This window comes from Aulonocara sp. 'chitande type north' Nkhata Bay, linkage group LG16, assembly GCF_057382095.1.
Source record: "Aulonocara sp. 'chitande type north' Nkhata Bay isolate Kocher_YH1m ecotype deep benthic linkage group LG16, A_spYH_male_GT1.1, whole genome shotgun sequence".
NCBI classification, from domain to species: domain Eukaryota; kingdom Metazoa; phylum Chordata; class Actinopteri; order Cichliformes; family Cichlidae; genus Aulonocara; species Aulonocara sp. 'chitande type north' Nkhata Bay.
In genome coordinates, this window is record NC_141359.1 from 36914434 (window position 1) to 36986522 (window position 72089).

At 39.6% G+C, this 72089-nt stretch overlaps 1 protein-coding gene and 1 long non-coding RNA gene across 2 annotated transcripts in view; both read right to left on the reverse strand.

Moving 5' to 3' along the window:
- The window catches only part of LOC147312025 (uncharacterized), a 1678-nt gene extending 1436 nt beyond the window's left edge, over nucleotides 1-242 (reverse strand). The window contains exon 1 of the long non-coding RNA XR_015125396.1: nucleotides 1-242. This exon is cut by the window's left edge and continues 193 nt beyond it. This is a non-coding gene — a long non-coding RNA (uncharacterized LOC147312025).
- A 15037-nt stretch (nucleotides 243-15279) lies between these two features.
- On the reverse strand, nucleotides 15280-48915 carry LOC147312026 (E3 SUMO-protein ligase ZBED1-like). Its single transcript, XM_086265677.1, has 2 exons — nucleotides 48021-48915; nucleotides 15280-15428 (listed from the first exon to the last, which is right to left on the reverse strand). Exons 1-2 carry the CDS (start codon nucleotides 48913-48915, stop codon nucleotides 15280-15282), a joined length of 1044 nt encoding a protein of 347 aa, XP_086121803.1.
- Between the last annotated feature and the right edge of the window lie 23174 nt (nucleotides 48916-72089).

Genomic DNA, 72089 nt, shown 5'->3' on the forward strand with positions numbered 1-72089 from the left:
TTGGTTGCAACTTATATCTAATACTTTTTTCCAGCTCAAAAGCTTCAGTCTCTCTTTTCTCCTGCCAGCACGCGACTACCTCCACACATAGCAGCAAACACAGAGCACGTAGGTGGGACATACAGCGGCAGACTGCTCTCCCATTGGTCAAAACATACTGGGACCTGTGCATTTCGATTGGTTGGGCAGGCTGTCCATCTCTCCTCATATCAGTCCTTAAAGTGGTACCCTCATTGTATGTGGGTTACATATTCATGTAGTTTTGATGCACAAACCACACCGTGATTTCCTGGGATGATGAACCCATAACTAACAACAGCTTTAACTATAAAAGAGATGCCAAGAGGAAACAGCTTTAAGCAGAAAACCTCAGAATTGCTTATCAGGCAATCCATGACAACTTTTTGTTATGGGTTGTTAAACTTTTGACTGCCTAAAAGGGGTTATTTTACTACCCCAATTCCATAACAGTTGGTACATTGTGTAAAATCTACATAAAAAAGATCTTATTCACAATAGAGCATAGAAAACATGTCAAAGACATTTTACAATTTCATGAAAAAGAATTTGTGCATTTGTATTTGATGGCAGCAACACATTGCAAAAAAAGTTCAGATGGGAAGCCAAAAAAAGCAGGAAAAATAAGTGGTACAAAAAAAAAGAGAAACAGCTGGTGGCGCATTTAGCAACTAATTACGTTAATCTGAACAGGTCAGTAACCTGATTGGGTATAAAAAAAAAGGGCATCTCAAAGAGGCACAGTGTCTCAGAAGTAATGATGAGCAGAGGTTTACCAGTCTGCAAAAAACTGTCAACAAATTGTGGAATAATTTCACAATAATGGTCCTCAATGTAAAATTGCACATGTCATTATCAACAGTACATGGTAATATCATCAAAACATTTCTGCACAGCTGGCTTTAAGCATTCAAACAGTGATTCACTTCATGTTCTTAAAATAGAGTTTGTGAGAAATAATATTTGATAGATTTGTTTGAATGGGAAGCTTTTGTATTTTGCTGTATGAGCCTCGGATTGAACATCAAACGCTGTTATTCAGCTGTGATCTGAAACGAATGCAATTAATCCTGGATCGATCAAACCTTCATTTGGTCAGGGCTAGGTAGTTTGTAATATTTGCACTTTGCCATGTTCTCATTTGTGCACTCAGTTCATTTTTGATCAATATGCTATTAAAGACCTTTTTCCTGAGGCAGAACCTGTTTTCCTTTGGAGGTGTGGGGCATAATGTTTTGCAAATGCCTGCAGCCGTCAGGTTGAGTGACATAAGGGTTAAAAGAAAATTAGTTTGCATCGAGGTAAGGAAGTGTGGAGAAAAGCACCATGTGTCAAGTAGAAATCATTGATTCCTGTTATGCCTGTCTACTTGGTGGCCTTTTGCTTGTGGCCAGTGAAAAATTAGTCACCCTGAGGTGAAAATGGTTGGTTTCAGGGTGCGGCAATGGACTGAGATCAGTACTAAGTGAAATGCTGTGTATCAGAAACAAATGATGCTTGTTCTTTCTTCCCTCAAGTAGGCATGATTGAAACCTGAACAAAGTTCACGCATGTGGGTGGAATAAGTAGAAGACAATTAAAAATTAAACTTGCTACACTTTCTCATTTCCTATCAGCATGTTTTATGCTAATAATTCCCTTTTCAGCCAAACCGGTCAGAATGGGCTGTGCTTAAAATAGAAACTACTTTCCAAATTATACACATCTATTCAATTTCAACTCTAATATTACAATAATAATAAATTAGTCATTGTACCATTTATCAACCATTTGCATTAGTGCTGATGAATTATTAAGATCTTGAGAATACGTTTCCCAAAGGAACATGTAATACCAGTTTATGATTCATTTTCATTCAAAGGGGTCCTTGATTGTACCAGGGGTCGGTGTGGCGAAGCAGTGGGATCATTATAAAGATAATGCAATATTTAATTTATCCCTTTAGGTTAAGGTGTAATGGAATGAAAGAATGCAGGTTACCTGAAGCTGTAATTTCCAACGAGAGGTATTACAGAGGGGAAGTGAAAGACATACACAGATACAGCTATGATATACACTCAAATATCCAAATTTTAAGTCTGTCTTAAGACCTTAAAATATAAAAGTCATTCTAGAAGTTAGTCTCGCCACTCAGCAACCATTATGGCAATGCAATTGCAATTACTTCTTCCTCATCTACATGTTTTCTGTTCAGTCGTCAGAATCCCCAGTCAATCACAGCACTTACAAAAAAAAACATTGTCAGCTCAGCTTTACCCCAAATAAGGTATGAAAAGCATTTTTGCCCATTATGTGCAAAGTTACAACCATGTCAATAATTTTCTGCCTCAGTCAGTGAACAAACATCAACCAATGTCATGTTCAGGACACTGTTAGCCAAGAAAACATGACCAAGCTACACTACATTTTTAATATGACAACAAGAAACCTCAACTGTTTCCATGCGTCAGTGCAACAACAGATCAGGCAGGTGGAGGCAGGCCAACCACGGTGGTCTCAAGAGATTACTCCTAAAGATTTCTATCCAGGACTGGACTGAGTGGAGTCTTAATATCCCAGAAACTTGGTATACAGTAGATGGATGCCTACTAGTGCAATTACACCACATGACACACAAATACTTTACTGTTATTTAGAAAAGAAAATGTTGTCATTTTTGGCATTTGAGGTGTGGCCCATACAAGGCAAAAACCATAACTGATTTAAATTTGGCCATCCCTTGTTTTAGCCTTTAAAACTGAATGCTTTGATATCTCTGAGAAACCTCTGCCCGCTCCCTTTTTTCCATTCGTGCTGGAAAAGTGTGCATTTTTGTAATTTTTTTTCATTCAAAAATCCCTCACACACTTGGGGACTGCATCTTCTGATAGCATGTTCTCTAAAGCATACTAGTCAGACCATCTTTTTCAAGTCCCCAACATTTGCCCTACTACCAAACACAGCAAAAGAGCCTGTCTCATCACTTTGGAGAAAAACAGGGTTTTGTAGCACTCCTGTGGTTGGCGGGTAAATTTTCCAAGGGGAGACAGTGAATGTGATTGAGGTGTCAGCAGCTGGCATCTTTGGATTACAGAGATTGTAGGAGCAGCAGGTGGTGGCACAGTCGGTAATGGAAGTCTCATTTTCCTTGATGTAGAAAGGCGAGACCACAGCCTGATAGCCCTCGGCTTGAAAAGGCCAGTTCCTCTGGTTGAGGATTCTGTAAGTAATAGAAATACTGTGCCTCCAAAATCAAAACAAGACTAGCATGTCCACGAATTTTAAAATACAGCTAAGACATGCTTTTTTTAAGGTGCTGCTTAAATACACATGAATATGGTCCTGGTCATTGTAGAGCTTGAATTTTATAAACACTATAAAATCCTGTTTTGATCCCTCTCCAAATGTCAAGCCATGTGCAATAGAAAGCAGAAGAAATTAGGTTTTTAAAAGTTGACAAACAGCTAACCTGCTAAGTCTACACCTCACAGCTGAAACTGTATATGCAGTATATTTTCTCAAGATTTAAAAGGAAAGAAAAAACCCTATTTATTCCCAGCCTCTAAACTAAGCCTGCCATGGCCCAAAATCTTTTTTTTATTTGATTTTTATTTTCATTAAAGCTTGCATTAATTACAGAATCTTTCTAACATCAGTTTTACATAGTGAACTTGAAAAAGCCATACCTTAAAGCTAATGTTTCTTTTGCAGAGGAACTGTATAGACTTTATACTGGTTTCCATCCATCCATCCATCCATTTGCTTCCACTTATTCTTTTCAGGGTCGTGGGGGGCACTGGAGCCTATCCCAGCTGTCATAGGGCGAAAGGCGGGGTACATCCTGGACAGGTCGCCAGTCTGTTGCAGGGCCAACACACAGGGACAGACAACCATTCGCGCTCACATTCACTCGCACATTCACACCTACTGGCAATTTGGATTATCCAATTAACCTATCCCCACAAGCTGCATGTTTATACTGATTTATTATAACAAATATTTTTTGATATTTATTGGAAATTTTATTGTTCATACCTGATACTGTATAAGGTCCATATGCTAAGATTGCGATGTTTGTTGCTGTATTTACTTATGAAGACACTCCTTTGTAGCACCACACAATAATCACATCAGTAAAGGTTTGTTGGTTAGAAACCGATTCATGCATGTTACTGTATCCCCCTGCTTTAGTAAGGAAGCTATGCTAACGGAAACACTGACATATTTTTTAATTTGATTTTATTTATATAGCACAACAACAGTCACCTCAAGGTGCTTTGTATTGCATGGTAAAGACCCTACAATAATACAGAGAAAACCCCAACAATCATAAAACCCCTATTATCAAGTACTTAGTGACAGTAGGAAGGAAAAACTCCCTTCTAACAGGAAGAAACCTCCCACAGGTCAGGCCCGTTTGCTGTGAGCGACTGGGGGTGATGCAAAGAAGATAAAAAAAAAAACATGCTGTGGAAAAGAACCAGAGATTAATAATATCTAATGAAAGGTCAGTGCTTTTTGGGGGGAGGCGATCGTGGCTCAAGAGTTGGTAGTTCGTCTTGTAATCAGAAGGTTGGCGGTTTGAGCCCCGGCTCGGACAGTCTCAGTCGTTGTGTCCTTGGACAAGACACTTCACCTACCGCCTACTGGTGATGGCCAGAGGGGCCGATGGCGCGATATGGCAGCCTCGCCTCTGTCAGTCTGCCCCAGGGCAGCTGTGGCTACAACTGTAGCTTGCCTTCACCAGTGTATGAATGTGAGAGTGAATGAATAGTGGTATTGTAAAGCGCTTTGAGGGGTCCCGAAAAGCGCTATATAAATGCAATCCATTATTATTCATTATTATTTTACCAAACACAAGGAAATGGACAAATGCCCAAATCTAACATCAGTATCTATTAAATGTCAACTGTTATCAAGGCTGATGATTTTGTAAATGTGATCATTTTATGCTTTCTTCTGAAACTATAAACCACTATAACACTCCATGTTTTATTATTCTAATCTGTAACTCATATTGGATTTGTTGTGTTTTCAACAAACACTCAGCTTTTTAACACTGTTATCTTTCTCCAACATGAAGAGCATGAAGAGCTGCTCTTCATCTGCAGTTTTCTATTCCCTGTAATTACAGATGGGAAAGCTCATAAAATCAACAAGCTGTTATCTGTAGTACACAAATATTTCACCAATGTGAATATGTGTGTAACAATGATGGTGTGAAAAATTAAGAGAAATTGAAAACTGAGACGTGTTTATACTTGTCCGTGTCCTTGCCTCCGAGAACACGTGCTTGTGATCCCTGTATCTGTCTGTTGTAAGACTTGGGGCTCATATTTTATTATACTCATTAAAGTGTCCACCTTTGCATGTTTTTCATTCAATGTATTTCCCCATTCATACTTAACTAATTGTGGACTAACAGATAACCCTGAAGCAATATTAACTGAACAGCAGTCAGCATCCTATTGCTTTCATTTGAGTCTGTGGAGTGGTGCTAAGGTTGTAATGCACTGTTCTGTCAGAATCTTTAGTGTATTATAGATCTGTGTATTGGTTTGTGGTTGTATACTGCAGCATGCACCGGGTTATTACTATAATGACAACAATGTTGACAGTAGTGTGACCAAACTGTGCCACCCTGTATGGTCACAAACGGTTTAAAAGAGGGGCATAGCTACCATGATGTTGATCATTGATTTTTCTGTCTTCAGCTTCATAATCGTGGTATTTAGAAACTGGATGTGAGGCAACAGGGTTAGGTCAGACTGTAAAACAGCTCATGGATTGGCTAAATACTTGTCAATGATAAGTCATTAGCTAATGAGCACACTACAGACAATTGCTACTGTTATTGCTCACCTCAGAGCACTTTCTTGTTGTCTTATAAAAAGCTGTCAGAAAAAAAAATAATTGTTTTTGTTCATTCCCATGATGCAGAATTTAGGTTTCAGTCTATTGGATCTATTGCGGCCTTTGGCCTGGGAGCTTGAGGGTCCTGCACTCTGCACTCTTCTGGACAGAGAGCTCGGATGTTGTTCCAGAGATCTGTTGGAGCCTCTCACCTAGCTTGGGGGTTTCTGCACCGAGCATGCGGTCAGTCGTGGGCATCTTTCTGATGTACTCGTGGGTTTTTATTGTCTCATCCTGGAGTGTGGCACTGACACTCATTAGTTCCCAGCCTCCTTCCTTCTGCTTAGTTTACAGTATCAGGGTGCTGGACTTGGGATGAAACCCTCCATGAGCTTCCTCGTCTTGATGTTAGTGGCTTGTATCTCCTCCTTTGGCCAGCTTATTATCCCAGAAGGGTACCTGATCATGGGCAGGGCGTAGGTGTTGATAGCCCGGATCTTGTTCTTACCATTCAGCTGACTCCTCAAGACTTGTCTGACCCTTTGCAGGTACTTGGTTGCAGCTTTTCCAGCGACCTCTCCATGGTTCCCATTTGCCTGTGGGATCCCCAGTTACTTGTAACTGTCTTCTATGTCGGAATTGTTGCCTTCTCGTAGTTTGTTCCCCTTAGTTCTGACTACCTTCCCTCTCTCTGTTGTCATCTGATTACACTTCTCCAGTTTGAACGACATTCCGATGTCATTGCTGTATATCCTGGTGTTGTGTTGGAAATCCTTTTTTTTTTTTTTTTTGCCATATAGGAACCTTAAATTCTTCAACTATTTGTGTTAAAAAAAAACATGCAGAAATGGTCCTTTTCATGTTCGAGGCTTGTGAGAAAAAATAATCTAAACATTATATTTCTTGCTTGCATTGCGTGTATGCTTATTCTTATCATAAGATATAATGTGTTATCAAAAGTGAACACAACGACAAAAAAGAAATGGAAAAATGCTTTCTTGGTTCTCCATCTGAGGCTTTATTCAAGCGTACTAACGTAGGTACATGAGACACAAAGTCAATAGAAGTAAACAACATATTTGAAGTATTTGAATGTGATAGCTGTATACAAGTATTAACATTGCTCTCAATAATAATATGATACTGTGGGATGAATTTTGGGATTTTTTTTTTTATTGGTTCCAAGGAAGCGTGCGTAGTTCACATTTTACTTGTACCCCTAGCAACAAGAGGCATGCTTCATAACCTGTTAACTCTCTTGTCTTAAATTTAAATGGACAATATAAACATTGGTACCGTTTTATATGTTTACATAGTAAAAAAGCGTAACCATTTACTGTGACCAGTGTCCTTATAAAGATGAAGACAACACAGTGATGGAAACATCCCTGATTTTGATGCGGCAATCTCTTACACCACCCCGTCAGTTATTTTCTTTGTTATTTATTATAGCTTGTCAAAGTAAGGTAAAGGGTTTTTCTGTGAGGTGTTTAGATTATTTTTCTACCCCCTGCAAGTCTGTATGTGTGTAGGCATGGGACTGCGTGTTTGTGTGCAGCATGTCTGTGAGAATGAGTACACAGGCTTGGATTTTCACACTGGAGGTGCCAATTAGCTCTTGGAGATGACAAGAGAGCATGAGTTGGCTCAGCAGTAACGAGCTGCTCCAACAAAACCTCTCTGCCTGCTTCTTACTTTGTCTCGCCTCTTATCACCTATCCGCTTAGAATCTACGCCTATTTTGCTGCCATCCAGTCGCTTGCTCCATTTCTACTGCTTATTTCCGCTGTCTTTTTTTTTGCATTGGCCATCGCTTTCACTCCTTCTCTGCCTGGTTGTTCATTTTCTGTGGGCCCCCAGCTGTCTCATTATAGTACTCGGCTTCGAGCAGACTTTTTATTTCTCTTTCTTCTGCTCTGCTGTACCCAACTGCTCTATCTAAAATCTCTCTCTTCATTCAGCCTCGTTCTTTCATGTTTACTTCTTCCTCATCTACATGTTTTCTGTTCAATAATCATTTTAGCCAGTGATTTAAAAACATCTTTATTCAGAACCACTGTGGTACCCAAGGAGCAATTGTTTTGTGTCAAAGGAGAGATCCAAGGCCTACCTGCCATTAATAAATCTTCTGTGTAAAAGGAACCACTTTACTGTGTGAATTCATGCACATAGATGTGAATAATAAGAGTTATGTGCCACACCAAGTATTTACTTGGGGGGGAAATGACCTTTGAGCAATGACTTTTGTTCCTGCCACGTCTTATGTCTTTAACTGTGTTCATATTCTTGACATTCTTTGACCTGTCACTGTGCGGTTGGTTGGGTGTGCTGGTAAGATTTCCACCTGGGCAGCTGTCCAGTAAATCAGTCAGACTCCTTTAAGCGGGGCATATTTTGTCCTCTTGAGCTAGTTTCAGAAAATTCTTACAAGCTATTCAACAAAATGGAAAATTTGAGATGGGCGAGTTCGGGTGGAGATTCTGCAAGTGAGGTACTCTTTTTGATCTTTGATCATGACCAGAGTAGGAGTGGAGATTGAAAATGCGAGAGCAAGCCCAAACTATTGAAGATAAAATATATTTTAAAAGCTGAACAACATACAATAAGGTTTCTCTGCCTTATCTGGTTAAAGGTTGTAATGTCAATAAGTCATTATAACAGTGTGTCTGATTCTAATTACTGATGGTAGCGTCTTATCCCTTGATGTCACGTAATATTGTTTTCATTGCCACCAATGTCTCAGTTATGTACAAGGTCTTCTTTCAGCGTCGATGGCGTGATGCACCACTGCACCGCAACATTGGCCACCTATAAAAAAGCCTGGAAGAATAGATTCGACATACATCGCAGCCTGTGGTTTGTGTCAGATTTGGACCATCATGTTTTACATTTGGTTCCACTGTTTTCCACTTACTTTTTAGATTTTATATTTATGTTTAATTTTTCACAGAAAATTACTTTTTACAGTTATGAAAATGTTGTGGGTGAAAATCCAGCCCTTTCAACCAGTAACTCTTTGAAAAGACAGATGAGGAGTTGGGAGTGACAGTCCTAAGAAAACTAATGCTGCAACCAAAGTCAATCTTTGTGTGTAATCAAGACAAACCACCAGCTTTGACAGAATACCTGGAAATGAGAACAGTTGGTGTTGGTAAACCATAATTTAAACTTTGACACCAGAATCTTGGGTGAACATCCTCACATCAGTGTTATTAAAGTGTACTGATCAGCTACGCAGGTTGCAAACCTCTCAACCGTTGTGCTCCCAGATTAAGTCGTGTTCCTGCACGATTTAAGAGGATAAGTGATTTTGAAAATAGATGAATGAATGTGAGATGTTTTTAAGACTGGAACTGCCATTTGGACATATTTGTTTACTTAGTGCTGTCCCATTCTGTTTAACAGTTAAAAATACGAGTGCTTGTGGCAGGGTGTATAAAGTAGAGAATGTTTTGTTCAGAAAACAGCCTGAGCCAGAAAATTAGTTTCAAGGGCGTGCAAGCTCAGAAACTAGCAACGCAATCAATGAGATGCTGATATTGATTACCAACCCACACAGATTTATTCTTGGTCAATTTGAAGTGTGGACCATTAAAACTACTGTACACTCACTGTACTCACTGCATTACTGTAGTAAAGGTCTGGTGAGTCACTACTTACAGATATAGCAACTCAGACGTCAGCAAAAGGTCAGCTGGCTGACAGCCACTGGGAGTCCCACTTTCTTTCCGGGTGCATCTATTTTCCTCTGTAAACACGCCCCTTTCACTCAATTGGAAAGTCTCACCAAGAGATGTTGCTTTTTTTTTTTTTTGTCATAAAGCGTTGACTTGGATATGTCTGTGAAGGTTCTCAGTCATCAAGGTCATTGAAGTCTAAGGAGTTTGGAAAGAAATGTGTCTGGACTTGATTTCCTGAAGATGTTTTAAATCTCATAGAAGCTTCTTCATTTTTAAGAACAAATGGTGGAGAGTCCCAGATTTTTAAGCCCTAGTGGGAATGTGCCTAAGAGGGTTGTTGGCCCACTATTGATCCTCTGCCATAATCACAGGCAGTGTTGGATATGTTACTTTAAAAAAGTAATTAATTACTAATTACTTAGTCAATATTGTATTTAAAATACTTATCTAATTACTGTGTCAGAAAAGTAACTTAATTACTAAATAAGTAATTTAACTAAATACTTCTTAAGGCAGCACGGTGGCACGGTGGTTAGCACTGTTGCCGCACCACCAAGGCTGGAGACGGAGCAAACTGGAAGAGCATATGGGAGAAGGACGCAACCCATACCGGCAATGCTCAGTGGCTAGTGGATCTGAGGGCAGACCACAGCGACCTCCCCAAACAGGGTCCAGTAACCATCACAGTGGCAGATATCCAAGAAAGGGTCTCCAGTATGAAGAGTTGGACAGCACCAGGCCCTGACATGGTTCACGCCTACTGGCTGAAGAAGCTGACTGCACTCCACGAGCGCCTGGCAGCACAAATGAACCAGCTGCTAGTTGACGAGAGAGACACCCGGAATGGCTAACCAAAGGCCGGACAGTCCTGATCCTCAAGGCCCCCAGAAGGGACCGGTCCCCTCCAACTACTGACCAATAACCTGCCTCAGCACCACGTGGAAGCTCCTGTCAGGCATCATATCGGCTAAGATGAACAGGCACATGGGTCAATACATGAGCGGGGCATAGAAAGGGATGGGCAAGAATACCAGAGGCGCAAAACACCAGCTACTGGCAGACCAAGCAGTCAGCCGAGACTGCAGGACCAGACTGACCAACCTGTGCACTGTCTGGATTGATTACAAGAAGGCCTATGACTCAATGCCCCACTCTTGGATCCTGGAATGCCTAGAACTATATAAGATCAACATGACCCTGAGAGCCTTCATCAGGAACTCAATGGGGATGTGGCGGGCAACACTGGAGGCCAACCTCGAGCCCATAGCACAAGTCACCATCAAGTGCTACTATCAAGATCTACCAAGGAGATGCTCTGTCCCCACTGCTGTTCTGCATAGGCCTTAACCCCCTCAGTGAGATAATTGACAAGACTGGCTACGGATACCGACTACGGAATGGAACAGTTGTCAGGCACCTCCTGTACATGGATGACATCAAGCTGTATGCCAAGAGTGAACGAGACATCGATTCACTGATCCACACTACCAGGCTATACAGCAATGACATCGGAATGTCGTTTGGGCTGGAGAAATGTAGTCGGATGGTAACAAAGAGAGGGAAGGTAGTCAGAACGGATGGGATCAAACTACCAGAAGGCAACATTGCAGACATAGAGGACAGTTACAAGTACCTGGGGATCCCACAGGCGAATGGGAAGAGGCCGCTAGGAAAGCTGCAACCACCAAGTACCTGCAGAGGGTCAGGAAAGTCCTGAGGAGTCAGCTGAATGGTAAGAACAAGATCCGGGCTATCAACACCTAAGCCCTGCCCGTGATCAGATACCCTGCTGGGGTAATAGGCTGGCCAAAGGAGGAGATAGAAGCCACTGACATAAAGACAAGAAAGCTCCTTACCATGCATGGAGGGTTTCACCCCAAGTCCAGCACCCTGAGGCTGTACGCTAAGCGGAAGGAAGGAGGCTGGGGACTGGTGAGTGTCAGCTCCACAGTCCAGGATGAGACAACGAACATCCATGAATACATCACGAAAATGGCCCCAACTGACAGCGTGCTCAGTGAATACCTTAGGCAGCAGAAATCCAAGAAAGTGGAGGAAGGCGAGGAACCATCATGGAAGGACAGGCCCCTGCACGGTATGTACCACCGGCAGATAGAGGAGGTGGCTGATATCCAGAAATCCTACCAGTGGCTGGACAAAGCTGGACTGAAAGACAGCACGGAAGCACTAATCATGGCAGCACAGGAACAAGCACTAAGCACAAGATCCATTGAGGCTGGGGTCTATCACACCAGGCAAGACCCCAGGTGCAGGCTGTGTATAGATGCCCCAGAGACAATCCAGCACATAACAGCAGGGTGCAAGATGCTAGCAGGCAAGGCATACATGTAACGCGATAACCAAGTGGCATAGTGTACAGGAACATCTGTGCCGAGTATAACCTGGAAGTCCCGAGGTCAAAATGGGAGATGCCCCCAAGGGTGGTGGAGAATGACCGAGCTAAGATCCTGTGGGACTTCCAGATACAGACGGACAAAATGGTGGTGGCTAACCAACCGGACATAGTGGTGGTAGACAAACAGAAGAAGACGGCCGTAGTGATCGATCTAGTGGTTTCGAATGACAGCAGCATCAGGAAGAAGGAGCACGAGAAGCTCGAGAAATACCAAGGGCTCAGAGAAGAGCTCGAGAAGATGTGGAGGGTGAAGGTGACGGTGGTTCCAGTGGTAAGCGGAGCACTAGGTGCAGTGACTCCCAAGCTAGGCGAGTGGCTCCAGCAGATCCCGGGAACAATATCGGAGATCTCTGTCCAGAAGAGCGCAGTCCTGGGAACAGCTAAGATACTGCGCAGGACCCTCAAGCTCCCAGGCCTCTGGTAGAGGACCCGAGCTTGAAGGATTAACCGCCCACAGGGGCGAGTGGGGATTTTTTTATTTTATATATATATATAATGGCTGTTGGAGCATAGACGCCATACTTTAAATGTGATGCACTAACAAAGAATTCTGAATCTCACTTATTTCTGAACCCAGAGGTCTGAACCTAGAAGTAAGGTTAATCAGTTAGCAACCTACTTCAAACTTAAAGACAGTGTTTGTTATCATTTAACTGCCTCTCTTTTTTACCTGCTAACCACTACTGCAACTGCTAACCCTGCTCAGGAACTAGGTTACATGGCTTAACAGAGATTTTGATACCCATTAACTCTGACAGGGATTCTAGGTTTGGTCAAACCAGTTACCAAAGAAATGGCTGCGTTGAACCTCCCCTGGTATCCCTGACCAGCAACCTGTATGGCAATATGATGCATCTGAAGAAGACTTCACCACTGTCTTCATCTTTTCTGACTTTCTATAATGTACAATTCACTCTTTATTTCTTTACCATAACATTTGACAGATTTTCATGCATTTTTTTTTTTTTTTGCTTTCCTTTAATTTGGAAAAAGCAACACACGACTAAGTTCAGTCAAAACTTTCTTCTTGAACTCAGTAAGGTCCCCAGTTTAGGTTATAACTGGGATTATTATTCTACGAAAACATATGATTATTATTATTTTTGTTATATACTTTACACTGTGATCCAGAGGAATTTGTTTATTCATGTTTTGTTTTTACTTATTTGAATATTTCCATCCCTTTTTGTTGGTTTGCTGTTCATTTTCTTTGGTACAGAAACTTGAAAAGTAATGGAATACATGCAACATGATCTATGATCTCTGCTGCATTTGGGTCCTCACCTCTACATTCCACTCTGTTTGTTATCATCATGACTTCACTAATATGAATAAAAAGACTAAAGAGAATGAAGTAAGTGAATGAAAAATCCTGCCAGGAGATAAAGTCAGCTAGCTTAAAACCATTTAAAGCACTCAGCAATTTAAGTACAATTACAATACAGTAGTTGGCACATATTTTTCCTTGCTCTCTTCTCACTGTTTCTTTAATTCCTGATGTCATAAAACATATGAGATCAGAAGCCATAGCAAAAAACCTCAAGGGGTTCAATAGATCTGATAAAATGAAAGGGGAATCTAATATCGGCTGTCGTGGTTACCCCTGAATTTGATCTACGGTTGGTCAGAGCAGCAGCAACTGAATCGCATACTCTGGGTCTGTGCGTTTCTTAAAAGTTACCTCATGTTCTGTTCAGTCATAATACATTTATAGAATATGTGACATCATTTTGGAGAGCCGGAGTGCTCCGGCTGGGTTTTGGTTTCCTCTAATATGAAATGTTGAAATAAAGGAATAGATGTTACAGCATCCATTAACAGCTCTTATCGCTGCCCTGTAATTTAGTTTTAACTAATATCCATGAAAATGTGATTAAAGTTTTGTCTTTTTTCTCCAAAGAAGTTCAGTTAATTTCACAACTTTTCAGCTTTCCTCTCAAAGTTAAAATGGTTATCATGTTAACCTTAATCAAGTTACATAAGCAAATTATCTAAAATGAAACGCACATGAGGACACGTGTTCATGTTTAGTTAAAAGTTTATTTTTACAGATTTTTTTGCTGCTCTTTTATTTTCATTATCACGCACAAAATGTGGACGCTCTGATTAATTACGTTTTTGTTTTTTTGTTTTTACCTTTCAGTGCAGAAAAAAAAGAAAGCCCAAAAAAGAGTTTGTGCTTTGGAGTCTTAAAAGCAACCATAATTTTAAATCTATTTATTCTCAAAACTGTTACTTTAATTTGGAAGCGAAGTGCCAGCCCTCAGCTAAGAAGCAAAAATAAACTCTTCTAATAAGTGATGCTTTCTTATTGCTCTCCAAAATGTAAATTTTCTTCTGCTGGCTAAAACATCAAAGAAAAAGTCAAATGCAGAAAAAGTAAGGGGTTGTTTTTCTTCTCCTTCTTCTCTGTGGTTAAAATTACCTCTTGTCATTTGCTTCTTCACATGCGGTGGCTTTAGACGCTGGCTCCCTCGGTCACAGCTTGATGCCATTACAAGGCAGACAGCTCATCAAGATAAGTGACAAATGCTTGACCAACAGAAGGGAGAAGGGCAAGGTTTAAAATGCCATTTCGGCCTCAAGGCTATAATTGGCATACTGCTTTAAGCAAGCAGCAGTTGTTGTGTTCAAGTGCCACATGGCAGTGGCACGAATCGGCACAATCTTATCTTTTCTATGCTCTGTGACTGATTCCCATGTGGTATACAGATTGTATAATGAAGCTGGACCATGAAAACGCACAGATGTTATTGTGAGCCACACTGCCAGTGGTTGGCAGAACAGCCTGCTGCTTGAATGGTCCTGCAATGTGTTTTTTGTGTGTGGGTGGAGGCATGAGGGAAAGGAAGTGAGATCAGCAGAGGGAGCCTACTGGTTTCAATGTGCCATGGCATGTGTTGGTACAAGGGGAGCTACATTTGTTGATGCAGTGTGTAGACAGGTCTGCTCAGCGGCACTTCAGGATGCAGGCAACCTGTGTGATACCTGATGTTCTTCTGTGTGTATACTACCAATGAATGCGCTACACCTGAAAAATGGGTGCATATCTAAAGGCATAGTTGTTTTTTATATTTTCTGTCATCCCTGTTATGATCATATCATGAACACAGTTCTGACTGCAAGATGCCCTGCACATATTTTGTTTGTGTGAGGCACCCAATCATAAGAAAATTATGGAGGGGAACAGGACTTAAGTCTGTATTGATGGAGCACCAATGTCGAGTATAAGATAAATAAGTTCAATAAGGTGAGATCATTAGAAGGAACATGATTTGTTGATATACAGAATTCAATTAAGGCATTTGGCGATTAGACTCCAATGGCCTATCACTAGAAGGAGGAGATGGAATTCCAGCAGAGATAAGGACTAGGAAAGGACCCCTTGACTCTCGATGCTGGTGGTGGAGATGGAGGCTTGGATGGAGCATGATTAACAAGGAAGAGCCGGGGCTGGGAGGAGGTGGTTCGGACGAAGGTGTCTACAAGGGAGAATAACAGATGAGCAGTGAGATTTAAAGTATGTTGAATGGAATCTGATTGGCCTGAAAAAGGCGGGCAGAAAGATGATTGGAGTAGACCAGTGGTGTCTCAGTGGGCTTGACACCATGAGAAAGTGGAAGTGATGAGAAGCTTAGATTAGTCACCAAACACCTGGAAAGCAGACAGATGTGTAATTACAGACATAAGCACAAGCTTCGTTAATATTCTGATCTATGAAAAATAGTACACTACAAATAGCTATTGTAGTAGAGTCTAAGAATAAAAATACAGTTAGAAATTGGCATATAAATCGCTTCAGAATAACTGACCGATATGTCCACTGAAAGTCTTGTAGACATTAACATCAATGTGTTTTCATTGTTTACATTAGAGTTTTACCCTATTAATCTATACAATCTGCTGATAGATCAGTAATTCATCAAAACCATAGAGACATGGAGTCAGTAGAATTCCAGTGAATCACAGCTGGTTGGTTAAACTATGATGGTAATGGCTTATGCGTTGTCAGAGACATTTTTTTAATCCCTCTTCTATGCAAAGTAAACATCCACATAAAGGTGCTCGGTGTGGTCTTGTGGTCTTGTCTGAAAGTAGACAAGAAAAGCCTTGCTGGGTCCTCAAGGATTTCTAATACAGAAACAAAACACACCTCAGGAAAAACCCTGAGATTAAATTAGTGCGCTTGAAAAGCCCCACAAAAGGACCTCTTCACACACCCCTAAAATATTTAGACCACATCAAATAGAGCGACCTTCTTTAAAAACCTGCTTCAAAAATGAATTTTTTTTTTAAAATAACTTTGAAATAACTTTCATAACTACCCTGCAAATAATAATTGTTTGCAGGGTAGCATTGATTGGTCATGAAAAGGTCAAGCACATTTTTTTAACTTTTTTCCTAACTGCTATTCTACTGAAAACTATGAAAATGGAATGCTTTCAACTTACAATTTGTATCCTTTTATACTGAACTACCAATATCATTATTTCAGAATGCATTTTTTTAAGTATTTTTTTTCCTGGTATAAAGAAAAATCTTAAAATTCCTCTTTTTGAGACTAGAGGAAGGTTAGCGGGAAGGCTTGAGGATGAGGTTCTCGGGTGCTGGGTTTCTGGCTGGGCCTAGGGGGCTTGGTCCTTGACTGGTGTATTGCCAGGGCTGTGAGTTGGTGCATGCACTGAGACCATGGGCCTGGGAAGCTTTCTGAGCACTGGTCAAACCAGGGGCCCCCTTTTGCTGGCAAGGAGGTTTTTACCATCTTTTGCAGGTGCTCTCTGCTTTTGAGGAGACCATCCTGCAGCCAGGAATCTACCTTTCCTCCCGATCCCTAAGTACTTGCCTCCTCCTGCTCCATCATTCACATGAATGGATGCAGGTGCATCACTGAGGTGCAGGGGAGGTCCTCCTTTTCTGTGCCCTCATGTGCTGGGTGGAGGCTTACGTAATTTTAATATTTTGTTCCAATGTACAGCACTTTGCATCAGCTGTGGTTGTTTTAAAGTGCTTTATAAATAAAGATGATGATGAGGAAGAGGACGAGCTGGCCGTCTGATGAGGTTCTGGGCAAGTGTTTTTTGTATATGTGCATGAGGAAATGCATGCACCCACTATTAGACACTGACATGGAGAAACCTTATAATCACAAGCGTGCTCACACACACAGGTACTCATAGACACATTATCTTGGGCTGCTGCTGCTTCCACAAATATCGGGTATTATTAGTACCGTGTACTGTTCAGTAACATTGTCACTGTTATTTATGCATGTGTTGGTTGTTGCTGTCCCTTTCTCTCTCTATCCCTCTCCTTCTCCACTTTACTTTTTTCATTTTTCCCATCCCCAGTCTTGTCCCTTATCACTGTCATTATCCAAAATAAAATAATCCTAGAAACTATCTAATAAAACATGACTATCAAGTAGGCCTTTATAACAAATGCTATAATGCTCCATTTGTGAAAGCCAATTGGCATTTCTTGGCCTTTAGTCGACAACTCTGATTTCTACAGTCGAACAGGACAGGGGAAAAAATTCTCTAAAACATTGAAGATAGTAGTGTCCTGTGACTATTACAGACAGTTTCTTTGCAGTGTTTCTTTAAATTGAATATTGTAGTGTTTTATCAAGATCACATGAACTAAGTTGGCTTCAAGCTTTACAGCAGAGTATCTAAAATGCAATCAGTCTACTACATAGTGACAGTGCTCCAGACCTACAAAGAAAGAAAAAACTAAACAAAAGCTGTATTAAAATAATTAAAACAACAATTATTTTTGTTCATTTGTTTGTTTCCTTGTTGACGTCTTAAAAAACAGCTAGAAAAGATGTTTTCAAAAAGAAGACTTCTGTCACTATTCTGGGTCTTATGACCCAGTGTTTTGAGTTTTAGTTCATTTTGATGTTTATAGTATGTTTAAGCTCATTAGGTCTCCTATGTTCATTTGCTTATTAGTTCCCCCTCGTGTTTCCAACCCATGTTAAGTCTCCCCTGCTCTTCATGTGTTTCATGTCTGTGTCTTACGTTGTCAAGTTCTGGTTGTCATGTCTGCGTCTCATTATGTTTCCTATTTTATTTTGAAGAGATCTTGTGTTTTTATATTATGGTTTATGTTTTGAGTCCTTTGTTGTACTGTTTCTTGTTTCCCTAGGTCTGTTATGGTTATCTTAGGTTTAGTTCTTTGGCTTTGTCATATAGCTTCCCTGTGTTCCATGTTATGTCCACTGTGACGTTTTTGTACCATGTTTCAGGTTCCTGTGTTCTGTCTCCCCAGTTGCTGTTAAGTTTGCATGTTTAGGATTCAGTCAGTGTGTTTCCTGTTTTACTTTGAAGGTCCATGTCTCATGTGAGTGTTTCTAGTTTTGCTTCCCTTGTCTCGTCCAGCCTGATTACTCCCAGCTGTGCTCTCCTTCTGTGTCTCATTCCCTCGTTATCCCTCTGTGTATTTAAGCCCTGTGTTTCTCTTTGTCAGTGTTGTAGTCTCCCCCATGCTGTGTGTGATTCTCCCCGTGTCTCCTGGTATACTTTATGATTAGCTTTCCCAGTTTAGTTTTGTATTGCCTGTGTTCTATTTTTCCAGCAATTAAAGCTGTGCTTTTGAGTTCAAGTTCTGTCCCCGTGAGTTTGCGTTTGGGTCCTCTCCTGCCTGCCACACAGCCAAAACATGACAAATTCTACATAACAAGAAGGGGAATTAGATAAGGTGCTTTCATGTAATCACAATATACACCTCCTAGTCGGGTTAATGTTATTACAATTTAAATGGCAAAAATCCAGAACACTGCTGTAATGCTGGTCCTCTTTAATGAAAAAGTAAAAGATAAAGCACAGGCAGAAGAAATTCAGCAACACTCCAGTAACATAATAATAGGGCTCCTTTGTATCTCACCCACCTATTATAATTGTGCATCAGCAAATTATAAAAATAATAATAAATAAATAAATAATGTGTGCATGCATTTGTGTGGCTACGTGTGAAAGGGAGCAAGCGCGGGATAATTTTGCCCATCTGCACTCACACAGTTGGAAATTCTGAGAATCTTTTAATGAGGTGTTTTCAGTCATTTGCGAGCCGAAACATCGGATGTGCTTGGCCATTTATCCTGAGTTCATCTGCGATTCGTTTTAGGCAGCGCTGACAGCTTGTTATCCAGTCAGTTTCCACCTAATCTCATAGCTCACCTCTTATCCATGTGAAATCTTGCTGCATTTAACTCTCATACCCAATTTTTCAGGAAGAGATTACACATAACTCTGAAACATAATTTGAAGTAAGGTTTTAGCTTTGCTTTACTTCAAAAGAAAGCTCTGATTTGGAGTGACTTTAGCCAAGGCCCCAAATTGCAGTTGCATTGCATTTAATTATTATCTAACCTTATCCCACAAATTAAAGTGCTCTGGGAGAAATATCAGTCTCCTGTTCTGCTTTTTGAATTTGATTCATAGTGTAATTTACTTTTACATCAAACATTTTAGCTCTTTTAAGATGGGACTGATTTCCCTCGTTTCAGCTACTCTTCCTTTCCCCCCTTGGTTAAAAGGCTTTTGTTCTTTTTTCCTTTCATGACCTTTTTAATGTTATTTCAAAACAAAGAAGATTGCAGGTTATCATCCCTCAAAGCTTGAGTAGTTTTAGTATGGACAGAAAAACATATGTGCTGCATTAATTTATCTTCAAAGAAACAGATCAAAGCTAAGATTAAAAGCTGGACAATACTCAAAGTCAATGAGAGCTGTCCACAGAGTACCAATACCTTTGGGCTAATCAAGTGATGCCATTACCTGTAGTCAGACCTGAGCCATTTACTGTGCAGTCTGAAAGTCAAAAGAATTCTTTGTTATTGGTGGTATTGATGCTTTAGGGATTAGCCTTTCCACTCCATTTCTGAAGGAGAGATGGCATATTATCATGATTGGAAGTAAAGAAATTAGTGTGTCTGGTTGCATTAGGTTGCATCAGGAAGGGAATCCAGCATTCAAATCTGTGCCAAATCAGACGTGCAGATCCAGCCACTGTGGTGACACTTTTGCGAGCAGGGAACAGCTGAAAAAAAAAAAAGGTGACTTGGGAAAAATGTGTGTTCCCCAACTGGTTGCGGAGTGGTTGTTGGAAACTGCTGACAACCAATGACTGTAGAAGACACCAACAGCTGAAATTAGCCTGAAAGTGGGTGCTGAACCAAAAATCTCATTTGAATATTTTTGGTCTCCCACAGAATGCTGGCGTCGCCTGCAGTTGAATTTGTGTTCCCAAGAATATGGGTTAATTTTTGGAGTTATTTAAATTCATTTAGTCTAGGTTATAACTGGCACAGAGAGCACTGTACCAAAACTTTTTAGACTTACTATCATCTTTTATGTATTTCAGTTCTCTCGCCTTGTATCACTTCCAGAAAAGAAAAAATGCAACGAATACTGAGGGTCTGACTTTATTGCCTCTGACGCCAGAAGAGTAAAGCAGCTAACATTCAATATTTCTAGGAAATATCTTTCATACTTTTGATTAAATGATTTAAGGTTAAATATTTGGTTGAATGTTTTGTGTTATCACAACTCGGTATTTGTTAGTAGAGATGTTCTTGGCCTTGGGACGTTTGCTACAAGGAGAAAGATATAAATGAAAACTTGTGTGGTATTTTGAACTGTTGAGTTGAAAATGTCCCACGTGCAAAACAGTTTAAGAAGCTACACCATTGTTGAACAGGCTCTATTAATTTCAGATGCATGTCAGCTACAGTGGTGTTTCACCGTATAAAGCAAAACGCTAATATAGACATTTCATGTCATTTTTAATTGAGAAATATTAAAACTTCACCCAGTTTCAAAGGACAAGAATACCACAGGTTATATTAAATTCTATGTATATATGTACATGTGCAACTGATGTTACAGCTACCCCTATCCAAAGCATTTGTATATGCCTGCATGTGTGTATGCATAGTCCAAAACTAAAAGATGTCAGAATCACGCACCACCACATCTGCTGTTTTTCAACCGTTTTGACCTTCTGTTCGAAGATTTAACAAATGGCCCAGTTGAGCTCACAGCCTGACACCGTACTGTCCGATGGACAGTACGGTGCATATTTAACAGGATCCACCAGCCTGCAACATCTCTGCTATAAAACCAAAGTCTTGCTAAGCTATTCAGTCACTCTTAGATGCAAGTCTGAGTGTACTGACAGCCTCTATTATATGCACCACTGGACAATCCGCAGCACTCAGACACTGCTACTAATGATAATGAAGGACGGCACACTCCTGTCTCTATTTTCTTTTAAGCCGGTTGCTGAACATTTTGGAAGTAACACACATTCCTGTTGTTATCAGACCTTTCTAATAATCACTATTTACTCCAAGGTCTTCACAACCACCTTGCAGTTTGTGTGACTGAGTGATTATAATGGTCTACAGAGTTGAGCTAAAATGAGCTTTCCTTCAAAAAAGAAGCCCTCATCAATCGGACCGTGTGGGGAACTGTTACATACCTGAACAAATAAAAAGCCAACAACAAAAGACTTTATAGGATCCCAGGGAGATGAGAGGATTTCAACATTAGTAAGAAAATTGCATCCAGCACGTTGGTAATATTTCACACTCACTTCTGCTACCTTCAAAATGAAGGTATATGTTTGTTGTTTATTTAAAGCTGTAAGAAAAGAGCTTTTTGCAATCAACTGAAAGCATGTTAGTCCAACATACAGGCTTACCAATACTACAGAACCAATAGGGCAAGAGCAAAAGATAAACTGCTGGTAACTCAATGACGGCTCAATAGGTCGAGTGGCATGTCCACTCACTGAAAAGTCAGTAGGTCAGTAGTAGTCAGTAGTAGTTTTTTGAGGAACATGTAGAATATAAAATTCCTCCAGATATGTCGATAAGCATGCATTTAGACTGTGTATTGCAGTGTACATTTCTGCCAAGTAAATTGCTAGCTTTTTAAATGAGAGAAAACTCCTCGACCAAACACATACTTTGTTAGTATTTTAGAATTGGGCTCCTTGTTAATGAATTCATGCTGTGAAGTCAAAGGTACAGCATTTTGCATGGTGTATACTGTAACTTTGCAAACATTCACTATGTCAGACTAGTTTGCAGAGTTTGTGTCATGGACTGGGTTTGTGGCTGTGTTTTTTCACACTTCTGCTGAGTTCCACCTCTGGCCAGAACTCTCATCAACGCATCTGTCACACTCACCTGCTTGTGATCTGGGATATTCAGCCAGCAGATTTTAAGACCAGCACCTGCAACTATTCTTCGCCAGTTTGTCTCCTAACCCACGTTAGTAACAGGCGGACTTTGCTTCTTGTGATTTTTTTGTGTTCTTGTTAACTTACCTCATTGTCCTTGCATTCTAGTAGCCTCTTGGATCCATCATACTCAACCTTTGCAGTACCTTTCATTCACCTGGAATCTCAAACCACTGATTCATGTTCACGGACTCTCGACTCCTCACCTGCCGACCCTCCTGCCACTACAATCCCGGATTACTGGGCCATTCAGGTTCCGTCTGGACACACTTGGCTAACTCTGCCTCCCCTCTAGGCCTCTCCACCTGCTAGTAAAGTAACCCATGAAGGCCATCTGTTACATCACCTCCCATCTCCATTCCTAAGTATCACTCCTAACCTCTCTCTCCCTCTGTTTCAGAGACCCTCGTTCAAGTTTCATGAGACACGTATTATTATTGCTTTCGGTTGTGTTTACAAATAGTAAACGCAGGAAATAGAAAAGTTTAGCTAACCTCGATTCCTGCTGTGACTGTCTGAATTTGCGTTTGTGTTCACATACTGGCCTCGGCCCACCTTGACAATTGGTTATATTCCAGTTTATTCTGACAAAGCTTACACATAGCTAATTACTACAGAACAACACCAGTTAACATAGCTTTTTCCTTCACTTGTTTATAACTTCTATTCACAGAGTGTGTGTGTGTGTGTGTGTGTGTGTGTGTGTGTGTGTGTGTGTGTGTGTGTGTGTGTGTGTGTGTGTGTGTGTGTGTGTGTTTTGAGGGTGGCATTGTAACCAGGAGTTAAACTGTTAAACAGCACATGTGCTGTTGTTTAGAACTGCAGTCCAGCACCATCAGTTAGAGAGAAACTAACTCTGATAGGCAGATTAATTGTGTAATACTGGAAGTGAGTTAATTTTTCATGTGCTGCAGTATGGCGTCGATGCTTATTCAATAGTAACAATAATAATAACAACATCCCACAGCCAACTGACAATCTGAACGCAAATCATCTTTTGTTTTTATGCAGGTGATATGTTGATGGTGCAAATAAAGTTTGGGTCACAGTCTAGCAACACAGACTTTTTGAGCAGTTTTTTTCCTTTTTTTAAAAAAATGGCAGGTATTTTCAAATTCTTCTTTTTCAAACAGCTCGATAAATATGCCAAAATATGTACTTATATTGACATTTAGATAGCAGACACATTTTGTGACAAACCATTTCTCTCCCAGGAAGCGAAAGAAAACTTTAAACTGCCACACTGACAGATGGGGAGTGACGCAACATACTATAGAACGGGAAAGGAAAATAAGAGGTTATTTTCAAAGGTAAGGACTGCTCAGCATGTAAAATTTGATCAACTGGAAATTTAAATCTGACATGTAATATCTTAATTTAATGTAGAGTTTTAAAAGTGGATATTGGATCTATATATGATGTGCTGCTGAATTATACTTTTGTCAAATGTGTTATAAAACAAATTGAAGAATATTAATTGTATGTTTATAATTTTATGAAAATAAGCCACACAGCTCATCAAACAGCTGCTTATATATTTTTTAATTCACTTGGCTGAATTATACTGAAGTACCAACACAAGTCATCTGATCACAGCCTACACATAGAAAAAATTCTAAACAAGTTTTTATTTTACTTATTTTCAGTGACTGAAAATAAGTGGTTTCATGTCATTGAGCTTATGGTTCCCCAATTGCTGAATCCCCCTTTAACCAATGGTCACCACTTCTTTAAATTGGTAACTGTTGTTGTATATTCCAAAAATAAAAATATACTTTTAACTGACTCGAATTTCTGGCACTAACTACCATGAGAATCAAATGTCTGGTTAACTAGTCATGCACACTCCTATTACATACAAAAAAGTGTTTTATGTGGCCACTCGGGCTATAAATCTGCTATAGAAATGCCAGTACTGGTTCTCTTTTGCACCCTGTAAGTTCTCTTGTTGATATTTCACTGCACTTTATAAACTGGCAAAATTATGTTGAAGTAGCTCATAGGTTGCACTGTAGCCATTATTTTCACACAGCTATGGCTGGATTATTTTAATGCCAATTTAAACTTGTGATGGTTCTCAGGCAAGTTCTAAATCCTCTTTTCTATGATATCAAAATAGATGCATGCTGTTTATTTGGGATTAACATCAGACACACAGAAAACTAATGAAAGTTTAACTGCGGAGAATTTTCTCTCTGTTTCAACTTCAAGGAGCTGACAAAGACGTTCTGTAGTAAAGTTTTATCTTATCCAAATGTGGCTGACGCTGACACTCATACATTTTCCATGATGTGATTATGTGACTCTGCTATTATGATTCTGCAATGTGGATATGTGCACAGTCATGAAATGAAATGATGAAATAACTGGTTTAAAAAACATTTAATATATGTATGTAAATCTATAGAATGCTCAGTAATTAATCTGTAATTAATATTTTGTGAGGAAAACCATACATGTATTTCAACAAATATGTTTTAATACGAGTTTATAAATGGCTTTTTTCAGCCAAAATTCAAGTGCCTGCAACTCAGGCACTGACTGTATAGTTTTAATGAAATATTAGGCTGATGTTGTTGGAGATGAAATATGGATCCCAGGGCTCTGGTTAAAGATTATTCAACAGATAAATATTTAATGTGGAAGATTACAGTGTGGCTGGGAGCTGAAGGTGACTACGTTTGCCACTGGAGATGCAATATGCACCAACAAACAGCCTTGACATGTTTTATGTAGGTGTCAGACAATGTTAGAATATTTGTATTCTGTCAAACTACCAGACCCGTTGTACTTCTTTTTTTTCAGTAATGCTGTTTACCAAGTGGCTACAAGTCTTTTACGAAAGGAGTATTAAGCGCTTGTTGTAGTGTTTGACCATTTTAAAAGTTGCTGTTGTGAAATTGTGTGTTACATTAGCCAAAACGTACTTGTAAAAAATAATGTCAGTGTGGATAGAGAAGATTAAAAAATGTTATTTAATCCTGTTACAAGCTCTGCTTTTGCTTGAAAAAAAAATACCTTCTCTTCAGATAGTTATTAATCAAAAGATTTGAATAGAAATGATAAGGTGCAGCTGTAGTGTAAAAATAAATGACTTCTATAATAAATTTGCTTTTAAAAATCATTGGCTCTTAACTTATAATGATAGAAGAATTTCTCCAGCCTGACATGTCACTTTTCCCACACTTAATGAAATTACATATACCGTATACCACTACATATCAGCTGGGATGTTTTCCTCCACCGCTTTCCACTGTGTGGTTAAAGCTGTTGTTTTCTGATGGTGATTTGATGATGATTTGTGATGTGGTTGAATAATTACTAAGTTTTCTGTTTCTGTTTTCACAGTCATGTCATATTATTGATATTAGAGTTTGCGTTATTGCACTAAGGTCTCTGGTGGAAGTTACCACTACATTTATAATCTAGCAGGCAGAGCAAATTTTCAAATATCTCTACAAGTGGCTGGCATTGTGCAAACAATTAGCTATGCATGCTAGCACAATAATTGTCTCATCAACTCACAGTGCACCCAGACACCCTGTATATTCATTTTGGCTACCCAAACAAATCCCATACGCCGATTATGCAATTAAATGAATATTGCATCTTATTCAGTGAAGTGGATAAGATCATTAGGAGGGGACCATGATAAGGAAATCCATTGTAGAAAAGAATATGCAATAAAGACACTAGCACTTCTGACAGATGGTATGACTTATTTAAAAAAACAAACAAAAAAACCCAAGTTGCTCTGAGTAACCGCCCAGTAGCCACCTGGATATAAACGGACCCTGTCTCTGCTGCCTAATGAGGGTCCTCCTTTTGTGGCTTGCCTGTACTAGCACTGACCCTTAGCATCCAAAGCCCAATGGACTGATTCACCTTCAAATGCTAATTACTGCTGATGTACCTGGTTGAGTCATTAAAAAAGCACATCATTTTGATATGGTTAAGTGACTAGGCCAAGCCAATTGGCTTTTGTTTGTATTGCTGGAACACTGTCATTGTCCATCCATGAGTCAGAGGTTTAGAAACAAAAGTATCAAATATTCAATCTGTGTCTCTCTGTGTCCAAGGCTGTGTGTCGTTATGATTTGGACACAGCCTTGGACAGACACAGATTGAAAATGAGCTATTCTCAATTACTTAAACATTAACCCCTTACATAAATAAAAGATCTAAAATTCGAACAAGTAGCCTACAATCAAAAGACAGCTGGTCTGTGACAACCAAGCTCTCTCTGATTTTTCTGAACTGGCTTGTTGCTGAGCAAAATGTATATTTATGTTACATGGTCAGTTTTAAGATACTTGCAAAAGCTTTCATACCTTTAACATGCTGACAATTGATGACAGACAACTGATCAGGAAATCTCCTAAGAACAATTTAATACTTCAGGTATCCATTGTATCTTCCATTTGTAGCCACTCCAAAGCCACGGTCTAATGGATGATTTTTTTTACATCATTTGACTTTATTTATTTATTTTTTTTAAAAACTTCTACTTCTACTTAATGTAGTGTTTATGATCTTTAAAAATGAAACATTATCTTCCTGCATCGTATAGTGCATCGACTGGTGTGTTAAATCACTGATCCCAGCAGTATCTGACAGAACAACAGGATCTGACACATTAAAAGGACAACATGTTGTGAGGACATCAACCAGTGAAAGTCTGCATAAAGAGGTTGGTTGCATATCACAAGACTTTAAGCATGAAACGAGAAGTTTGGATATCATCCGGGGCTGTTTTTAAACTTACTTTTCTAAGAGTTTAATAGGTTTGTTTTTTTTTAAAACCAAAAGGCAACAAACTTATGAATGTATTTTTTTCTTTTATTTTCTACATTTGTGAAGTTTTGCAAAAGTACAGCAGTGATCTTGCTGATCTTTTGAAGTAGTAATTAAAAAAAGTTTACGGTAAAGAAGGGTTAAATAAATTAAAGCATAATTTTTAAGACCAGATGTTATACACTGGGTAACATAATAATAACTCTAATTAAAAAAGTTTAATTACATCAGTCTCAGATATTAAAAAAGCATTTTAACTGAATTTAACTGAATACATAAAGTTGCTTAAAGGATATTAAGCTATTAAAATGTATTTAAAGCCTTTTTGATGTCAGTATGTAATGATGTGAGAGTCCATAAAAATTCACACTTTACTAGTTACTAACCCTCCCAAAAAAGAAAATGAAGTAAATAAATTTTTAAAAAAATCTACTTTGCAACTTCTCCAAGCTCCAGTAGAACTTTTTAATAAGGTGCTAAACAAATCTGTTGAAGTCACTTTGTGACATGTAAACACTGTGGGGAAAAAATAGAGCCTCTTCATACACCTCCTGCTTTTCTCTTCCTCCATGCTCTTTTATCCATCTGGTGTTATGGCAAGCCATCTCTGCTGCATGAGCTGCTTCTTTCAACCCGCAGCAGCCTTTCATCTCGCCTGGAAAAGTGAGTGCTCCCATGTTTATCCCTGATTCAAGGAGTATGAAGAGTAAGGGTATAGTAGAGGGTATAAGGGGAGGAGGATGCACGGCAGCAGACAAAGAGTTGGGTAGATCTGAAGGCAGTCTTTAACTGACAAAGGCCCCAGCTTACTGCGTATCTGTGACTTTAAGGATTAGCGACTGAGAGACAGTGCTCTGCCTGCACTTGTTAATCTCTCCTCTCCCGACGTCACTCACTCAACCTCATTCGCTCCGTCTCTCTCTCTCTTTCTCGCCAGATGCTTCCTCTGCCCCAACTTTAATTAGTTTTAGCGCGGATTGAAGGAAAAGTTGGTTCCCTCTTCAGGTGATAAAACACTAACTGCCACTGAGCTTAGTCAGGGTTAACAGAGTTGAGGTCAAGTGTGGCCTCTGGGACCGTTTGATCGGGCTGCAGGACTGAGAAGCAAACTGGGGGCCAAAAAAAGTACAAAAAATAAAAACCAATAGAGACAAGAATTGGATGACTTTCATTTATGTCCTCATTATTGTATTTCTATGGGATTGTAAACTGAAGGAACAGAAAGCACCTAGAACATTTTCGTTATATATTATAACAATAAAAAAAAGTATTTTCCTGACTCTCCTAAAGCAGTAAAACTTGTGTTCTTGAAGCTTAAAATCAATGTGACTGTTGTGCTTTTATTGTAGGAAATATGTTTAACTTATTGCTTCACTTTGAAGGTCCAGCTTAACAAGATGACTAATGGCTTAGTGATGAAATAGCCATCTGGACAAAGCTGCCTATTCATTAATTATGAAAAGGAACACTAATCAGAAATAATGGCCTTCTTAATTACTGTCCCAACAACAAAGCAATAGAACAGGTGACCAAAAGCAGCTTGGCACCTGGACATCGCAGCACATACAGTTTGCACAAATAAACTGCAAATTGACATAATGAGGTTGACAAACTGTCAGCCATTAATAAATGGTGCTGAAAATTGAGATAATTGTCTAACAGGTGTCCTCAGGGCGCTGCATTTCATATTATCAAAGTGCCACTTTCTTGGAGAAAACTGGCATTATCAAGTGGATCTCATTTAGGTACCCCATGTGGCGTAGCCACCCCAGGCTCTTTCAGTGCTTTAGTTTCATTTTTATATTTCACACAGGACAAGCAGCAGCAACACCCCACTGCAACAAGTAAATAACACCTGAATCACAGCAATTAATTAAGTCTCATATTTTAATTTGTGACCGTGAACATCGGCGGAAACATGTTTTTGTGTTGATAGTATTAAAGCAATTACAACACTGGCCATGTTCATCGTTTCCCTCTGGAGGCCTGGGCAGCCAAGTGCTGCTGTCTAATGGAGAGAGCAAATTAATCCTTCAAATGCTGGCTGAAGGAATCCAGGAGGACTTGAATTCACAGTGGACCTTAAAAAAATGTTCACTCAAAGAGTCCATAAATTTTGGGTTGAAATTGATAAGCATAATGCATCACCCTCTTGAGTTTAATCCTCACAGTTTATCTAAGGCCTACAGCCTCAGCTGAATTAAACAGATATGATAAAACTCAAATTGGCTTTACAGTGTTTATCAAGTAGACGTGAAGAAGACTGTGCTGCATACTGAAACACGTAACATTGTGATCCAACTTACATGAAAATGGTTATTTACAAATGTACATTAACCTTTTATTGGTATTATATAATGGGAGTGTGATGATCCCTGATCCCTTTTAATATTTAGTATTTGTCTCAAGTACAATTAAATGCCTAAACTATATAAACTGAAAATAAAATTATAGGTTCAGTACTGACATCTCATAGTAATGTTTCTTGCTCAAAGCTCCTGGGCAACTACGGCCTTTCTCTGTGAAGTTTGCACATTCCCTCCATGCTGGTTCCTCTGTTGGGTTACCTGGGTAATCTAGATCAGCCAATGCATGGATGTGAGGGTGCTTGGTGGTCTGTCTGTGTTAAAGGGAAATTATGGTTCAGTGGTGGCAGTCTGTTGGCAGTCCGTGGGCAGCTGCGTACTGTCCCTCTTACAGAGAACATCTGTTGTCAGATGGGAGCAGTGTATTTGACAGGAGCAGATTTACACTGGTTGCAAAGCACTCTCCATAAGTTCTCTGTAGGTAAATACTATGCAAACAAACATGGTGCCATAAATTATACATTAGCCCCACGGTGGACTCTCGGCTTGTCCATTATGTACCCCACCAGTCTTCTGGCTTCAACACAGGAACTTCATGACCACGTGAATGACATAATAGTGGGTACATGCAGTTTTTTTGGTCCTGTCTATGGAACAGAACACAAAAAGTAGAAAAGACGATAAAAATAAACTAAATAAAAATATAAATTAAGTAGCAATTGCTTTTTTTTAGGTAGATATGTTATATATGCAGGATACCAGGTGCAAGGGACGTAAAGCCAGGAACAATGGAGGTGGGTTCAAATGGTTTTGTCATTGTATAGATGGGGAGAGAGATGGAGTAGGAGTAGTGTTGTGGAGGTGAAGAGAGTGCCAGACAGGATCATGAGCTTGAAGCTGGAAATCGATGGGGTGATGTTGAATGTTGTCAGAGCGTATGCCCAACAGGTTGGATGTCAATTAGAAGAGAAAGAAGGATTCTGGATCAAGTGGTAGAGTGTCCCCAGGGGGGAGAGAGGGGTGATTGAAGCAGACTTCAATAGATATGCAACAGAGGTGATGAGGAGGTGGTAGGTAGGTATGGTGTTAAGGAGAGAAATGGAGAAGCGGGGATGGTAGTGGAGTTTGTGAAAAGGGTGGAAATGCCTGTGGTGAACACATATTTCAGAAAGAGGGAGGAGCATTGAGTGACATATAAGAGTGGATGAAGGTGCACATGGGGGGGAACTTTAGATTATGAAGAAGGTGCAATCTGACAGAGATAGGAGACTGCAAGGTGAATGCAGGGGAGTATGTAACCAGGCAGCATCGGATGGTGGTCGTTAGGATGACTTTAGAAATCAAGAAGAATGTGTGAAGGCAAAAGTGAGGATTGAATGGTGGAAACTGAAGAAGGAAGAATGTTGTGCAGGCTTCTGGGAGGAGTTGAAACACGCTCTGGGTTGCAGGGAGGACAGAGAAAAACTGCTTGGTATATCCTCTGGAAAGAGGACAAGGGTATTTGGTGATAGAATGAGGAAGTACAGGAAATAATTCAAAGGAACAGCTTAGGAAAGAAAAAGTGGGACAGGCTGGAAGATGAACAAAGTAGATATACCAGAGAATAGATATAGTATATATAGTATACTGTATATATTCTATTAGTATATACACAATATATACTAGATAGAAATACTGGGAATGGAGAAAATGACTAAGGATAGAAATGGAAATGTTCAAACAAGATGACAATATCCTCTGTCATGAGAGCAGGGAGCAGGTGGAGGTATGCTCTGGAGAGAAGACGAATTAAAGTCATTAGAAGTAAGACAGGATGCACGTGTGAATGAGAAAGAGATGATCCAAAGCAACAGAAACTACACACAGAAAAGAGTGCAGGCAGGGTGGAGTGGTTGGAGATGAGTGTCAGGGGTGATTTGTGACAAAAGGATAGCAGCAAGAATGAAAAGAAGTGTTTACAAGATGGTGGTGATGTATAGTTTGGAGAGATATTAGAACAAATAAGTTGAAGATGATAAGATTTCTGGGGGGTGGAGTCAAGGAGAATCGACAGGATTATAAATGGGTACATCAGAGGGACAGCTAGGTAGAGAGCTGAAATGGTGACAATAGATATATTGTAAGTTCAAATGTATTGAAACCCAGACTTTGTATTTGCTATGTGTAGACTTATATATATATATATATATATGTAGACTTATATATATATATATATATATATATATATATATAACAGCAGGGTGCAAGATGCTAGCAGGCAAGGCATACATGGAACGCCATAACCAAGTGGCCGGCATAGTGTACAGGAACATCTGTGCCGAGTATAACCTGGAAGTCCCGAGGTCAAAATGGGAGATGCCCCCAAGGGTGGTGGAGAATGACCGAGCTAAGATCCTGTGGGACTTCCAGATACAGACGGACAAAATGGTGGTGGCTAACCAACCGGACATAGTGGTGGTAGACAAACAGAAGAAGACGGCCGTAGTGATCGATGTAGCGGTTCCGAATGACAGCAATATCAGGAAGAAGGAACACGAGAAGCTGGAGAAATACCAAGGGCTCAGAGAAGAGCTCGAGAGGATGTGGAGGGTTAAGGTAACGGTGGTCCCCGTGGTAATCGGAGCACTAGGTGCGGTGACTCCCAAGCTAGGCGAGTGGCTCCAGCAGATCCCGGGAACAACATCGGAGATCTCTGTCCAGAAGAGCGCAGTCCTGGGAACAGCTAAGATACTGCGCAGGACCCTCAAGCTCCCAGGCCTCTGGTAGAGGACCCGAGCTTGAAGGATAAACCGCCCGCAGGGGCGTGCTGGGTGTTTATATATATATATATATATATATATATATATATATATATATATATATATATATATATATATATATATATATATATATATATAGTAATTTATAAAAAATAGTCAAAGGGGAAAAACAACAAAAAAACAGAAATAATTTGAAATATAGCTGCAGTGTGTGACATGACACCTGATTGCAGGCCGCCTATTGTTCAGTTAGGTTAAAGACAAGATTTTCATAGGTTTATTTGTTCAAGTCATAGGTTCCAACTAGAAGTAGCCAGTATCTATCTGAACCAACCGGAAAAAACTAACTAAAAGAGGAAATGACATGTAAGTGACACACGTGGCATGAGACCTGTTTACAGTGCCTGTTTATTATTATGTTAAAGAGAAGATTAACTCATTCACTGCCATTGACGTCTATAGCCGTCAATGGCAGTGAATGAGTCAATGGGTTTAACTCATTCACTGCCAATGGCTGGCAGTGAATGAGTTAAGCATAGGGTAGTGCTTTGCTAAACAGGCACAACTTTGCTTACCGTTTTTAATTGTCAACCCAAGATTAGCTAGTAATTACTAAAATGAGGTTAAGTAAACTCATCGACCGAGGTGATTGATGTGGTAACACACTGCCTCTCAGCTCCTGAATGTGTCCTCCTGGCAGATGTTTTCCCATTTGAGCTGTGCACATTATCTTTATGTTGGTATAAATGGACTTGCACAAGGGCAAAATGTTGGGCCTGTGATCATTTTCATAACTTAAATGGAAACATCTGGAGGTGTTACGGTAACAGACCTATTATAAACAGGTAGTTTAGAGCACCGCTGAGTACTACTAAGCGAGCATTAGTGCTGTGTAACAACATCATTACTTTATCCATTATGCTGCTTTCCTCTTTCAACACTTGACCAGAATGAAATGATGGATGTCCTTGCCTTGGGTGATTTTTTTTTCTTCTTTTGGCTGAGTATGTTCTTAATCTGAATAACAAAAGAAACAAAAAGAACCACACACGTACACACACTTATTTTGTAATGTCACATCTAGCGATTTCACCTTATATGTCTAGCAAAGGTTTGTGGAGAAAAGCATGAGACAATTTCAGCATAGTTATTTCTGCATTCAGCGACTAAGCCATTCAATCAATCTGTGTCCCCCTGCCCAGTGCACACCTAATTGAGTGTCACTTTGAATATCACAGCTTGCTATCTGCTTATAAGAAGACGCCTAGACAATGAGGGAGTGTAGAATTGGGTGTCATCTTACTCCTGAATCTTGCGCACCATCAATCTTGATTTTACACCCTAAAGCATGATGAAGGGAGAGACTGAATGTGCTAATGATGATTTTTAGTGTTTTTTTCACCACTGTGTTGTCAGAGTTGAGCTTTGCTTCATAGTAACTAACCCGGTTGTTTACCTCTTGTTTGTGTGACATGTTCCAAGACACAAGGCATATGGCCACAAATGCATTTAGACAAAATCATGACTCATTCATGCAATGTCTCTTAATGTTAACACTGAACTCTTTGTGACTTTCGTGCTCACTCCGGCTACATTAACATTGCTTTTGTCTCTAGCTAAATGCATTAGCATCCGCATAATGCACTCACAGCATGGGTGATTTCTCAACCAGATTAAGCATCTTTATATCCTGATCACATATCTCTGAAATAATGAATTATGTATTGAAGAATTTTAAATAGTACCAGTGAAAGAAAAATGGATGGAACCAGAATAATTGGAGTTTTTCTGAGCAGAAGCTAAGGTGTATATCATTATGTTTACCTGCGTTGACATTATCTATCAGTTAACTAATGCATACTTGCGTATTACATTATTGCTGTATTGTCAAATTTACACAAACAACTGTTTGAATAAAATTAGGTTTTTACAGATGGTGTTTTGTTCAGGCTTAATAAATAATTCTATTTTGCAATTCTTATTCAAAATTAATCATGTGCAAACCATTTAGCCTGTTTCTCGAAATGACATGATTACAAATGCTAATAAATGTGTTCCTTTCAAATTTCTCACAAACTTTTGGTTTCAGTAAAAACTACTGGTTTGAAAGCTAACCAGTAGTAAACTTACCACAAACTGTCTGTTAGTTGATCACATCAAACAGTGTTCATAATATTTTGCCAAATGCAAAGCAGAGACATGCAGGTGAGACAAACACATTAATAAGTTAGGTGAGATGTTGTAGACCCAGGAATTGCTGGATTGGTGGAATAAAATTAATTCCTCACAATAAAATTGAATATAAATATAACAGTCCTTGATCCACTGGTTAAACAATGAATTACATATTTTCTTCTCAAAGATAAATGTTATATGTGTTAGTGATTAAGAAAAGTTAGACCTTTTCCCTGGGTGCCTTTTTAAGAAGGTGAAGCATGCATATTTTTGGGTAATGTGACTGGAACACTTTCATTTCTCATTAATGCCTTTTTTCCTCGGGGTGGGGGAAGAAGGGGAATTGATATGTGACAGCTTGCCTACATTTGCTGTTACTCACACATATTTATTCTGCATGTTTGTCACAAGAAGACTTTGTGGCTCCAATGATGTTTGCGCCATTACACTCTCTAACACAGGGGTGGGCAATTCCAGGCCCCGAGGGCGGGTGTCCTGCAGGTTTTAGATCTCACCTTGGGTCAACACACCTGAATCACATGATTAGTTCGTTACCAGGCCTCTGGAGAACTTCAGGACATGTTGAGGAGCTAATTTAGCCATTTAAATCAGCTGTGTTGGTTCAAGGACACATCTAAAACCTGCAGGGACACTGGCCCCCGAGGCCTGGAGTTGCCCATTTGATAAGAACTATAATTCTCAGCCAGTAGATTTAAAGACAGCTTACAGAGTGAGTTTAAGTGCTTTGGGTTGTCTTGGAATCTGTAGCAACATAAACATTTGCACAGAGATGCATGACTGGTCAAATGGTTAAAATAAAATGTGAGGCATGTACACTACTTAGCTTAGCTAATGTTCAATGTTCAACTCCAGTCCTCAAGAGCTACTGTCCTGCAGCTTTTAGATCCCCCCCTACAACAAAGGGACTCATCCCATCCAACACAGGTGAATCAAATGATTGGATTACTTCTTCAGCATACCATCAAGTTTGGCAAAGGCCTGATAACAAGCCTTTGATTTGATACAGGTGTGTTGGAACAAGTATGCGTCTAAAAGCTGCAGGGCAGTAGCTCTCAAGGACTGGAGTTGGACAGCCCTGGCTTAGCTGCTCATTTCAAACGAGTTGTTATTTTTCTTTCAAAAAAAGGTTATATTTCGCATCTCGGAGAAGAACTACTCCAGAACTATGACTAAGCCCATCAAGTTTCCAATATATCAGCTCTTCAAGCACTGCCAACCAGCTCTGGTGCAAAGTGCTTCCTGTGACTGAAAATTTAGTAACAATGGTGCATTAATCGGGAGAAATGACAGCATTTAGATAATTTATCAATTCGGTGTAACTAGTGTCTCCCCAGCACCACAGGTATAACATAATGACTCCTTTTCTTGTTGTGCAATTCTGTCTGTCACATAGTACAAATCACATGAGGTAATGAATGCTCAGTTGTGCAACCACAACAAGGAGAGGACATGTTGTGGTTGCATTGTTTTGCTTTAGCTGTCATTGTGGAAGGTGGAAAAACTGGACTAACTGTGGAAACTGTACCTGACATAAGACAGAAAATACAGTCCCATTATCAGAGAAAGCAATGAAGAGGAAGAGTGTGATTTTCCAACTTTTTCCAACAAGGAGTAATTTGCAAATTAAAAGCGACCTGGTTTGCAAAAGTTGGGTAGAGGAAAAGATGGGAGGGAAAGCTGTCTATTTCTAACATACTGTGTTCACAGGCAAAATCTAATGCGACCAGAAGACCATATAATTGAGGTTAAGCTTGTGTTAGGTGGCTAAGAAAGGAAAGCATATAAACCATAGGTCTGTGTGATAAGCATGGATGCCACTGCTGAGAACAGTTTAAGTACTGTTAATGAAATTTGTCAAAGGTCGTGGAAACTGTCAGGTGTGGCCTTCAAACAATGTAAGAATAATTGGTTACTGTGGTAACAAGTTAGCAAATGTCCTCCTGTGTGTATGTTTTGTACTGTGATACTAAAATATGAGATAAAAAAGACAAACTGCTCAATTTTTCTGTTCCATCTTAGTTTCCTTAAGTCAGCCCACTGATATACAGTCCCTAATCTGTAACAGTTACATGTATGTTTTACAAAACTAAACTAAACAGAAAAATATATTTATAGAATTTAATTCCCACAGAAACTTTGCAACCAGCAAAAAAATATATATAACTGAAGTCCAGTGAGGTGCAGCACGATTTGTTAGCAGTGATCCATGAAGGATTTCATTCACTATAACATTCCAAATAATGAGTTATAGGTCAATCCATATGGTTTCATGTTCACATCTCATGCCTGGATAGTTGAATTTCATTTACAGGTGATATGCTAGATTCAAGACTTTTGTGTTCTATATGCCAGCTGAAATTTGATTATCAAGTATAAACTGCCATGTTATAGTGAAAGATTTCTGCAATCATTTGATTAACTGATCATCGCCAAGAGTAACCTGCAGTATAACACCAGATGTTCTTTCAGTTTGATGTTCTGGAGCATTCAGGCGTGCTAAAGCAATGCCACAATCTTCCCAGGAGTGGACGTCCCACAAATTCACCCAAGGTCAGACCATCCAATGCTAGGAGAGACTGCAAAAAACCCAAGTGCAACATCTCAGACTTTTCAGGCTTCAGTTAACATGTTAAATGTTGAAGCTTGTGACAGAACAGTTACAAAAAGACTGAACAAGAATGGCTATATGGGAAGGCTTTCCACAAGAAAACGTTAAAGTTAAAGTTGCATCTGAATGGGCCAAAACACTTCTAGAACATTGTTCTGACTTGCAAGACCAAGATGGAAATGTGTGGCCATAATGCACAGGACCCTGCGCCCTGTGAAAACCAAACACAACTTCTCAGTATAAGCATCTCATACCAACTGAGGGGTGATGATTTGGGTTTGTTTTGCAATGGCAGGACTTGGGAACCTTCATGAACTCCTCACAAAAGGTTGTATCTGTTCATCTTATGTATGGACATTGCTTGTGGTGTACCCCAAGGGTCAGTTTTGGGTCCAAAATTCTTCAACTTGTACATTAACGACATCTGTAAAGTGTCCAAAGTATTAAAAATGGTTCTCTTTGCTGACGATACAAACATTTTTTGCTCTGGTGATGATCTGCAGAATTTATTGGAGGATATGACTAATGAAATAAGTAAAGTGAAGTTCTGGCTTGATAAAAACAAATTATCATTAAATTTGAATAAATCTAAACTTATGTTATTTGGAAATAGTAGTTTAAATACAAATGCAAAGATTCAAATAAATGGTGTTGATATTGAAAGAGTCAGTGAAAATAAATTTCTGGGGGTAATAATAGATGAAAAACTTAACTGGAGAGCTCACGTAAGATATATTCATTCCAAAGTATCACGAAGCATTGCAGTACTAAACAAGGCAAAACAGGTATTCGACAGAACATCACTTCATATTCTCTACTGTTCACTGGTTTCACCATACTTAAGCTATTGTGCAGAGGTCTGGGGCAATAACTATAAAACCACATTACATTCACTTTTTACTCTTCAAAAGAAAGCAATTCGAATCATCCACAATGCAGGTTATAGGGAACATACAAACTCACTATTTTTGCAGTCTGAAATATTGAAAATTGACGATATAGTGAAATTCCAAACAGCACAAATTCTATTCAAAGCAAAAAATAAAGAACTGCCAGGTAATATTCAGAGTATGTTTTTTTTGAAAGAAGGAAGTTATAATTTAAGGGGTTTTTGTAACTTCAAAACAATGAAGGTACGTACTACAAGAAAAGGCTTTTGTGTTTCTGTTCAAGGAGTGAAACTATGGAACAAACTGAATATGGAATTAAAGCAATGTCCAAACATAAAACTGTTCAAAAAGAGTTATAAAAATATGATCTTCTCGATCTATAAAGAAAAGGAAAATATTTAAATTAAGTGAATGTCTCTATTTAAAAACAAACAAACAAAAAATTCATGATGTGATATTATAGTATATAGTATATCAGAAATCTGTTCACTATTTTTATTACAAATTATATCAGTAAGGAAGCTGACTAAATATTCACTGATAATTTATGGGACAGGGGTGGGATTAAATAAGTGTATACTTCTTCCCACTCCCTTTCAACATGTAAATTAATCAGAATGTTTTTTTGTATGTAATTTGTATAGTATATTTTTTTTTCTCTCATTTCTTTTCTAAATGTACTTGTATATTGTTCACATGTTGAAATAAATTACCAATCAATCAATCAAATCTGGACCTTTTCAGTGGGATAAATTTTTCGTCACTCATCCAAAAGACTTCAGTCTCAGCTAACTGCAGGTTTCCAACCTTATGAACAGTACAAATAAACACTTATAAACAGTGCATATTAATGATCAAGGAACTTACCTCACAGCCCACTGTTCATTCAGTGGGCTAGTTTCAGTCATTGTGCAAATGTACTATAATGTATACTTTACTTTATTGATCCCCGTGGGGAAATTCCTCTCTGCATTTAACCCATTCACTCAGTGAAGCAGTGGGCAGCCACTGGGTGCCCGGGGAGCAGTGTGTAGGGACGGTACCTTGCTCAGGTAAGGGGAAAAGGGGACATGGGCCCATCCTCCCGCAGGCTAGATATAGTCGGGCTCACCTCTACGCATTAGTTTCGACTCTGGAACCAGTCTCCTGGAGAGGGGCTGGACTCTGTCTCAGTCTGGAGTTGCCCCTGGTGAGAGGCGGCGAGCTGGGATGGGTATTCTTATATCCCCTCGGCTTGCTGCTGGTACGTTGGGGTTCTTCTCGGTGGATGAGAGGGTTTGTTCCCTGCGCCTTAGGATCGGGGAACGGGCCCTGACTGTCATCTGCGCTTATGCGCCGAGTGGCAGTTCGGAGTACCCAGCCTTCTTAGAGTCCCTGGGTGGGGTGCTGGAAGGTGCTCCACCTGGAGACTGTTGTCCTACTGGGAGACTTCAATGCTCACGTGGGTAACGACAGCGAGACCTGGACGGGCATGATTGGGAGGAACGGCCTCCCTGATCTCAACCCGAGCGGTGTTTTGTTATTGGACTTCTGTGCAAATCAAAGTTTGGCCATAACGAACACCTTGTTCGAACATAAGAGTGTCCGTAATTGCACGTGGCACCAGGACGCTCTAGGCCGCAGGTCGATGATCGATTTTGTAATCGTATCAGCAGACCTGCGACCATATGTTCTGGACACTCGGGTAAAGAGAGGGGCTGAGCTGTCAACTGATCACCACCTGGTGGTGAGTTGGATCAGGTGGTGGGGGAGGACGCTGGACAGACCTGGTGCACCTAAACGTGTAGTGAAGGTGTGCTGGTACCGTCTAGCAGAGGCCCCAGTCCGCGAGATCTTGAACGCACACCTCCGGCAGAGCTACAACAGCATTCCGAGGGAGACTGGGGACATTGAGTCCGAATGGACTATGTTCAGCATCTCCATTGCCGAAGCTGCTGCATTGAGCTGCGGCCGCAGGGTGGTTGGTGCCTGCCGTGGTGGTAAGGGAGGTCTGGGCTTCTCTGCTTAGGCTGCTGCCCCCGTGACCCGTCCCCGGATAAAGCAGATGAAGATGGATGGATGGATGGACTTGAATTGCCTGAGGTGACACCTAGCAGACAGCTAGCACCTTTAGCTACTGTTTCCAACACCCATCAGAAAAAAATAACTTTCTTTTTTCTTACTTGCTCTGTAAGTTACTTTAAGCATATTCATTACAGGACAAGATTTGTTCACACAAATATCTCAACCATAAGGAATGACACAACAAGTAAATTAAGAAGCTAGCTGTAAACATACTTTATGTGCATGCACTGCATAACATTACTCACATGAGTTTTAACATTTTGCTAATTAAAACGATATCTTTTAAGCCATCGTTCACTTAGTCACTGGAATGAGTGACCTTCATCAGTCTCACCCACACATGGGCATTTGATAAGATCTGATTAACTTAAAAGTGCCTCCCACTTTGCCTATAATTAATTCAGCAGCACTTGGAGGGGAAGTAGTCCTGTTAAAGCCAAATCTTCTGCACCATTTAACCGGGTAATGGCAGAGATTTTTATGTTTTTATTAAAGGGCGACCTTGGCTTTCAAGGTGCTGGCAGCTGATGTGCTGAACTGAGAAAAGGAGTGACCAAATAGTGGGTAGTGTCATCTTAATTTTGATGGAGCTGATGATTCATAAAATTTGTGTCACCTCACTTCATTAAATCTAAGTTGGACAATATGCACACAACAAACAAAGTACGACTCTCCACTACTCTGCCTTGTACAATACATGATAGTTAGAACCGCTGCAGTGTTTTAATAGGGCCAAGGATGCACTTTTACAAGGTGCTGCCCCCCAATAAATATTTGTGTGAGGGACACATCACTTGGATTCAGATGTTGTTAAATCATCTGCAGCACTTTATTGAATCATACAGAGGCCTTTATGAGGCAGTCTGGCCCCAATTACCAGTCTTTTAAAGCGTCTTGAAAATATTTAATTTGCATTCAACAGAAAGAATGCATCTCTCTGTGGTGAATAACAACTCTGATTGTAATCTGTTACAGATTAACTGTGCTTTACAAAGCAGGGTTGACCTTAGAGGAGTGCAGGGAGGATCTTAAGAGAAGCGTTTATGATAATTTTGTTACCGAGGCTTCCTTTTTCTGAAAAAGTGGCGATTCCTTGCTCGGCAAGACAGGCTTCAAAAGCGAATAAAAATGTATACATTCCTATTATAGATTACATAACTTTAAAATATGAAATTCACACTTTTTTCACTACAGAACAGCTGTGCAGGTGTGAATTATTCAGGTGATATCTCAGTGGCTTTGTGTTCATGTTTTATATAGTCTATAGCACTTATGTTCATATTCAACTTGGTTTTTATTAATATGAACATTTTGAAAATAAAGCAAAGAAAAATCTTCTAATAAAGTCCAGCATTTAATAAAATATGTATGTATATACATTATTGTTTAAATTGTTCACATTACTATTTCTAACGTGACCAACTCTGCAACGTTACACCCGTCTTGAAATGTTCAATAGAAACACACAAGTTGTTACTTTATCTTTCTCATCTCTGCTATCTAGTCCTTATTGCATGGTACAATGCACCTAAATGCTGAACAACATGAATAAATCATATTTATGGACAATGAACAAGACAAATGTTTGAGTGACTATGCTGACTCGCACCCACAATAATCCCTCCATCATACAGATCAGTGCTCTCTCATCCATGTATATCATTCAGTGGTTGAGCTGATTAGGGGTCAGATAAATACTACAGCAGCTCGTTGTGCACTCGCTATGATTGTGATGAAATTGTTGGATATAGTTTTTTTATATATATATATTGATGCTTTTATGTGATAGATGATTATGTAATTAACCATATCACCACAGAGGAAGTGCAAATATCCACGGTGTGCTTACTGATGCAGTTACATTTCTGAGGAAATCTTATGTATGCATCTGGGAGGGACTGATACATTTATAACTTGAGGTCTGGATCAGGATTAAATTCTGTCTTTCATTCCTACTCGATTCATTAATCTTTTTTTTACGTTAAGGCATCCTTATGCCATCATGACAATAGAAAGATGACTGTAAATGAGAGAGAAGACAAGGGGAATGACATGCAACAAAGGTCCCCAGACAGACTCAAATATGGGATAATACAATCCGTGATCAGAGTCTTAATTCGTAAGCCACAGGGACACACTAAGCTTTTTTTTTTTTTTTTTTTAAATCAAGTAGCTTTGATCTTGCCCAAAGACATAAAACGACTGTGTGTAAATTAGGCCTACGATTTTAATCTCTATGACTTTATCTTACCACTGTTTCACTCTAGTGTCATATCCCTGATACCTGTACAATATGCATTTTTTAAATATATATATACGACAATGCTGTGTGCTTCATGACTGAAACAGTGAAATACATTTTTTTTACCAAAGGCCACAGAGTTCTCTCCGATCTACCAAATGGTGAAACTGTGAAATCTGAGGTCAAATTTGCCCTTTTAATCATACAAAAGGTTTCCGCTCTCGCATAAGCAGCAATAATCATGATCTTGTATAATATTTCTACAGCTTTGCTTAGCTCTTTTCTAGGCCCCATTATTTACTGTTCCTACAACAGCTTTACAAGACTTTACAGACAGCATCTTTCCACCAAGTTGGCGAGAGGCCACAGGGAAATGGCCAAGTCTTTCATGGTGAGAAAAAGTTAAGATGACTTTAGCGCTGCCAAGCAGACATGTGGCTCTGGCTTCCAAGATCACGCTGACAGTTTCTGGTCCTTTGGGAATTTGGGCAAGAGCAAGCAGCATATCTGTGGGCAAGTGGAGGAGGACTAAACCTCTGGAGAAAACAGACGCTTTAGGGTGAGTGGTGGATGAAGCTGTCGTCCTAGCTTGATAATTCCTGTTTGCTTTTTATTTGTGGGAGTTTAAAAGGGGCAAAAAGTCCCTCTTTCTATGGCACAAAACTGTTACGCAAACCCTATTAAGCTTTGATTGCAATGCTAGCATAGGCTAATTGGGATCAGCTACTGTAAATGTATGAGCTGTAGATAGACTATATGATTTTCAGACACATCACATAAACATTGCTGTACAGCTTTGACACTCAAGAGTCTCACAGTCAGACATACAAGCAAACTGCAGTACTCACTTCAAAATAAGAAGTATGACTTTCTTATACTTGCCTGCTTGGCTTGTTAGCAAGCTTTCAATGACCTGGGGCTATTAATAAGAGAGGCTCCCCAGTAGGCCCAGCTCGGGGTCTCCTGTGTCTGTCTACCTGCCATCTTACGCATGAGTCTCTCGACATGATGCCTCGGTAGATGTGCTCCCCTGAGTTGCACTGACAGGTCATCTTTCACTGGCAGCCACTTGAGTGTCAGCTGGAAATCAATTGCCGAAGACGCAGAATGCCTCATGCGTGGTGACACGGGCTCCAGAGCGACTCACTGTGTTCCAAAGCCCTGTTTCATCAAAGTCTGTCCAGCCAGTTGGTGGATGGCTGAATGAGTGAGTTATTGGGAAACATCAGTCCTCTTGTGTGTATGCGCGCACATAAGTATGAGTTGATTTACAGCCATAAGAGTCATTTTAAACCAGAATATATGTGAACGTTTCAGGAGTGCATTAAGAAGAGGGGCATGGGGAGAGAGATACTATAGTGAGAACGCTGTCAGGAAGCAAATTAGGCATAAGCTGACATCTATGCAGTGCAGTAAACACCTGGTCGGGAAGAGTGCCGCATATTCAAAACTGCAATATAGGACAGAGCTTAGGTGTTGCTTTGGCTTAAAAAGAAGCTGTTTTATTCAAGACGTCAGCTCCAGGTGTATTAAACACACAAGATTCAGTTTGGTATTTGCAGTATCCCAGACAGCACACTGAGAAATGTCACGTGCCAGAGGCAGTTCAAACTTTTACCAACTGAAGATTCCCCCCCCCCCCATGTACCAAAATCTGTCAGTCTTGACCCATTACGTCCTCAGAGACTTCAGTGTCTCCAGTCCTCCCTCCCGGGCCCCTCTGCCAGGAAGAACATGAGGGTCAGTGTGCTGCTACATTCACACGGATCAGTATAACTGAGTGAGGTGCCTTGGGTTATTGTCATTGTGAGTAATATCATTCGGAGGTGAATTCACTAGAGATGTTTTATGGATGGGGCTCTTTGCTTCCCCCAGAATTGTTTCTCACATTGAAAGACTCCTTTTTTAAAAACAAAGATTACCTTCTTTACATGAGTAGCAAAATGAATCTCCCATAAATCCATCCATTTTCACCAAGGAACCCAAAATGCATGTAATTGGACAGTAAAAGTAGACCAGTCACAGGAAGAAAGAAAGATCCCTGCAAGCCAATAGATGTCACAGCCAGGTTTTTCTACAATATGAAAGCTTCATGTGAGTTCTTTATTCAGCTCTGAATAAGAAATCTGCTTTTGTTTTAATAATAGGAAGAATATAATAACTTTTACATGTCCCAACATGCTAACACAGTCAAATATATGATCTTATGTTTGTTTTTACATACATGCATACTAATAAATACACATTTGAAACGAAATACAGACAAAAAATTGGGCAAAGGTTAAAAAAACAACTATAAAATGATAAATGTTTGAGTAGGGAGTTGTTTGGAACAGTCTTCCTCACTAGTTCAGGCCAGTTGTCTGTTCCAAAGTTTAGTAGCTACTACTTCAAAAATTATAATCACCTCTGGTTTTGGTACAGTTTATAGAACCCGATCAGATGATGGGAGAGATCAAAGCCTAGAATAAGATCTCAGCAGGAGACTGGCCATGTAGGGATTTATATATTATTAATACAATTTTAACATGAGTTCTAAGCCAGTGACGGGAAGCAAGAAAAGAGGGGATGTTTGAACCTAGCTGCCATGTTCTGGACCAGCTGAACATGGGTTAGGAAAGACTGAGAAATACACATGAAAAGTTTTGATTTTTGTGATGTTTCTTAGATGAAAGAAAAAGGACCAGATGAGCTTGGAGATGTGAGATTCAAATCCTGGTCAAAAATAATACCATGATTTTTTAGCAGATTATTTGATATTCTCAGCAAGGGTGCAGATGTAGTGGCTGACCTCCTTAGAGCAGCCGTCACGCCGAACGCGAAACTTTTGTGTTTTACACAAAGGACCCACTGCACCAAAAACTGGAGTGAAAAATCTTCCACTCATCTTGTAAACTGTGGTCAGCCAGAATAGAAAACTGGCATATGTAGCAACCGGGTGTCAGGAGCCAGTGACCCAGTGTTTTGAGTTTACTTTGTATTAGAGCTGGGTGATATAAGATTTTTTCATATCACGATATGTTTTTTTCATTTCAGGCGATAACAATATATATCACGATATAAGCCAAATAACTAAATTTGTAAGATTTAAATGTGCCATTGCTCACAAGTAAAATGTGAAATAATCAGCAGCTTGTATTGATTTAAATATTTATTTCCCATAATAAGTTAAACAGGGCAGATGTACTTAAGGAAAATGAGACTTCAGTTTCAAATAAATAAAGGCAAATATTGCAAACTACACAAAAGGCAGCCGCTAAAGCGTTTAAGTTTGAAAATAGAACAAACAGACTACTAAATTGTCACTTCCACTTAGAAACAAAATATTAATTCTAAAAATAAATCTTAGGTTTTTTTTACAGAAGAACAGACAAAATTGACTAACTTTAGTCAATATCAAATAAACTGAGAACTAAAAGGAAATTCTCACTCTCCTTGTTGTATAGCTTAGCTTTTCCAACAGTTTTAAAATAAAGATGCTAACAGAACATTCTTTAAATCCTAGGTACACATCCAAGGTGACATACATACATACATAAAAAACTTTAGTCTGACAAAAGCCTACAGGTTGTGGGACAGGAAGACAAGTCTATCCACTGCTTCAGGCTTTAAAGCGGCCCTGTGGCAAGTCACAATATTACCCCCTGTACTAGTGATGGGATTTCCGGCTCTTTTTAGAGATCCGGCTCTTTCGGTTCGGCTCACTAAAAAGAGCCGGCTCTTTCGGCTCCGAACCGGCTCTTCAGGTTGTTTTGTTGCTTTAATTAATTTATTATTAACAATAATATAAAATTATGCACAAAAGGAATTACTAACGTAAAAACAAGTGGTTTTATTTATATATGTTTATATATAAATATATGCGGTGGCCCCTAGAGACAAAACACGTACAAACTCCAAAACACATTTCTAGCATGAACTGAACTTCCAAAGCAGAGCTACTAGATCACTTAAATTACACAATTGAAAGCATGTGTGTATTGTTTGTGTATTTATACACAGGCACTCATATATATATTCAAATAATTTTAAAAAAAGTTCATTTACCTGTTATTACCACACACCAAATCCGGTCATTGGTACTTGCTGGCTTGTGTAGCCACAAGATAACAAAGGCTCAACACTGCGCCCAGCATCCTGGAGCACTTCTGTTGTTCTTTTGTACGTGTTTTGAGTTTTTATGTGCTTCTGAGTTTTTACGTGCTTCGGAGTTTGTACGTGTTTTTACGTGTTTTGGAGTTTTTACGTGTTTTGGAGTTTGTACGTGTTTTTACGTGTTTTGGAGTTTGTACATGCTTCAGAGTTCGTACGTGATTTGAAGTTTGTATGTGCTTTGTCTCTAGGGGCCACCGTAAATATACTTTTATTTATTCACTCCACATAAAATGTAATAAATAAATCATCTAATACAAAAATCAACTATTCACATTTCAAGTTTTAACTATTTACATTTTCAGCTTTTTCCTTTCACAAATTTAAAGTGAAAAGAACACAAAACACTGCAAACCACAACACAATTAAATATAAATTATAATATGAAAACTAAAAGAACATGCATATTCTCTGTCATATGGACCTGCATGAATAAACTTTCTCAATCCTTTATCATCTGCAACCGAAAATAGTTGTGGATGATTACTATACCTTTCTAATGTTGTTGTCCCTGCCTCTCTTTCTCTCTCTCTGGCTCTGTTCCTGTGCTACTGAGTGTAACTACCGCCCCTCCCCCCTCTGCCCAGCGTAAAGCACAAGGCTCGCGTGCAGAGTGAAGCGGAAAAAAAGTGCGAGAGAGAGGCTGAGAGAAAGAAAAAAAAAAAAAAACCACGTGACGGCTCGCGATAAGGAGCCGGCTCGCGTCGTTCACGTCAAAGAGCCCGCTCTAAGAGCCATTTCGTTCGCGAACGACCCATCACTACCCTGTACTAAATACCCTCTAGGAGGGGCTGCTGGTTTTATCTTATATTTAAAATTTCAATTTCAATTTTATTTCTATAGCACATTTAAAAGTCACAGGTACAACAAAGTGCTTCACAGACGAGCCATACTTGCAGGTTTACAGCAAAAGAAAACAATTAACAACAAAGAAATACAGTTATAGGATGGTAATATTGCAACAAGCACGAACCGGGAAGAAATTAAGCTAAGTAGTTTGAAAGGCGAGCTTAAACAAATGGGTTTTTAACCGTGATTTGAAAGATTGAATAGTTTCCGACGCACGGACATCAACCGGCAGGCTGTTCCAGAGTTTTGGTGCAGCAAAAGCAAAGGCACGATCCCCCTTCGTCTTTAGTCAAGACATTGGTTGCATTAGGAGCCCCTGATTAGAGGATCTGAGTGCCCTTGTAGGGATATATAAATTAAGAAGGTCAATCAAATAACTGGGTGCCAAGTTATTTAAGATTTTAAAAGTGTATAGAAGAATTTTAAAAACAATACGGTATTTGACAGGAAGCCAGTGGAGGTTAGCTAGAATAGGAGTGATATGATCCTGTCTTCTAGTGCCGCTTAAAAGGCATGCTGCGGCATTCTGGACTAATAAAAAGGTGACAGAGGCTGGTGTTATCAACATCATTGTTATATTTGACGTTTTAATCACTTGTTCTTTTTGTCTTGAATTGCCCCATTTGGTGGAATCATAATTTAATGTTCTTTATAGGAAAAAGAGCTGAGGTTCTGTATTAGCCAATTGGGATCCTGATAGAACCCCAGAATTCTAAATTTTATTTAGGACATTTTCTCAACTTGATTTACACTGAAGAGTGACTGAATATTTGCCTATTATGCATGCCAACAGCAACTATTACCTCAAATAAATAGGCTGACATGAAGAATATTCTTTCTGATGTTTATTTTTTAACAATAACCATTGAAGTGATTTAGATCTCTAGCTTTTAATATATTTACATGGGCTCAAAAACACAATTAAAAGAGGCATTTTTAATTTTATTCTGCTTCCCAACTTACCGATAGCTGAGTGAAGTCGATGTCCGAAGCACTGCAGCCGGGTCCAGTTATTCAGGGATGTGGCCTTTACTATATTTGTCCCACTATCAGTTGTGATGCAGACTTGTTTGTCTTCACTCAGTCCCCAGGATGCAAGCGCTTCTGACAGTCCTAATGCAATTACTTCACCCATGTGGTCGTCGGGAAGGTAGGCAGTTTGAAGACATTTGCTTTTCAGATTCCAGTCTTGGTCGATATAGTGAGCAGTAAGGCTAAGGTAAGGTTCTGGCGTGCGACTTGACCACATGTTGGATGTAGTAGCGAAGAACGATACAGTTTGTAGCTCCTTCTCAACAGCCTCACGGCACTCTCTATATAGCTTTGGAAGCGCTGTCTGAGAGAAATGTTTACGTCCAGGGAGTTGGTAACGAGAATCCAGTACCTTAATTAGCTGCTTGAATCCTTCATTTTCGACAGTGTTTATTGGTAGCATGTCTTTAGCAAGACAGTAGGCTATGGCATTCGTTATGTCGCAATGTCTCTTAGCTTTTTTGTCATATGGTAAGACGCTGGAGAAAGCCGACTCAATTGACTGTTGCTTCTTCGCAGGGATTCCCCTGGTTGTTTTCGATGACAAATTAGCACTTTCAGTCAGAGATTGAGTGTGCTCTAGTGGGTGGCACTGCTTCAGGTGATGAAAAAGGTTTGTTGTATTTCCAGACTTGGTGGGAACATGCTTTCGGCACAACTTACAGTGCGTGCTACTCTGTTTTTTGTCGGACTTCAAATAGCCGAAATATCTCCACACTACGGAACTTTTCTGGCCCTTCTTTTCGACTATCTCTTCGGCATTCGAGCCGTCATCTGTGTTCTCTTCCGTTCTCTCGGTTGATTTTTCTCTACTTGGTACACTCATTTTCTCCATTACCCGGTCGACACGGCGGTTAGCTGCTTCGCAAACAAATACACACGTGCGGCTTGGCACTTGTGCTGTACGTAACAAGTCACGTGACGTGGTTCGGCTCTGCACTACTTAATTTGGATTGGCTGTTCCTTTTTTCTTTTTTTTTTTAAAGAGGAAGAGAGAGAGATTAGGTCTATCGCGATAGTTGTATTTTCCTATCGAGAAGACGTTATATGGCAATACATATCGTTATCGTTTTATCGCCCAGCTCTACTTTGTATTTTTGATTTTCTTATGTTTAGATTGGAATAATGTTCAGTTCTTGTACTATTATTTAGTTAGGGATTAGTTGAGTTTTAGTCTAGGTGTGTCTCCGTGTTGGTGAGTCTTTTCCTGTCTTCTGTGTTGGTCTGTCTTGTCCCCATTGTTTAACGTTTAGTTATGCCTGTGTTTGCGTCTCCCTAATCTATTCTCGTGTGTCTCTCCCTGTGTTCCGTGTTTCCCCAGTCTGTCATGTCTTTCTTGTCTCCGTGTTTTATGTTGTCAAACTTGTGTGTTGTTGTCTCCATGTTTCCTGTTTTATTTTGAAAGTCTTGTTTTTCCATATTCAGTGTGTTTAGTTTTGCTTCCCCTGTGGCGTCAGGTTACTTTGTGTCAGCTGTGTTTCTCCAGGTGTTTCTACTTCCCTCATTACCCTTCTATTTAAGTCCTCTGTCTTCCTATGTTTAGTGTTGGGTCGTCTGTTTGTTCTGCTTTATGTTTCTCCAGGTCTCAGGTTTATGCTCATGTTTTTTCACCTCATAGTTTCATATGCACCTGTCTAGATTGTTTCTTGTCACAGTTTTCATATTTAATCTTTTTTTTTTTTTTTTTGCCTGTCCTGTTTGGCTCTTTTGCCATCAGAATTGTTGTCTAAAGGCGAGGAAAGATGCCCAACGGATTTACTTTACCAAATTGACCATCCCAGCCTTGCCGTAATGGTCCATTTGATTCACCTTTTATTGTTTATTTTATTTTCATTTGCTGAATACGGGACAGACTTGACTGGGGGAAAGAAGGGGAGAAAGAAAGAGGGAAAGAAAAACAGCTGAGAAGAGGGACGGGGGAGAAGGGCAAAAAACAAAAACCAACAGAATAAGCAGAGAAAAAAATGCATATATCGATCACCTGGATCACCTGTTGAGAAAGAAAAAAGAAAACAAGCAGAAGAAAACGAGAGTAATAGAATAAACAACATCACAATGATATATGGGAATATGACAGTAAATACTAAATATTAAACATTATTGTGCAGCACGTAAGATCAACAGCACACAGTGTGCTTTGAGGTAGGAGCCAAAAAGGGTGTAGTTTGTGTGTGTGATCACCCGTGTGTACACCTGTGAGCATGGACGCGCTTGTTTTTTTAAAAGGTTCCTTCATGTAATGATCTGCTAGAGGGTGTGGGGGGGCCACAGCCCTGTCCTCCAGGGCATGAAGCAGGTATGGAGGAGATCAAAACTCCAGACATCCAGAGGCCCCCAGAACACAAGAGACCAAGGAAGACCAACAGAGGGGCAGCTGAGGAGAGCCCCAGATGAGGGGTCACTCAGCAGCCGCGGACAGAAGCCAGGGGGGGTTGCAGTGACGCGCCCGTGAGCTCCGCCGGCAGCCAGCTGTGCCTGAGTGACCGAGCCCCAGGCCGAGGGGCCGGGGGCACCCCACCTCCGGAGTGGCCCGAGCGAGCACCAGGCTCCAGGCCCCGATAAGCGGCCACCAAGGAGTGAGCCGGTGTGTACCTGGACGCCCATCCCCGGACACAAAGAACCACCAATGCACCGATGTCTGAGGGAGTCCGCCACCGGCAGGGGAAGTGGTGGTGGGGGGGAGATAGACCTCCAAACCTTGGAGGGCCTGAGATGTCCCCAGAGAGGTGGCGTCTGATACCCAACCTGACATATAGACACAGACATACAGGCACACACATATACAAACATCCATTCCCACCCTCATGCTCTCATATGCACTTGCTCCACACTCAACCAACGTGGAGACAGACATAAAGAGACGCTGTACACACGATCACACTCCCCAAGTGTACTCTACAAACCGGGTCTAGGTACCCTTGCCCCTGGAGGGGGAACTGCACCCAGACCCAGGTGGTGTGACCCTTTTCCCTGCGGTGGGGAGAAGCAGACCGCCCCGACTCCACAGCATCAGGGAGGCCCCACATTCCAGACCCCAGTCGGACGGCCAACTCCTCCTCCTAGCCCCCCCGCTCCAGCAGGCCGCAGAGAATGGGGGTGAGAGAAGACTCCAAACCTCCCTCCACCCGCTCATTGTAGTGTTGATGCATGTGTGTTCTAAGGTGCATTTAAAACCCAGGAGGGCATGGAGCTACCTTAATTTTTCCCAGTGTAGGTTTTAGTTTCGTTTTTCCCTCCTGCTCGCTTTGCTTTTTTTCTGCCTATGATATCAACCACAATAAAGCCTCGCTTTTCGTTTAAACCTTCATCACTCTCTCCCGTATCTGCGTTTTGTTTCACGCCTCAAACACATCAGCCATCCCGGCCGTCACACCGGTTCAATTAGTTCTACGATTTAAATATATTTAGTGGATTTTATACTGTATAGTTGTGTAAACACGTGTGGGATGATACATCTGTATATGCAGTTTGTCCTCAGGTCTCTTTTCCAAATCTCACTGAGGAATATATCTATGATTTTCTGAATAAATCATGCTAAACAAATACGAACTAGAACAGACATGTGTCACATAATGGGAAGGCAGTTCTCTCTCAGGGTAGAAAATATGTGAAATTTCTTGCTGGGTCGTGAGTTGTCTCCCCACCTCATGTCTGTGGGGATGGAATAATACACAGTGAAATGAGATGCGGAGTACTGTTGTTTTGATCGCATGATACTGCAAATCTACTCATCCTCAAGCAATGTACAAAAACTATACCAAGTGTGCGACTGCAGAGCCATTTGCCCAGTCCTGGTAGGCTGCTGCTGTGAAATGAAATCTATAAAGCACCGCTGTGCCTGAAGCAGTAAGGCATTTTCAAAACATACTACTGGCTTTGTCACAGAGGTCTGGATATGATTTAAGTGACGCACTTTCAAGCTTTTGTGGAGGAGGCAGGTGTGTGTCTGTGTACATAAAGAGAATAAGAATGAGTGGTCACAGGAAATTCTTTTTGCGTGGGGCCATAGCTCCATACAGGTGAATCATCTGGAAATAGGCCTTCACTTGAATAAGCACTGAGCAGTAAAATTCAAAGATGAATGCTCACATAGAACCTTTCCCTCATCGTTTCAGCTCCCCCATAATGTTGTTAAAAGAAATATTAGAAAATGTGTGAGAAAGATTTGTGCTGAATTTTAGTCTTCAGAAAAATCTGAAATCATTGTGACCAAAAGGTCAGTGAAACGTCAAACTGAGATTTTTTTCACAGTGAGAAGACTAAGGCTGAGAAACCAAGAGACACTACACATTCAATTCAATTTTATTTATATAGCACAAAATCAAAACAGCAGTCACCTCAAGGATGTTTATACTGGAGGCTAAAGACTCTACAATATTACAGAGAACATCCCAAAAATCAACCCAACCCCTTTGAGCAAGCACTTGGCAACAGTGGGAATGAAAAACTCCCTTTTAACAGGAGGAAACCTCCAACAGAACCAGGCTCAGAAAGGGGCGGGGCCATCTGCTGTGACTGGTTGGTTCATAGGTTAACAACTTGCCAACCAAGCTTACCTGGTTTAGCTTCCTTTTTTGCTCTCATTGGGGCCATAATTTACTAAATTTTCATCATGTTGTGGTAAATATGAATTGAAAGTAGGAACTGATGCATAACTGGTCCATATCCTCATCAGAAAAATGTCTTTAGGCACCACATGCTGTCTGTTTTAAAGAATGCAGGTTTACTTATCAAAGCACATTATAAAGCCTATAAGTAATGCTATAGACATGTTTGTGGTTTCCAGTGATTTTACATTTTATTCATTGAGCTTAAAGTTTCAACATTTACCTGTTATCAAGATATAATCTGTGAAGACAGTTGCAGTAAAACTACTGTGACTAAATGTTGAGCTTCAGGTTCATTAACACCTGAGTTAAATGACTCATTCTTACAAGGTTTTTATTTACCCTCTACTCACTGTTCTTATTAAGTGAAAATACAAATAATTGCTGTTTTCTGATGAATTTCAGATGTTGCTGTAGAGTTTTCACACTTATCGCCCTGCAGGAGACAGACTTTGACTAACAGCCAACCTCTGTTCAGTTTTCAGAGACTGGTAAATCTTTTGCCTGCAAGGTAGTTACTTCAATAACAAAGACGGTTATTACTGTGAAGCTGTTGTGACCTGGACTTTTTTGTTGCTTTTTTTGAACTTTGCTCTCTTTTTAAAAAATGTTTCTTGTTTTGATTAAATTGATTCATCTGTTTTTGTGATTATAGTTTCCTGCGTTCTCTCTTGAGAATTTTTTAGCAGCTTGCTTACTGTTCTTTAAACCTTCCTATGTAGCCTGCGTTTGGATTTTCCACCACACCGCCCTCCCCTGAGATATGCTCTGTACATGTGAATATGGTGAGTTCTTTATAAATGCCATCCAAGAACAAAACCTCCATATCTTGGAGCTTAAAACTTTTCACAATGAATAGAAATTCTGTCCTGTTATCCTGTGCTCACCTAAGATGCAAGATTTAAAAGCCATGAAAACAAAACTTGCCACTTTTCTAGTAGCAAAAAATGTTAATGTAGACACTGGGCACACTTCCATATAATGCTCAAGTCAGAAGGAGAAAGAGCTGTTTACCTCATACCTGCATTTAATTACATTACAGAGTTTCTCTAATCTACATTTAAACAGGATTAGAGCCATTGAAAATGGAGATTGTGTTTTTCACTGCACAGCGGTCTTTAAAACTTGAGAGGAAACACATTAAATACCCAGAAAGCTTTTTGATTCTTACTTTTTAATAAGCACAGGTTGGACATCCTCCAAGCTGACTGGCACAAGGACATAACTCCATATCAGCTGCTTCACTTATAATCCACAAGCACTGACTGGCTACCAGGTGGCCGCTAACATCAGTAATTACACCTGCGTACACTGTGTTAAAATGCTCATCGGTCTTACTTCTACACTGCTGTCACAACTGTGTCACCACTGGTTGCCACCACTTTCACCAAGACCTGTGTTTCAGTATGGCTGACTTTAATAAAATCATTTTTTGGTTTATGTCTAGGATTAGTTCTCTCAGCATAATCCTTCCAGCTGCTCACATTTTTTTGACAGCTTCCTCAAATACCTGAGGCTTTCCTATCAAACTTAACAGTAAAACTGTTAACACCCAATTATCTGCAGAGGTGTTCTTTTTTTCTTGCTGTCATTTTAATCTCAAACTAGGAGCAAATGTACAACTCATGCAGTACAGTTTATTCCTGAGGAACAAACATGTGATTTAAGCCTATCTGAATGTACAAAAACCTAGTTTCCATCATAATTATAATCAATATTATTGTTGTTGTTTTTCAATAAAACTGAATTTTCTGGCAATTATTGCATGGTTCAGGCTTTAAAAGTTCAAGAGTTGGTCCTCAGATAGAGAGTAAAACATATACTGAGGCTCCAGTCAGCTCTGCTTTGGCCAATTTGTATTCACTGAATGCTGTGGAGGTTGGCAGGTAGCTCACCGTTAGTATCAACATTTACAGTGATTAAAGGGTGTAATTTCTCATTAGTGTTACATAAGTGACAGACAGCCTAATTGGCAGTCTCTCTTAAAACAGGACTCTGTAAACGGCTGCTCGTATCAATTACATACGAGTGGACACGACTTCAAAGAGCTGCCAAGTGAGCAAGAAAAGCTCAAAGTGTGCATTTTTTCAGGCCAGAACTGTGGTGCAATAGAGCATCTGAGACTGATGCTGAAGAAATGTAATGGTGATTTACATCTTTGCATCATAAATTTGTGCTGAGTACAGGCTGGATACAGCTTATCCTTGACGTGTTAACAGCTGTCATTTTTAAACTCCATACAGGCCATACCCACATGAGATAAGGTTAGTAATCCTACTTTGTGAGGCAGGCCCTGGGTCTATACGGTACATAGAAAAAGCAATTCATTGGATTAATTATTTATCCTTAATTATATTTTAAAATATCTGATATGACAGAAGCTTTAATGGAAATCTGCTCCAATATTTCAATTTGATGAGAATCTGCTTACTAAATGGTTTGAACTTACAACTGAACCATCGTCTGAGGATAATCAGTGGCTTCTCTGTGAACACGTTTGGCATCTCCTTCTGATAATTTTTTGTATGTAATACAAAATTAAAGGGTAAAGTTGAGGATATTCTGACAATTTCTGATTATCAACAAGTCGCATGAATATCCTGTGGTGTCCAAACTTAATATTTAAATTTCTTTATGCGGTTATATAAAAAAAAGTATTAATAGGTGGGTTAACATATTACTGAGTTTGGTCTTCTTTATTGGATTTGTTAAAAATAACAATAAGATATTAGCTTGTATTTTAAAAAACGTAAACCCCAGCTAATACAAACAGATATACTGACTGATGTTAGGTATTTTCACATGTATCATATTAGCATTGACAGTAAAACAAGGTTATAGCTGAACTCTATTGTTATATTATTTTAGTAAGGACTCAAATAACTACACATAACAAATGTCAAAATCTGTTTCTGCTTCATGTGTCTGGGGAAAAAATACCAGCTAATATATTTTAGATTTTTTTAAATTCAGCGAGTAGCGTTATCAGTATTGATTTTAAAATTCCTAAAGAAGTCAGAACGGAGGCCGACAACTAGGAGACACACTAAATTTGTCTTTTCATTGTATGGTTTAGCAGCCTCAAGGAACAGAGACAGAAAACAAGTTCATATGACACATCACACTGTACGTAAGACAACACAGAAACAGCCGAGGGAGTCTCTGTCTTCCAAATTTTCATTCCTTCCTCACTCAGTATTGTCTGAAACTCCCAGGGAAATTACTGCTGACTTCCTCTGTGTGTGTAAGTGCTTATTATGTTTGTCTAACTACTTAATCCACTGTAGTGCATAGTACTTATTTCTTGACAATTCATTCTCCCACAGACTGTTGGCATATGGATGGCAAGTGATATTCCCAGATCCCAAACACCTGCGGGCTGTTGCACCAGCTATGCATACATAAGTTTAATGTGTTTATTTTAGATATTACTTTACATGTGTCACGTTCAGCCCAGCTCTTTACATATTTCAGTCTGCGCATCACTTTAGGTAGATAACACATCTGCAGACTGAACAGGTAAGCGCACAGCAAGTTCAGCTTCAAGTTAACACACTAACTAATATGCAGTGCACTTAAAAGGAAAGTTCATGCTCAGATACTTGCTAATGGTGAAGGGAGACTGAGCAGTCCTTTACTGAGTACAGGGACAGGCCCATGTATTTATTTGCTGCAAGGCCATCTCTATTTACAGTCATGGCCGTTCTGCATTTGTTGGTTTGGTTACACACCTTTGTTTCTAGTTTCCTGTGTCCTCCTGCCATCAGTGTCCCCCTGTTTAAGTTTTGATGTTTTTCAATGTTAGTTATTTGTCTTTTGGTTCCCTCTGTTTTTGTCATGGTGTAAGGATTTTTTTCTCCTTCTTCTCTCTTTCCTCTGCTCTCAGGTGGAGTTCGGGCCAGCTCCACTTTGGGCTCCACCTGGTGGTGAAATCCACTCTTCAGTTGACACACCTGTTCTGTATTTAAGGACCAGCTCGGGCTTACACTCCTTGCCAGGTTGGAGTCATATTGGTTTGTGGTAATAAGGTTCTCTGGTGCTTGTTTGAATACCTAAAAAAAACCCTCTTTGCCTCTCAGTAATTCTCTCAGTTGGCTGAAGCACCAGAATAAAAACACACCTGTAATCTTGAGGTGGGCTGTCCCTGCAGAAAGAAGAACGGTGTTTTTCCTTACCTGAAATTCACCTGCCTGCGTGTCTTCCACTACTTCCTTTGCTTGCTGGAAAAACACCTGTTCTGGAAAAAAAACTCAAAATCTGAACTCACATCAAAATCACAGCAACATATCCGTCAGTACAGCTCTGGCCAAACTCTTCCTCTTTCCTTGGTAGCAGATTATTCCTGTTCAGTGAACACACACTCACGTGATGTTCTTGCTGCTCCAGATTGAACTGACTACCTGTGAAAGAAACTTTTCAAAAGCGGAGCACTGCGGTCTGGGTCCTGCTTCAGGTTTATTTTTTTAAAGTTTCCATTATTGGTTTACAGTTTTACTTTTTGTTTTTTTACTTCCAGCTTTTACTCCCTTCCTACTTCCATTGTCTGCCCCACTCTAACTGTTTCTACCTAGGCCTTGTTTCCAAATCTTCCCCTCTGTCTTTATGGGTCGGTCTATTCAGTCATGGCCATTGGTTATGTTCATGTTCCTTTGCTTTTGCCCTCCTGTCCAGTTCCAAGTCTGTTCTTGTTAAAATGTATTTTCTTGTAGACTTTCTTTGGGATTTCCTACAACCAGCCTGCAGTACTTTTACTTTTTTATTTTTATGTCTATTTTTTATTTCTCTATAGTTTTACTCCTTGACTTTCTGTCTGTAGTGTGGTCTACATTTTGGTCTGCTTAAGAAATTTTCCAAAATAAATTCAATAAATAAATTAGTTCATGACCAACTATTTAGGCTTTTGGCTAAATGTCTCACACAACTATTGAGATTTCATGTTCTGCGCCGTAACACTTACATAATTATATGCAAGAGCAAAATTAAGGATTCATTAGTTTGCTTTGACAACAGCATGTTTGCTGATGGCTATCAGATAAATGTATCTTTGGGTACTCAATTATTTCCACAGGCGTTACCACAGGAGATAGATCCACACAGTTTGATCTGGCAAAGGGTTTACGCTGGGTGGTTGTATCGATTAGTATCTGTGAATGTTGTTTATTTGTTTTTGTTTTTTAAAACAACACTAGTCAGTACTATTTTGATTTTTTGCCACAATCTTGATTTGAATTTTGCCTGACAGTATTACTCAAAGCTTTCTAGAAAGAAACAGTCACAGGGATAGCATTTGTGTCACATATAAAACCTTTTCAAACTCATGGTCACCACTAGTGCTCACTAAGAGCTTTTTTAAAGCAGTAAGAATTTGATCAGCATGAAGGAAGGAGAAACTCGAGTACTGTTCACCACACTGCCACCACTCAAGGCTTCCCAGCTCTATTTGTGGTCCTTCTAAGCATTCAGTCAGTTTGAGACTTATATGTTGTAATAGTAAAAAAAAAAAGTAATGTCAACAAGGTAGTTCTGACTTGTACTTTGCAAGACATATATAGTAACAACAACTAATTACTTTTTTTAAAATAAAGAACAGGCTCAACCAGTATACACAACAAGCAAAGTATATATTGCAGGTCTATAGAGAACTCAAACATGATAAATAAATATCACGATTGTGTTATGTAAAGCCAGATAATGGGATGAGTATGTTCTGAGAATGATGCAGTCAAAGCTACAACATAGTCTACTACTAGCAAAGCTACTAAGGCAGAGTAGCTCATTGGACCAACCAGGTGGAGAAGCTGTTCCCTACAATAGAGCCACATTACTGCTGAAGTTTAGGAGTCACTACAGAAACCTGATTATTTACAGATATAGAGGGGACTGTTAGACATAACATGTTCATAGTCTGGTCTCATAGTCCTAGTCTCACGGTAGCTTTACCATTCCTAGTTTCCTGTGCTGCTGTTACACATTTACCTTGAACTTTGTTGGGTTTAGTTTTCCTTGCAAAGTGGATTGTGTCAGCTGATTTATCCTTTTAGTCAGAGTTTGTGACATGCTGAAACAAGACATGCTAAGGTGGCCCAATAGTAAGTTGTGCAGTGATAACTTCCTAGAAATGGGGACATTTAGAAATAAAATGCACCTTTTCAATCATTGAGCAATATCTGTATAGATGATAAAAAGCAATAAAATTGTGACGTCTGTCATGTAATAGTGTACAATTGAAATAACTTACTTTAAATCATTTGTTGGGAAAATGTAAGATAATCTTGCCTAAACAAGGTCTTGTTAAGGTTTCCAGGGCAATTTAGAAAAGAGTCTCTTGCTAGAATGTAATAATTCCCTGTCTGCAGGAGTCTGAGATTCTCTCCTCTAATTTTAGGAGACTGAAGATAAAAGGAGATGGATCAGACTTTTTTGGATTGATGGGTAGATGTGGATCTCTCTAAGAAATCATGCTATGAGTGCCAACACCTAATCTCCTAAATGTTTTTTGTAACAACACCTAATTCTCCTGAGTGCCCTTCCTGGGTAAATAAAGCTGTTCTGACAAGATTCCCACAGAAAAAGTTAATCAATTAATATTTGCAGGATTGTCACTTCTGATACTTTCAAACAGCAGAGAAAACTTCATATCAAGTAAAAGAAAGCCTCAGATGCTGCCTTTATTAGAAAATAGTCTTTCTCTACACAAATCACATTTTTTGACATTTTAGGAACAATTTTTAGATTTTTTCATGGATTTTTCAAGCCATGAAATGTTGCTTAATTTGGTCCATCCATTCTCTTCCACTTATCCTTATCAGGATTGTGGGCCATCTGGAGCCTATCGTAGCTACCAACAGCATAGTGCCGTGGTGTGTAGCACTGTTGTCTCACAACATGAAGGTCCTGAGTTTGATTCCACCACCTGGTTGGGGTCTTTCTGTGTGGCGCATCCATGTTCTCCCTGTGTCTAAATCGAATGCGAATGCTTGTCTGTCTCTCTGTTGTCAGATTCTTGGCTAGTCAAGTCTCACCTGTTTCCATGTATTCTTTACAGTGCTGACCTCTTATGGCCATACTAGGCTATTGTCACTGGAAACTCTGCTTGTCTTGGTTCTCATTGGAAACTGTAGCATGTCTCTATTTCATGTGTGTATTTCTCTTCCATTATCTGTTAGCAATGGATGGAGCTTGTCAAGTTCAGAAGTAAGCAGCTTTTTTCTGGTTGTTTGTGCATGTGAATTGTGGATAAACCTCCAGTCTTTGACAGGAGACTGATGGGAGACCGGCGTGTGAGGCAAGCTGCTGCTGGCTCTGCTTTCACTGCTCTGACATCAGTTACGAGCAGCATTTTGTGAGGAAATAATAAGAGGTTCATGGTGGTTTACGCTGTGCGCACTAGGGAAAGTTCTAACAAAAGTGTTGTAAATAAGTGCCTAAAATACCTTTGTAAGCAGTTCATACCATTTTTCCTTTTCCTCTGTAGCTTGATCACACTGGGTGGAAAACGTATGTGAACTTCAGGTCACTCCACATCCTTTGGGGGCTTGGCCTTTGGGTGAGCCACTCAGGAACAGTCAGCACTGTCTTAAAGCAGCTTCAGCAATGTCTTGGCGGTTTGCTTCAGGTAATTGAGGTGCTGAAAGGTGAACTGTCACTCAGTCTGAAGTTGCTGCACTCTGAAACAAGTTATTTTTTTCAAGGACCTTTCTGCATTTTGCTCCATTCATCCTTGTGACCACTTCCCGCTCCCTGCCACTCAGAGCACACCCACAACATCATGTTGGCACCTTAATGTTTCACAGTAGAGATGGCATTAGCAGGCGATGAGCAGTGCCTGGTGTTCAACAAAGGGCTTAAAGTTTTCCTCAAAGATTTCACTTTTTCTTTCGTTAGATCAGAGAATATTTTCTGCCACATGGTCTTTGAGTTTTTACATTTGGCAAACTCCACACGGGCTGCCAAAAAAAGGCAGATTGATGCTGAGACAGCCATCTAGGAGACTCTTCCATCTCTGCTTCCTCTGTTTTATGCAAACAGATAAGTAAAAAAGAAAAGCATGTTACTGTCTCTGCTGATGCTTTGAACACTTTTGTAAATAACTGATATTAGTTTGTGATTTTTAATACATTTGCAAGCACATATTTAAAATGTGTCACTGTTGTAGAAAACTTTGTACTGGCACACTAGTCAAACACATGAGAATCAAGATGGACATGTCTTCACTAGTTAACCGACTTAAATGATTATTAATAGGTTTCCACTTAGGTATAGCTGAGTGTTTCAGATATTTTGCGCATCAAAATAATGCTCCACCGAAAAACAAAACAACATTGCTCTTCTCAGCTTTCCAGCAATTGTTGAGTTCATTGAGTGTAGATAGCTGGGCAAAAATGGGAGTCAAAATAGTGTCTATGAGAGCTGAATATTTTGTGAAACCACAGTTAGTGTTTGTCGTAAGCAGACAGGAATTTTCCAGCTTTTGCAGACGATCTTTTGCAGCTGCCACACTGTGTGCGCTGTCATCTGCCTGTCATCCTTGAGGGAGCCAGTGGCTGGCACCTCCACCAGTGGGGGCATGATGGGTTACAGTTGCTTTGACACCGAGAAAATATCTGTGTGTGCGCATTTGCAAATGTGTGAGTGCTACTGCATGTGAATATCCTCCTTCACACCGCCTTTGGCAAGTTTCTTTGTAGCTTCAAACATTCAAATCAACTATGTTAATTCTGAATTTCAGCCAAATTGAAATGAATATTAACATCTTACATGCGCACATACAGCACAGCTATAATATATGACAGGACAGAATGCTGCATTAAATCTATTATTTCAGAACCTGTCTCCTGCATGTACACGCTGTCATTTCAAATCTATGACAGGCAGAAATGTAGCACCTGCATGTGACATTTCTGAAGCATATTTCCAGGAGAGTAGGTGTTGGATGCCAGCGGCACTTCTCTCCAATGACATCCTTCCTACTACAAAATCCAAAACCTTCTGGCCACATTTCTATGCAGAGCAACTGATTGGCAGCAAGCCGAGGCATTTCGAAAATGTGTTAGTCTTAGCAAATTGCCTGGAGTGAGGCTACGTGGCAGTAACTGTTTAATCAAGACCTCTCTTTCCCTCACCATCCCCTCAGCACCATCTCTAATTCCTGTCTGTCCCTGCTCTCTTACAGCAAACCTGTGATTGGCGTGTGGGTGTTTTGGTTTCAGCAAGCTTTGGGTGTGAATTGTAATGGGTAATACTGTGCAATGAAGCTAAAATGAACCTTGTCATGTGTTTGTTGGCCTGAACTATGCCCAGTAAATTATTTTAGTTACTTAGTTTCATATTTACTGTGTGCATGAAGCCATCTCACATTCAGTTTGATAGAAGATAATCCACATATTCCCACCTGTGTCACATTTGTTGCAATAGGCAACGAGTGTCGTATCACTTCAGTTTGCTCTCTACTGGGAACTTTGGGTTGTCATTCATCTGAATCGTCTAGGTTGGTTTTTTTCTGTATCTACAGTGCTGATGCCCGTTTTTGCATAATTGTCACAATTAAATGTTTCAGATCATCAAACAAATTTTAAGTAATCATGAGTTAACTGTGATCAACCACAGTTCAGTTTCACTAGCCACACCCAGGCCAGAATCAAGAAATCCTTTGAAGAGAGCATGTCTGACAAAGTTAAGTGAGCTAGAAAAGCAACACATCAGGCCACAATCTAGAAAAAGTCCTAACCTACATATAATGAAATAAAAGTGCAAAATAAAACCAAAGTTCTTGTTTTTTAAAAGTCATTAAATTTGTATGCTGCACAGTCCTTCCACCCTGGAAATAGAGTGTCCATCAAGGGAATTATTAAAAGCCACAAATTACCATGACATTCATGTCCATGATGAGTGTATGACTGTTAATATGTGTAAATTGGAGCCTGCCGGGTGCTACAGTGAAGATGCAAGTGAAGGTGAACGAGTTTAAATGCCTTGGGTCAAGAGAGGGTAGTCAGGGTGGACGAGGTGGAGGCAAGTGTCCAGGGTGATTTGAGACAGAAGGAGAACACAAACATGTTTTTCTGGACGCTTGCAGATTTGCATAGAAGACATAAACTTCTCTGCACACACTCTACGACTGCTAGCTGAGTGCTAGTAAAATTCAAAAAAGTGTGACGCAAACTGGAAGTGGTTTACCATCAAAGTAAAAACTGTGCCTCAGCCATGCAACCATACTTTTTGAAGTTTTGCTACCACTTGCAGAGTGTTTGCAGACAAATCGGCATGCCACATGCAAACTGTGGAAAACCATGGCAATTTTATAATAATCACACTGCAGTTTTCAGCAATTTATTGTAGGATTGTGGATGTTGCTGGGGAAGAATAGAAATTCTTCCAGTAAAAGGCTTTTGTGACTGGGACTTCGCTTTCACATTGACTGCATCAACTTCTGGGCAACCGTGTACAGGTTGGGGAAAACACACTCTCACTCATGACTGGTGGTTGCTAAGTTATTACAGACCGGTCTCTAGGCTTTTGTGAATGGCATCTTATTATCTCGACCCTGCACTGTCACATGTCTGAAATCGTGGACATTATTTACTGCCAAACATAATTTACTGCAGAAAGGAGGCTCCAGGTTTATATCACCCAGTCAGCCTTTCTGTGAGTGAGCTTGTATGTTCACTTTTGTATTGCATATGCAGGTTCCCTCTGACTCCCACACAGGTTAAATGGTGATTCTGAATTAGCCATGAAAGTCCGGTGTGTAGAGGAAAGAGCTGTATGAAGGGTAAATGCATGGATTTTAAATGTGCCCTCTGATGTAAAGTACTTTGATGGGTTAATAAATGCCTGTCAAATAAAATGGTAAACCGAATATCTCCATCATGCCAAACTTACTTACTGTATTTTTTTCATTTTGGTATTATTGCTAGCGTCTAGATTAATATATGTAAGCTGTTAAATATCTATTATAATATCTAAGGCATACAGGGTTTTTTTTCCTGTCAAACAATTTGATTGGAATAAATTGGAATAATTATAAATCTATTATCATTAAATCATACCAATTAATGCATATTGTTTGCTAATGCCTTGATGTGTAAGCTGGTGTGTAAGGAAAACTGATGTACCACACTGAGTAGTTACATTGTGTCATTACCGAGCAGATAAAAATATGAATCAAAATCATATTCTCAATTTATTGAAATACTTTTCAGTAGCTTATCAAAGAAGATTAAAAAAGACCATGCTAATTATAGTAGCGTGGTCATATGCTGAGGCCGACTGTGACAAATTTTATTCTCATTCGCTTCTTCTTTCACTCCAGATGATAATTGGTTTAAGCTGCTCCTCTTTATCTGTAATATTTCGCCATTTAAAAAAATGCCAAAACATCAAAACAGGCAGAGAAGGCTTATATTTTTATTTGACCCATTTGGACAAATTTTTTTCAAGCTTTGAACTGCCTCGAGGTGGAGATAGGTGCTTTAAGCCTTCATAATGAGAGCCAGGAGGGCTCTGTGCAGCTTCTGTGAGTCGCTTGAAATGTGGTTTTTAGTCAGACTCGACCAGGTGTTACTACCAACTGTCATGGATTAAACACTGTAAAACATGTGTGTCATGCTGGCTAGCATCCCCAGGCTTCTACCTTTCTACCTATAAAACCCGAGAGCAGCCAAATGGCTTTTAGCTAAGCTTTAGCTTCAGCCAAGTGGAAGCTAAATTGGCTAGTCATTCATATGTATATTAGGTTGTTACCTGGGAATTCTGGAGGGAGGGGAGTGGGGGTGTGTGATTGAGGGGGTGGGGGAGCTGCTAAAAGCTGTGCACTTCCTTTTGTGTTTCATCTTGATGCATTCTCAATCATCCAGGGAAATAAATCTCCAAAAGTCACCAACTTGGAGTGTTTCAGTTTGCCATCTTAGGGAGAAATCAACACACATGGGTGTATGTCCTTTGTTGCTGAGATTTATTGATAAAAACAGTACAAAAAACCAACCATTTGTACACATATTTACAAATGGCCTGCTGAGTGGTGCATGGAGCATGTTCATTGGTTCATGGACCTCCCTGAACTAATGGCATTTATTGCAATTGTCATCTTGCGGGGGATTAACAGGGTTCCATCTCTAAATGACTGCTGGTGGGCAAACCTGGGAAACCCACAGATAATTGGAACTATGGCACGAATCATGTTATAAAACACGGCGACTGGCCAGCGCCGTGTTCCTCTGCGGACAGTGTACTCCCGAACCATCTGGTCCATCACATCCACGCCACACTTTGTTTTGTTGTAAAGGGAGACAGTGTTTGGCTTCCTTTTGGTGGTGTTATCAGTCTGAACCACGCTGTGCATGCTGCTAAGAATATAGACTGTCTTCTTCCGTTTGGCCGCATACGCCGTCAGCGTGGCAGCAGAGGTTGAAAACACCTAAGAAATAAGATAAATTGTTATTTCCATAGCCCTTTTACACACAATGAAACACATAAACATAGAACCACAAAAGACCTGTAACATACCTGAGTGGTGAATTCATTGCGATCTGTCTGTCTAGTGGATTGAGGAATTTCCCTGCGAATCCTGTTGACTGTGCTGAGGATGGTGGTTTTCCGTCTAAGAAGTTTTTGTGCAAGTGAAAGCGATGTGAAAAAATTGTCCGTGGTAACATTTCTGCCCTTGTCTAGGAATGGTTCCATCAGCCTCATTACTACATTTTCAGAAAGTCTCTCCCCAGTGGGACGATTGGGGTCCTTGCCAAGATATGGGAAGACATTGCAAATGTACTTGGATTTTAGGTCGCAAGCCACCCAAAACTTGATCCCAAACTTGTCAGGTTTACTTGCAATATACTGCAGGAAACAGCACCGAGTCTTTGATGGGAAAAGCTGTTCATCAACGGTGATATGTAGACCAGGGTTGTAGCACGTGATGCAGTTGGTGACAAATGATCCCCACACACTGGAAATTGCAGCGAACTTATCAGTCTTTACTCGATCACTGCGGGTGGACTTGTCATCAAAGCGTAGGTGTTGCATGATGTCTTGGAAGCGGTTTCGTGCCATAGTTCCAATTATCTGTGGGTTTCCCAGGTTTGCCCACCAGCAGTCATTTAGAGATGGAACCCTGTTAATCCCCCGCAAGATGACAATTGCAATAAATGCCATTAGTTCAGGGAGGTCCATGAACCAATGAACATGCTCCATGCACCACTCAGCAGGCCATTTGTAAATATGTGTACAAATGGTTGGTTTTTTGTACTGTTTTTATCAATAAATCTCAGCAACAAAGGACATACACCCATGTGTGTTGATTTCTCCCTAAGATGGCAAACTGAAACACTCCAAGTTGGTGACTTTTGGAGATTTATTTCCCTGGATGATTGAGAATGCATCAAGATGAAACACAAAAGGAAGTGCACAGCTTTTAGCAGCTCCCCCACGCCCTCAATCACACACCCCCACTCCCCTCCCTCCAGAATTCCCAGATAACGACCCAATTTACATATGAATGACTAGCCAATTTAGCTTCCACTTGGCTGAAGCTAAAGCCTAGCTAAAAGCCATTTGGCTGCTCTCCGGGTTTTAAAGGTAGAAAAAGCCAAATGGCGATCCGTGGGGGTTTAAGTGTTTTAAACCCCCACGGATCGCCATTTGGCTTTTTCTACACAAGGTGACGCATTGAGCAACAGGGTTTTTTTTTTTTTCTTAATTTGCATGTTATTTATTTTTTATGAACGATCCAAAAATATACTGTTCTTTAAATTATCCAAAATAGAATCACAAATAGAATCTACAGCATTTCAATTGCACTTCTTTGATTTTAATGTCTCTCTACTGAATGTATTTCTAGGGTTCCCCAAGTTTAATTTTTAATTTAACAAGCATTAAAGTGACAATAAATGACAATATATGATTTTTAAACACACTATAACTGATATCTGTGAATGTGTGTGTGAATGGGTGAATGACTGAATGTAGTGTGAAGCGCTTTGGGGTCCTTAGGGACTAGAAAAGCGCTATACAAATGCAGGCCATTTACCATTTATTTACCATATCTTTATTATATAGTGTGATTTAGCATTGAAAGCAAATACAAATAAAAATACTTACACTGAAAAAGTTTTAAAAGTTTTAAAAAGCTTTGTTCTCACCTTTGTATTGCAAACTCGTCACTTCTTGTCTCATTATTCAGTTTAGTGAGTGGCATTTATTTCACTTCTTCTGCATGCTTATTGTTTGTGCTGTACAAAATAGTACCAAGACCCTCAAGGGTTGGTTAGCTAATGAACTTTTCCAACTTTTGCTTTAATGATAGGTGTTATGAATATGTATGAAGTGTTACTTCACATTCCTAATGTGTTTGCAGCATTACAAAGGGTGGTGCATAATCTGTTTGTGTGGATGTATAAATGGGGTGATATTCAAAACTCAAAGGATAAAACTTATATTCTTTTAATTTGTTACATTTATGTGTGATTTTTCATTCAATCAACGGTGAAGGAGCTTCATTTCAATTCTTTTCAAACAAATCTCTCTACTGCATAAAAAGGTGACACACAACAGTGAACAGTGAGTAGAGAGACTGATGATTATACGAGGTTTTTACAAACTGGATTTACGAGACTAATTGTCTATGTAACAAGTTTTGTTAATAACATAACAAAAGAAATCAAAGAGCTAAAAATAATCAGGTGTTTGTAAAGACATACATCACCTCCACAGGGGTATCTACCTAAATAGTCATTGCACACGTGCTATGGTATATGCATAGACACACACACACACAGACTTCACACTCTTCCACCTATCTGTTACCCTCAGATTTTGGCAGGAACGTCTGCGCCTCATGAGACATTAGCTTGTGATGCAACTGATACAGAATTACTCGCTACATTTGCTGGGAAGCGGCAGGTGTTGTTGTCCTCTCAGTAAGCAGATGATGTTTGATCGGTCTTAGTTAATGTTGTGTCAACATTTTCTGCAAAGGTCATATCCCTCTTTGAAAATATAATGTAAAGTTGAAACCATTTATGCTTGGAATACGGGGAAGAAAAGTTTCTTTATTTATTTATGTGAAAGAAAATGCACAATGCATCTGTTTCCAAAACTTCTGTCATATATACCTTACAGCTATGTTAGCATACAAAATTAAACATATTTAAATACTTAACATAAAATGATGTCATCACTGGCATTACTATTCATATTGTTTAGATTTTAAATTTCAGGTGGATTCAAACCCAGGACCTTTTTGCTATGGAACAATAGTGCTAATGGCCACAACACTATGCTGCTTGTATTGATGTTGTTGGTTTTAAAAACTGATAGAGTGGAGTTGTAAACATGATGGAAATGTGTTCCTGGCTTTAAATTCAAATGAATAAAATACAGTAGTAGTAAAATAATGCACTGTGTATTATTTTAATAGAGTTTAAATAAATTAATTGAAATTTAATCTAAAAAAAACATTTAAGAAAATTTTTAAATTATTCCTAAAAATTGGGTTTTATAAAAATTCTTTATGACATTTTTTAGTTTTTCTTATAAACGGCATTGATATCCATCTATATTTGTATTGTTTGTTTTGTTTGTTAACACATTAACACAATACAATGTGAAAGGCATAAACTGAAAACAAACAATAAACGTCATAACTATATGCATCTGAATCAGACATGCAGACTACTCCAACTGACTCCAATGCTGCGGTTTGAGCTCCTTCAGTCTCCAAATGCTGTTTTACTGACTGCACCAAGCTCCACCAATCCATAAAACTAGGTGTCTCCACTCTGTCACCACAGCAGGTGATAGCTGCTTCACATAGCTGTACTCTGCTGTGTGCTTCTGAGTTTTAATTGTCAATTTTTGTTATATGTACAAGACAGAGAACAGGGAGCATAGCCAGTCTCATATTGTTAAACTACATGACTTATTTACCTTTGTGAGCAAGTAAAATAAATTATTTGTGTTCTGTTTTCCAAACCGGAACACAGATCGTTTTTAAATTAATCTTATATAAAGTTCATTTTTTCCTCATTTTTGATGATAAAATCTTTCAAAGTGGTTTTTACTGTATAATGTGACTAATTTATGAGTTAATAATAATGACAGCTTGTCCTGTCCTGTCTCCCTCCCTTTACCACAGTCACAGCAGATAGCTGCCTTTTCCTGTGCCCGGTTCTGCGGGAGGTTTCTTCCTGATAAAAAGGAGTTTTTCCTTCCCATTGTTGCCAAATAGAGGGTCCAGTCAAATCAAGTCAGCTTTATTTGTAGAGCACATTTAAAACAGTACAAGTGTCTGACAAAGTGCTCAGCAGAAGGATCGTGTAGTTAAAAAAAGAAACACACACACACACAGACCCATAGCCAGTTTCAAAGTGACTCAACAGCCTGTAAAAATACGTAGGTCTTCAAATTTGATTTCCAAAGAGGAGGAAGATTAATAAATCTGATTGTTGGGGCTCCTCTGTTTTCACTCTATTATTGCAGGTTCTTTGCCCTATGATGTGAAGTGCCTTGAGGCAACTGTTGTTTTATTTGTCTCTATTTAAATAACACTGAACTGAATTGAATTGATATTAGGCTGCCAGAGTGCTAAAAGTCGTGATACTCACTTTTTAAATTTATAATTTTTTTTGCCACTTTACCCATGAATCAAGTTAACAAGAAAATGAGATTAAAAATATATATATATATATATATTGTCATGCCTGTAGCTGCAGAATGTACATGAGTTTATTTAACAGCCTTTCTGAAGGTAACTGGTCACACCTAATTGGCAATGGGTGTTTCATAATTTGTCAACCATTAGGACAGTTTTTAATGTTTATGTAAGTATGCCAACTGTTAATAAGATTCTAACTTAAAACTCATTTATAAGTTGTATATTTTAATACAACAAAAGAGGATCTTGTCTGATCGAGGTTTACGGTGATGTGGATTACTTGATGTTTCTGTGTTGCAGTTTTCTTCCTTACTCGTCTTGCACCACTGTTAACACACTGAAGAGAAAAAAAAAAACTTGCCAGTGCCAGTCACTGTAGACTCAACAGTTTTGCAACATGCCAACAAGTCTCTCTTATCAGCAGACTGACACGAGCAAAGCCCTGGGTAGTTGGGTTTCTGCCAAACATGCAACATGAGTGTCATTTTTACAATGTGGTTTGACATCACAGTCCCACCGCACCACTGCAATTTGTGTGATAAAGGCAGCCCATGCAGCTTTGAAAGGGAAAAGGGCACACGAACAATAAAGACCCCGCTCTGCTTGTTCGTCTCAGCTTGAAAGTTTGTTAAATTTAGTTTAAACACCCTGGGAAGGTGGCAGGTTGCTTTCAATCCCCTGTAATGAAGTGGATGAACGATTTCAGCCAAAATGGAGTACAATTTTGGTCTGGCTCAAGTCTCCCCGCAGGTTTTTGAAGGATGCATTTTTCTGTCCGCTTCCTGCTGAGTCTCAGGAACAAAGTTTTCTGGGTATGGGGCGGTTTATAAAACTTCAGCTCTTAACGGGTGCACAGAGACAGGAAATGGTAGGGGAGGGAATGATCTAAAAGTATAGGAATTTTGCTAGAAGATGTCAGGAGAGGGAAGTGGATGTTATTTGATTTTTTTTAAGCTGAATTCTTCGACTAGAGTAACAATTCAGCCAAGACAGGACAAAAACATCAACACGGGAAGTTGCTAAAACATCCCCAATATCAGCAATATCCACCAACAAAATTAGAAATAAGAGATGGTTTAAAAATCAATCAAATTAAATTTGGTGACTTCTTCACATGATACTTACCAACACAACAGCCATGACTTCTGATCTGCTGATTTTTATTTCTGAGCAGTTTACTTTTGGGTCCAATATGTATTGATTTGTGTTCACAAAATAACTATTTTATACATCTAAGACACGGCAAAATCCACATATACAGACTGGAGGAGCTGCAATTGGCGGAACAAATCATTTTGTGGCTCAGGCCGCCCAAGTAAACATCCAAAATGTAACAGGTTATGGCCAACTTATTATTTTGAAATACATTATTAATTATCTTCCAAAATGACATGGTAGGGATAGGATATTAAATATATGTATATTATGGTTTTAAATAAATGTTTGCTACTTCTATGTTTCCTTGGTTGCCATATTCACATATCCCTCCTTTGTCTGGAGAAAACACATGCTGCAGACATTAAATATGCTCCCTATTGAAATATAATACTTTCAAAGCTGTGCTTACTGTCACAAGAAAATGTTTGTGCCCATGAACATGGACAAAACGATTGCTGTTTTCTGAATGTTTTATCTTTCCTGATGAGGCTGAGCTGGTAAAGGAATATTTTCTGTAATCTAAGATCAAAAGTGCATGTACAGTAGGTGCTGGAGTGAAGAGGGCTGACAATAGAGCGAGAGGAACCTCAATTAGCAACCAAGACACAGTAATCCCTGACCTTCAAAAATAATAAGCATAAGCTTTATAGCCTATTTTGTTTGACCATACTGGGTCTAATAATACCAAGGCCGTCTGTGTTGAAGTACCAGGCTTTCAAGAGCAGTCACAGAACTGTGGAGTGGTTACAAGCCTTTGATGAAAACATCAAAGGAGTTGTTAAGGTCCAAGAAGGTGTTTTATTGTTCAGAATGACAGTCAAATAATAAACCTGGCTACAGTTAGGGGACAGTTGTTATTTTAAGACGTGTCATTTTGATCTGTCCCTTGACTTTTGCTTTCCATCTTGCAACTTAGAGGACTTCCTGAACTGGCAATGAATTTTGCCACTGGGCATAATTTGTGAGCATCCAATATAGATGTTGTTTTAAGGTATTGGGCTGGAATGTTAGACAGATCTGCATATGAAAGCAAATCTCTGTGCCTCTCTCAGTGTAGACAGTTTAATGCAGGGCAACAGATAAGGATAACTTATTCTATCTACATCCTTTTTATATAAAACATATGTGGAGAGTGGAGCAAAGAATGGACCTTTAAAAAAAAAACTGCAATTCCTAGCATTATATACTGGTGTGCCTTCAAGTCTATTGATCCTAGTGCTTATAGTCTTTTTGGAAGACAGAGTTCAGATCAATTTTAATGATGACTGAGATTGGGTCAGACACCACTGGTCGTAAAAGTACTGATTCACAACACACGAGTGAGACACAATAGTACATCACATTCTGTTTTTAACTACTGCTTTACAACTTAAGTCTCCCAGGAACAGAGACGAGCACTGAGGGAATGTTTTCACATCATCTCAGGGCCACTTTCAGCCTCCTATATTGGGTTGGCTTGTAAAAATAACAGATGTGCAAACTGAGCAATTGTTGTAGCCAAAGTCCAGAGGTTATGAATAGAGAGCTGTTGTCATGGTTCTCTAAGATACTGGACACATGGAAAGATTTACGTGTTTTCGGAATACA

Bases quoted from the DNA above. Each gene is read 5' to 3' on its own strand.
- LOC147312026 (XM_086265677.1), bottom strand. From the start codon at position 48,915: ATGAGTGTACCAAGTAGAGAAAAATCAACCGAGAGAACGGAAGAGAAC. The intron at 15,429-48,020 runs GTAAGTTGGGAA...TCTCCCTTGTAG, and splicing joins TCGACTTCACTCAGCTATCG to ACACCTTCGTCCGAACCACC.